The sequence below is a fragment of the Emys orbicularis genome, chromosome 20 (assembly GCF_028017835.1).
Source record: "Emys orbicularis isolate rEmyOrb1 chromosome 20, rEmyOrb1.hap1, whole genome shotgun sequence".
NCBI lineage: Eukaryota > Metazoa > Chordata > Testudines > Emydidae > Emys > Emys orbicularis.
The window spans coordinates 20,859,543-20,929,230 of NC_088702.1; the positions used below are offsets into that span (position 1 = coordinate 20,859,543).

Below are 69,688 nucleotides of genomic sequence, written 5' to 3' on the forward strand. Positions count from 1 at the left end.
TTCTGAGGCAAGGTGGGGATAGTGGGTGGGGGTTCCCTGGGGAGGGGAGACCCAAAGAGAAAGGGGTTACTGCCAGGGGGCAGCCCCCCAGATAAAGGGGCACCGGGGTCCTGGGAGTGACATGGGGGCTAGCGATAAGGTGGATCACCGGCCTGCAGAAGGCGCTCCGGAGCTGGGATGAGCTAATTCCCAGAAGTAACCAGCAAGAGGCGCCGCAGGGGTGAGTCCACACCCTTACAGACTGACATCACATTAAGCAGTTGTGTATCCAGAGGAGGACTATGGATGTGCCCCTCTCCTATGACTCTGGAGGAGGAGGATCAATGGCCTATTGCAAAGGGGGGGATTTAGTGGTAATGTATATGGGGTACGGGGTATTCTGTTGGCAATGTATGCAGTCTTGCAATATAACACTAGGAGGCAAAATCCTTCCAGTATACAACCAAATTATGAACTTCTATACACTGCCACCTGGACTATGGTGCACCAATGGATCAGTGGACTTAATCGTTGTAAACAATCAAACCAGCACCCACTACCCCATGCCATACCAAGTAGTTTGGACAATACCAGATTTCACTGTGGATATTCAGTGGGCACACAATACGGACAAAGGTACACAAAAATTACAAGAGCAACTTGCTGCAGGTGCCAACAGTTGGACACACTTACAATACACACTACAGGATGGCACTGACAACATTTTAACCCTGTCAAAGGAGGAGAAGCAGTGTTCTTGGTGGTGGCCAGGATGTTGGACCATACAGCAGTGGTCAGGACTCTCGGTGTTGTTGTGGATGATCATAGCAGCTGGTGTATTGTTAACTGTATTTGTGTTACGTTGTATATGGAAACGATCAAGGAGGGCACAACCCCCTAGAGAACAGCCACTAATTATAACCTATAAGTAATGTAGTAAGCCCTCCCCCCCAGTGTACTAGACAACCCTGACCCAACCTTCTCGGGCCCACTATAATGGGAAGTCTGGAACACTAATTGGAATAGGTGTGGTATGCCCGTACGAGAGAAGGTGCTGGGCATTGTACTACACAAGGGGCAGTGGGACAGATGGAGCATCAACATATTCCACCATGATGCCTGGCCCTATCAGGAAATGTGTTGTCATCTGTCCTATGCTTTTCCAGGGATACCTGGGCAGAAGGATCCCAAAAGAAAAAAAAGGGGGGGTGGAATATTAGGATATAGATATTCAGGCCTGTCTGTAAAGGCCTATACTTTAAGAATTGAGGTATATGTTTAACATTTAGCTAGTTATGGAGGTATAAAAGAGAGAATGAAAATCACAGTCTGCCTGTGTCTGGGCCTTCTCTTACTGTGACAGTCTGAGGCCTGGTTCTTAGGCTAAGGCCTTTGACCAAGCAGCAGGGGCAGCCATAAGCTGGGAAGTGAATGGTCACATTCTCACATCCCAAACCAGTCACACTGAAATAAGGGGCTATTGGGCTGTTAGGAATACAACCCTGTCCTGATAATGCCTATCACCTCCAGAGAAAGATGATAAAAGAAAACTTAGTTTGATAGCATCCTGTCTGGCAAGAAATCACTTCTCAATGGTTGTGGTTGTAAAACCCTCATTTCAGTATGTTTTATCTTTATGGCCCCCACTTTTCTATTGTTAATCTCCCTGGTTCTCTAATTGTTTGTCTGCTGTATAATTAATGTTGCTAGGTGTAAGTTAATTAGGGTAGTGGGATATAATTGGTTAGAGAATTATGTTACAATATGTTAGGATTGGTTAGATAGATTTCAGTAAAATGATTGGTTAAGGTATAGCTGAGAATATTCCTTCGGACTTTGGGTATTGTTGCTCTCTGTTCACACGAGAAGAATCAGGGAAGTGGGAGGGTGAAGGAATAAGCCCTCTAACATCTTGGTGCCATGTCTCGGATACATCACATCGGATAGGTGAGTGGCAGCCTGTAAGTCCCTCTCGCCAACAGTCCATGCAGCTGCTTGGAGGGGGTTTGGCGAACTCTCGTGATGGTAGTTGCAGGTTCTGGCAAACTGGGGTAATGGAAGCCGATCTCCTCCAACACATTATCAGGCCCCAGGGGTCTGGAGAGTAGGTACTCCCTGAGGGGGCCCACGGCAGAGACAGGCCAGCTCAGAGGTGCATTCCCAGGATTTGCCAGAGTGCCTAACCCCAGAGAGAGAGAGTGAAACCATCCCGGGGGGCTGTCACGCTGAAGGAGGGTTACTCCCAGGGGCCATACATAGCCAAGCAAAAATGAGTCCTGTGAGTCCGTGACAGCTGGGTGCTAGCGAGAGACTGGCCCTGCCCGAGCTGAGATCAGGGCCCCGTCATGCCGGGCGCTGCCCAGGCACAGTGAGGGGACAGGCCCTGCCCTAGCTGGGATCGGGGCCATGTTATGCCCGGCCCTGCCCAGAAACCAGCTGCAATCAGGGCCTTCCTGGGGAACGGCAGACGTGAAAACTGATTCTTTACTGGACACAAATAAGTCATAGTTGTTATTGGCCCTTTGTTAAAAAAGTAGCAGTGACAAAAAATGACACATGAAAATCTATTTCAAGTAACAGCTTGTAAACAGGGAATTTTACAGTCGGATGCTTTTGGCTTTGGAGTGAACATGTTACCTTCAATATAACATTGTTATTAAGAAGTTATAATCATGTGGCACTGATTGACCTAGACAGAGACTAGGGCCCGTTGTGTGTCTGGGCAGACACACAGCGAGAGACAGTCCCTGCCCCTAAGAATTTATAACATAACTAGCCCATGGCACCATTATTATCCCAATTTTCAAAGTGAGGAAACTGAGGCCAGACAGTTGCAGCAACTGGCCCAACCTCACCTACAGCAGTTTCAATGGAGCAGGGACTAGAAGCCAGGAAGCCTGAGTCCCAGGCCAGCACCTTAGACACAAGCCCATCCCTCTGCTCCTGCCAATTGCTGCCCCTGCGCTTGAAAGTCCTGTCCATCTGTGAAACGGGGGGGTGAGGACTCAGCCAGGGTAGAAGAGAGATGATCTATGGCTGAGGGGTGAGAGGCTCTTTCCCCCAGGGACAGTGGGGTTTGGGAGGGGGCAGGCTTTGAGACCTGGCTGCAGAGGACTCTGGGATACCTCCCCACAATGCAGTGCTCCAGCATCTCCAAGGGCTAGTTGACTCCGCCCTGAGTCCGGGGCAGAGCAGGGATTTGCACCCAGGTTTCCAATGTCGTGGGTCCAGCCCTGGGCCGACCCCTTGCCCCCTTCCCTCCTCACTGTGACCCCCGCCCTTGCACTGGACGAGCCGGAGACACCCAGCCTGGGCCCATGGTGCGAGGGGGCTATTTCAGCCGGACCTCAGAATATTCTGTGTCCGGGGCCTCCGGAGGCTCCCCCCCTTTGCGCTGCAGCTTGGAGAAGTCGATGGCGGCGTAGTGCAGCTCGTCTGGCTTCCCGGGGCCTAGCGGGGCCTGGGCTGCTGCAGCCCTGTCCTGGATGCCTTTGGTCCGGTGGGTGGCTGGAGTCTTGTGATCCTGAGTGAGGAGCAAGGCAGAGACACCAGGCAGAGACTTGCATCCACCCTGCTGAGCTGATTGCATGGGCTGCCCCAGGCCTCGTTTCCCCCACTCTCCGTGCAAATGCATTTCCGGCATCGGGCGTGCACTAGCAAGAGGCGTGGGATTGGGTGTGTTTCACACTCTCTACACACATGAACCGATCCCATACCACCACCACCTCAGCTGCACAGGCCATGTATTATCAAGATGCATGGGCATGTGTGCATTTCATGCACTACGCATGCAGGATTTCATCTCATGCAATTCATTGCAGAACAGGTTCAGCAAATGTATTGATTGGATTTCATGCACCAAGGATGCATGAACTGCTCCCAGGCAGCTTGGGGCAGCATTGGTTCAGTCTATGCATTCACTGCATTGCCTGCACCAGCCATGCATTAGCAAGATGCATGGGGCGGTGTGCATTATATGCACTGTGCATGCATGATTTGATCCCATGCATCTCATGGTTGCATAGACTATTCTGATGCATTCATTGCATTTTCTGCAGGGTGCATATATTTGGAATAGACATAGTGCACCCTGCATGCATTATCTGAGCATATGCACCTAATACTATAGCAGGCAGCCGCATAAATGCATGTCTTGCCCAGCTGGTGCATTCGGGACATGCCCAGGGGTTGGCAGCATAGCAGCCCCAATCTAGTCCCGTGCACTTTGTGAATGCACGTGAATGCATTCGCTGCATGTCCTCCCCTCTGAGCGAGACCTGAGGGATGAGGTGCATTTTCTGCATGCAGGAGCCGATCCCACGCAGTTCGGGGAGTCCAGGCTGGTGGCAGGGGTGCATTTCTTGCACCGGGCATGGGTGGGGGGTCAGGAGCCCCAGTGAAAGCCTGGCTTATATTCATGCTTTCGTTAAGGGGGTGGGAATGAGAAGAAGTGGAGGGGGCAGAGAAGGGGTGGGGTGGGAAGGGCAGGTGCCCCGCTCTCCCAGATACATACTATGGGGATGGTGTTGACGTTAATGTAGATTAGGCTGGCATCGTCAGCTGTGTGCTCGTCCTGGCTCCTGTTAGCCATTTCCCCAGCCTCAGTGCTGGGGGGCACCAGATCCTGGCCCCACAGCCTGCAGGGAAACAGATCAGGATAGATGAATGAGACTGGCGGGGATAGAATAGCCCCATGGAGAGGAAGAAAGTGGGAACACGAGTGGGGGAGGCTCGAGCACAGGGGACTGTGATAGGCTAGGGAGAGGGGCTGGGGGGGATCTCACTGTGGGGAGGGGAAGGGCTGGAATACCACAGAGGACATGGCAGGGGATCTCAGTGGGATCTTGGAGGGGCAGCTGGGGAGGTGTTAGACTTACTTGATCACACAGAGCCCGAGAAGGAAGAAGCCGATGGCGACCCCCAGCCCACAGGCCACCCCGACGCCCAGCAGCTTGCCAGGCTCCTCCGCACCTGGAACAACACACAGCATGGGGCACGGCTGGGAGAGAACCCAGGAGTCCTGGCTCCCAGACCCCCCCACCCCCTCCAGACCCCACTCCTGGGGACAGAACCCAGGAATCTGAATGTCTCACCTCTCTGCAGGGGGCTGAGTTCAAAGTGCAGGGCGGCGTAGGTCCCATGCGGGTTGGAGCCGAGGCAGAAGATCCGGGGGCCCCCGTCCCCGCTCCCCATCCAGCTCAGGGTGCTGACGGCCTCGTCCCCCTGGGCCCACGAGCTGACCTGCAGGGCCCCCCATGAGCCGTTCCCAGCCAGGGGCTCCCCGTCCACCTGCCACTGGAGCCGGGGTGGGGGGTGGGAGCGCAGGGAGCAACTGCAGCTGATGCTGGGCCCCTGGCGCTGGCAGGACGAGTTCAGCCCGGTCCCCGGCCGGGGGCTGTCTGCGGAGAGCAAGAGATACAGGGACAATAGTCAGAGAGAGAAAAACCCAGTGGCAGGGAGTACCACAGGTTAACCCCACTAACACCCAGTGGTAGGGAGTTGTGTGGATTAACCCCACTAATATCCAGGGGCAGGGAGTCCCACAGGTTAACCCCACTCACACTCGACGAGAAGCTGGAACGTTCCCTGGGCAGTGCTCTCCTTGTTCTGGGCCCAGCACCCGTACAGCCCCCCATCCTTGGCCGTCACGTTGGGCAGCTCCAGCCGCAGCTGATTCTCCCCCACGGGGTGGGCACCCTCAATCGCTCGGCCCCCGTTCATCCAGCCCAGCGCAGCGGGGGGGCTGCTGGCGACAGAGCAGAGGAACCGCAGGGAGTCGCCCTCCCGGGCCGTGAGCTGTGAGCCATTGGCCACCGAGGTGCCGGGATCTGGGAACAGGAATAACACAGAGCCACTCGCAGCCTGAGCCAGCCAGTCCCTGCCAGGGGGCCAGATCGGGGCCAGCGCCCCCTAGAGGGGAAAGGCCCCATTCCCCACTCCCCGACCCCTAGCGATACCTTGGAATTGCTGGGGGTTGTTCCTGTTAGCTCTGGAGACGGTGATTTGCAGAGTCTTCTCTAGAGCTGAAATACCCATGGCTACATATTAGATTGGAGAGCACCCCCCACTAACCCCCTGCTCCACAGCCAAGCACTCCCCACTGAGCCCCGATCTGCAGCCCAGCACCCCCCAATACTCCCCACACACCCCGCAGCCTAGCACCCCCCATGGATCCCCTGCCCACCCCCTGAGCCCAAGTGCCCCCTGCTGAGCCCCAACCCAGCCCCCTGCAGCACAGCACTGAACCCCTGTCCTGATCCTGGCGGCACGGAGCCCCCTAGAGCCTTACACTGCACGTGCACACGCAGGGCCCGGCTGGCTGATCCATAGGAATTCTTTGCCCAGCACCGATACTCCCCAGCATCCACTCTGCTGAGATCCAGCAGCTCCAGATGCCCGTCCCCTCCCTGTCTGGAGCTCAGGGACTCATTCCCCTTGGCCCAGCTCAGGGTGGCCTCGGGTCTGCTTGAAGCCTCACAGCTCAGGTTCAGGGAGTCGCCCTCCTGGGTCTCCAGAGACACGACGTCACCCTCAGCTCCCAATGGGGCCGGCCCTGGAAGAGACGATCAAGCAGGTTAGCCCCCCACCCCCCCAGAGAGCTGAGATGCAGCCAGCTCTGGGGTGGGGTGCAGGGGCTGTTTATACAAGGACCCCTCACGCAGCGTGGAGACGTAGCCAGCTCTGGGGTGGGCGCACAATCTCGGTGCCTTTCCATGGCAGCAGGTCTCCGTTGCACAGATCAGTCCGTAACCCATCTCCTCCCCATTGCCCAGTGCCCCCTTAATTCTGACTGGGGGTCTGGAGACTGAGGGAACCAGGCCCGCTCCCCCCACCACCCTCCCCACAGCCGTGCAGCTTCCTCGGGCTCTCCCCTCCGGGCACGGACCAGCCTGGCCCAGCTGAGCCTGGCGCCTGGCCCTGAGCGCGGGCAGAGCGTGACTAGGAGGTGCTCGCTGATTCCCAGGGCTCGCAGCGTGGCCTCTCACCGGGGCGTCCGTTCCTGTTCAGGGTCCCGGCGATGTTGGGGGGCCTGGGTGGGTCTGTAACACAAACCAGACAGAGATGGATCGGGGGGCTGGACAGCACCGGGGTGGGGGGTGTCGCTAGTGATCACTGAGCCTAGACATAGACCATCACTGTGAGCTCAGCTGGGGGACGGGAAAGTCCCTGGAGTGACACAAGACCCATGGGTGGGGAAGGGAAGCGACAGACCCTACTGCGCCCAACCCAAGAGGTGCCCGACGTAACCCAGGGGCCGGGTTAGGGCCGTGCCAGGGTACCAGAACTGTGGGAAATGGAAACCCAAGGGACCGAAACCGGTGGGTCAAAATTGGGCCTAATTGGCGGAGTCACTAACGAGGGGCCGGGCTGCTCAGGCCTGGGTACTGGAGCGAGCGTCACTATCTCGGTGCCACCGTCTGCTGGGCGTTCAGTGTCCTGCTCCCGAAACGTGTCCTCCCCAGGGCGGGCCAGAACCAGGGGTCTAAATAACCCCTCTCCCAGCTCCGGCTGAGCCCCAGCCATCACCAGGGACATCAGACACCCCCCTCACGGGTCCTTTGCCTTCCCCCCTCGGTTCATCTCTCCCCAGCTCTCTCCTTTTGCCCCCGGGCTTGGCTGGCCAGGCCTGGGTATTTTGCAGCCCGGCTGCCCCCAGAGGGGTGGCTAGAAGCAACACGCGGAACAGCCGGATGCTGGTACCTGCTGGCCATGCCTGGCAGGGTCCGTCCACGCTGCCCTCAAAGCCCCGCGGCGCCGAGGCTCAGAGCCTGGGTCCGTTGGGTTGGGCTCGCGGGGCTCGGGCTGCGGGTCTCTGATTGCAGCACGAACGTTTCCTCCGATGCCTGTTTAGACGTTCGGAATCGGGCTGGGGCCTGGGCTCAGACACAGGGGGAAAGGGGGCGGTGCCCTTCTAACTCTCCCTCCAGCTGAAGGGAACAAGGGCCGTCCTTACAGTGAAACCTGATTTGAACCTTAACGTTGCAAAGGCGGACGCTGATTTTCCCTCTGCCCTGGATCTGCAGCACGAGGGTCATGGGCCATTTAATGGGGTTTTGCCCTGGGGTAGGTCGGGCCGAGGTCTGTGGGCACTGACCCCGGAGCATGTTTAGTGCCGGACAGTGACTGGGTCCTATTAACACTCTGCCCCATATAGAGCATCCACTGATCCGGCAGAAATGGGAGGGGGTGGAGGAGACACAGTGGGACAGCCTGGGGGGATCTCAGGGGGAACTGGGGTGGCTGGTGTGAGGGGGGGAATCCAAGCAAGGAGGGACTGGAATGGGGGTGTGGGTGGATCCCAGCACAGGAGGATTCTGGGGGCAGGGCAGGTCGGGGGGTAGAGAGGATCCCAGAAGAGATGGGTCTGGGGACCTGGGGGGTACAGAGGGAAGGGGGGACCCATAGCCAAGGGGGACAGAAAGGGGTGAAGATCCCAAGAGAGAAGGGGCTGCATGGTGTGGAGGGAAGGGGCCTGGAGTAGAATTGGCTGAGGGTGCATGGTAGGGGGTGGGGATCCCAGCACAGGGTTGAGTTGGGCGAGGGGCTGGAGGGCAGGGCTGGGGAGCCCAGAGGGGTGGGGATCCCAGCAGATGGGGGTTGGCATGGAGGGGCTGGGTGTGTCACTCACAGACGATGTGGAGCCAGATGGTTCTGCTGGTGGAAGGTCCCTGTGCTGAGCTGTAGGTGACGGTGCAGATGAGCTCTTTGCCGTCGTCCCCCTGGGTGGGTGTGAAGCTGAGCGCGGAGCTGTGGGCCCAGGTGCCATTCGCCAGCTGGGCTGAGACATCCCGGGCTGTGTCGCTGAACGGCCCCGTCCAGGTGACTTGGGGAGGGGACCCGGAGCAGCGCCCAGGGGCCGTGCAGGTCACAGTCACTGGCTCCCCAACCAGCAGCGTCCCTGGCAGCCCCCATGCCGGTGAGATCTGGATCTCTGGCTCCTCTGTCAGCCCTGAGACATGGGGAGAGAATAATTCGGGGACATGGGTCCTTTCCGGTCTAGGGGCACAGCCCCAATCCAGCCCCAGGGCGGGGACTGGCTGGCTCGGGGGAAGGGGTCTGCTGAGAGGTGACTGCAGCTTCTCTTACCTGGCACGGTTATTGTGAGCATTGCATTAGTGCCATCGGAATTGAAGAGGTAACTGTATTTCAATCTCCCTTTCTCGAATCTGAAGTAATATCTCCCTGTGTCCCTCCATTGCGCTTCACTGATTAGCAGGGAGCAGTCGCCATACGCCAGCTCCCCCGCAAGCCGGAACCGTCCCTGGGTCTCCTGCGACACCTCCCGGCTGGGGTCACTGCTGGCTACGAGCGGATCTTGGCTCTCATTGGCCTGATCCTTGTGCCAGTATCCGTAGAGCCGGGCCCGGGGATTGTAGTCCCAGGAATTGTAGGTGTTGGATGAGGCAGGGTATGTGAAGTTGCAGGGGACGAGAACGCAGAGACCCTCCTGCACAGACACCAACTGCGGCACCGTCAGGGTAAATCCGGGCAGCAGGGACAGGGACTCTGCAGGGGACGAAGAGGGATTGATGTAGGACCCATAGAGAGCACATACCAACCCTGAGCTCCCCCCACAGCTCTGCCAATGCCCCTCCCTCCCGACCCACAGCCCATCCATTGAGCTCCATCCGCTCCCTTTCGCTCAGCGCCCCCCTAGCACCACACTGGGGCACTGGGCTCCCCTCCCCCTCTGGCCAGCCTCCCTTTCAAGCTCTGGGACAGACCTGGCCGTGCTTAGCGCAGGTTCTATCCTTCCCCCTGCACTGGGGTTGCAGGTTCTGCTTACTTACCCCTCCAGAGCAGGGCGAGGATCAGGACCCTCAGCGTGGCAGGACCCCCTGCTCTCCAGGGGGCGCCCTGAGCCCAGAGCTCCCGTTTCCAGGAATTGTCAGTTTTGGACGAGATTGGGTACATGCAGGTGCAGGGGATGAGAACGCAGAGACCCTCCTGCACCGACACCGACTGCGGCACCGTCAGGGTAAATCCGGGCAGCTGGGACAGGGACCCTGCAGGGGACAGACAGGGATTGAAGTGAGACCCATAGAGACCAGAGACCAACCCTGAGCTCCCCCCACAGCTCTGCCAATGCCCCTCACTCCCGACCTGCAGGCAAGAGAGTTAAGTTCAAAGCTGACTGTAAAGATCTACAAAGGGATCTCACAAAACTGGGTGACTGGGCAACAAAATGGTAGATGAAATTCAATGTTAATAAATGCAAAGTAATGCACATGGGAAAACGTAATCCCAACTATACATATAAAATTACCTGTTACCACTCAAGAAAGAGATTTCGGAGTCATTGTGGATAGTTCTCTGAAAACATCCACTTAATGTGCAGCGGCAGTCAAAAAAGCGAACAGAATGTTGGGAATCATTAAGAAAGTGATAGATAATAAGACAGAAAGTATCATATTGCCTTTATATAAATCCCTGGTATGCCCACATTTTAAATACTGCGTGCAGTTCTGGTGGCCCTATCTGTAAATAGAATTGGAAAAGATTCAGAAAAAAGACAACAAAAAGATTAGGGGTCTGGAACGGCTTCCATATGAGGAGAGATTAATAAGACTGGGACTGTTCAGCTTGGAAAAGAAAGGACTAAGGGAGGATATGATAGAGGTCTATAAAATGCTGACTGGTGTGGAGAAAGTAAATAAGGAAGTGTTATTTATTCTTTCTCATAACACAAGAACTAGGAGTCCTCAAATGAAATGAATAGGCAGCAGGTTTAAAACAAACATAAGGAAGTATTTCTTCACACAACGCACAGTCAACCTGTGGAACTCTTTGCCAGAGGATATTGTGAAGGCCAAAACTATAACAGGGTTCAAAAAGAACTGGATAAATCCATGGAGGATAGGTCCATCAATGGCTATTAGCCATGATGAACAGGGATGGTGTCCCTAGCCTCTCATTGCCAGAAGCTGCTAATGGGCGACAGGTGATGGATCACTTGTTGATTACCTGTTCTGTTCATTCCCTCTGGGACACCTGGCATTGGCCACTGTCGGAAGACAGGATACTGGGCTAGATGGACCTTTGGTCTGATCCAGTCTGGCTGTTCTTATGGAGAAATGTGGGCTCAGTGGAACTACCAATAAGCGGATACATAACTGGTTAAACAACTGCAAAAGAGTAACTGTTAATGGAAAGAAGTTGTATTGGAGGGAGGTGCCAAGTGAGGCTCCAGAGAGATCTGTCCTGGGTCGCCTGTTGTTTAACATCTTTATCAATTACTTGGAGGTAGGACTAGGGAGCAGACTGATCAAAACTGCAGATAACACAAACCTAGTGGGGGTTGCCAACACTTTGGAGGATGGAGCTAAAATTCAGAGGGATCTCAATAAATTGGAGAACTGGGCTGTAGACGACACAATGAAATTCATCAGTGACAAATGGAAGGTGCTCCCCTTAGGGAAGAAAAACCAAATGCACAAAAACAGGATGGGGAAGAGCTGGCTTGGCAGGAGCACTGCTGAGAAGGAGCTGGGAGTTGGGGCGGATCTCAACCTCGACAGGAGTCAGCAATGCGATGCTGTTGCAAAAAAAAGCAAATGCAATTTCAGGTTTCATTAACAAAGCAGAGCATGCAAGTCACAGGAGGTGACAGTACTGCTCTACTAGGCGCTGGCTAGGCCTTAGCTGGAGTACTGTGTCCGGTTTTGGTCACCAATGTATAGAAAGGATGCAGAGAAACTGGAAAGGATCCAGAGGCGAGGGATAAAGCTGATCAAAGGGATGGAATGCAAGCCCTAGGGGCACAGCCTGAAGGAACTGGGCAAGGTTAGTTTGGAAAAGAGATTGGGGGAGGGGGACATGATCGCGGTTTTCAAATACTTGAAAGGCTGCCATAGAGAAGCTGGAGAAAAGTTGTTCTCTCCCGCCCCAGATGGCAGGACAAGGGGCAAAGGGTTCAAACTGCAGCAGAGTCAATTGAGATTAAATCTCAGGGAAAACTCCCCAGCTATGAGAGCAGTCGGACAATGGACCAGATGCCCAGGGAGGTCGTGGAAGCTCCTTCACTGGAGAGTTTTGAGAGGAGGCTGGACAGCATGTGTCTGGGATGGGTTAGACCCAACAAATCCTGCATCTTAGCAGGGGTTGGACTAGCTGCCCGCTGTTCCCTTCTCACCCTGTGGGTCTGTTATTCTAGGATTCGCTAAAAAATCCTGAGATTTAATGTGAACATGATGACAACCCTTCCCTCCCCCCCTCCCCAAATTCGCTAATAAATCCCGATGTTTGCTTTAAAAATCCACAGATTTCTGCGTTGTCTCCATACACCTTGTTTTTTGCCGCCCGTTGGCTCATTTCCACCACCACCCCCGCTCACCCCACGGTGCTGGTATCGCCTCCACATGGTGAGTGCCTCCTTTCTGCAGGGACCCAGTAGAGCCAGATGGCCCAGATGTGGGTAAAGCATCCACAGGGCGGGGGCAGGGGGCAGAGCTGTGTCCCCCACCCCCACTGCACCCTGCTCCTCCTGCTGCTGGGACTCTCCTCCCCCCATGAAAATTGTACTGGCCACTCCACCCCGCACCACACTCTTGTGAGAATGGTAGGGGCCTCCTCCCCACTCCTCACATTAGAAAATGGTATTGGCCACTCACACCTTGCCCCCTTCTCAGCTGTTAATATGATTTGGGCCTCTCCCTCTTACCCCTTCCTCGCCTGTGAGAATGGTATGGGCCATTCACTCCTCTCACCTCCTCCCCTATGAAAATGGTGTGGACTACTCACTCCTGACCCCTCCTTTCCTTTTAAAATGGTATGAGCCACTCCCCTCCACCCCATTCCATTTCTTTGCAAATGATATGGGGCAATGGCTCATCATACCCCCATGAAAATGGTACAGGCCGCTCCCCTTTTTCCCTCCCCTACCTAAAAACTCCTATCAGCTCCTGAGGGGGGAGCTGCCTCACTCCTGCAGCACTCCTAATTGACTGCCCTTCTCCAGGAGGCAGGGCAAGTGGGCAGGGCAGCCAATCAGAGGGGGGTTCCCCCTCTGGGCAAGGCAGGAGTTCTGCAGCCTTGGGCTGGTCACTGGTGCAGTGAGCTGTGTGGGTCTAAGCCTGGATCCCCCATGGCCCATGCACCATCCCTCTGCCAGAGCAGGGTAGGACAGGCCCTGCTGCCCAGGGCTGGAGGGGCAGGGGCTGGCCCTGAGAGATCCAGCCTCCATCCCCATCTGTGGGGGGTTGCCCTGCCCTGTGAAGTGTCTGAGAGCCCCAGGGGGTCTGTTGTCCACACAGCTCCATGGGGGGCAATGGGGTGAGCGCAGCTGGAGGATGGGGGAGAAGTTTGCACATATCTGTCCCCCCTGGGGTATCTATAACTGTAGTAGCAGGATTCTCTATTTTGTATAATTTAGAATGAAGGATAAAGAATAATAATGTAGCATGCATTAAATGTATTAATGTATGATTTGACGATATTCTCCCAGCCACCCTTTCCGAAGCAGGAAGGAATGGCCTCTGTGCCATTGGTAAAGATGCATCAGTCAGAATCTTTTCTCTGAAGCTGCTTTCAAGGCAGTAATAGACCTTTAGGGTCACTTTGTTGTAGGTTTAAAATTAGCATTTTGAAATAAGTAAAAGGATGCCATGATTGTTTTCTCCTACACTGCAATTTGATGTTCCTGTTCAAACGTTCTGTGTAAATCAATACTGTTTTGTATGTGAATGAGGAATGTGTGTGTTAGAAGATAAGTGTGAAGGCCATTACCAGACCAGATCTTCTAGGGAGGATCTGAGGATAGACATAAAGGCGCCAGAAGATTGCAACACCCCCCCCATTGAAATGTCAGAGGAGGGCACATTGATGACTCTAAAAGATGGGGCAGGCACTTATCAATGGGGACAAGATAGCTGTGATCAAAACAGGTATGGGGTAACTCCCTGAGAGATAGTTGAAAGAACAAAATAAAGGATGAGAAGAACAATTTAAGAAAACAAGCACTCATCAAACAGTGATTTATTACAGCACGAAGGTGCAAAACTCATTGGTCCCAATGAAGGAAGATCACTATATAAACAGCGTGCTTTGCCACGAAACTTTGGGTGCATCCTGACAAAACTTCCCCGGAGCATCGTGTTGCGATGGACGGAACCCGGCTCCTCCCTACCCGTGATCAACCTAGCTGGCCACTAGATTGATCCGGACTCTGGACTGATAACTGTAACATCAACTGGCGGGACAGTTTGTGTGTGTGTGTGTGTATATGTGTGATTGAATGCATATGCTAATTGTTGTACTCCAATAAATGTGGCATATTGCCTTTTCCCCTGAAAAAGATGCCTTGTGCTTCTTATAAGCATAACATAACTGCCCCCTCTGCAATGCCTGTCCTCCCTTCCCTCCAAAACCGCCCCCATGGGGAAGGGGAAAGCCGCAGCAGTTCCATTTCCTGCCATCCCTCTGCTGCCCTCAGGTGCTCTCAAGAAGGAGGTTGAGAGATGAGAGCTGGGTAATCCCCTGCTGTACGTGACCCCCTGAGCTGATGACTCCAGTGTGGTCCCCATGGTGGGGAAGCCCTGGGGTGGAACTCTGATCGCGCTTGAGGGGCCATGGCAGAGCTGTGGGGGCAGGGAGCCCAGGGCTGGGATAGCAAGGGGCTGCAGGTTGGGATTAAGGGCACCCCAGTCTCCACAGACCATCCAGCGCCCTCCCCCACCCTAGTTTCACTCATCCCTAGACCTGCAGAGGGGGGCCCAGTGCCTGGTTCTCCAACCCTGCAGCCCAGGTTTCTCAGAGTTTGTGACTTGGAGCCTGGGGAAGCGGCATGCACAGGAACCTGAAAGCAGAAGTAGGTGCTAACTGGGGTCATCGGGGGGAGATGCTGTCTCAGAAACCGCAGCACCAGCATCCTGCCGACTTCCCCTCCATCTGGCAGGAGCTGCCCTCGGCTTCCCTGTAACAGGTGCAGGCTGCATATTGCTTGTGGGGCTCGAAATAGAACCCAGGAGTCTGGGCTCTGAGCCCCTCTACACCTCACTCTGCTCCCAGAGCTGGGATAGATCCCAGGAGTCGTGACTCCCTTCCTTCACCCCCCACTCTAACCCACTAGAGCCTGCTCCCCTCCCAGAGCCAGGGACAGAACCCAGGAGTCCTGGTGTGTCATTGCACTCCATATGTTTATGGAAATATGCTAATAAGTGTGAATATAATGTAATTGGAATATGCTTTATGCAAAAGGTCTCTTGTAAGGTATCATTACAACGCTTATAATCCACTGAGTGTGATCATCTTATTTGTATGACTGTATCATTCTTGTATATGAAGCTAGAAATATTAAGTATTACTCTGAAGACCTATTGTAATTATGCAAAGTGTGGGTCATTAATGGTGGTTTAGAATCTTGATGGCTCCCACTGACCAGGACAATTGGTTGTAAATGGATCTGTTTTCTTGTAAGCTTTCCTGTGTTCCTGTGAGTGAGGCCAAAAAGAATGGAGGCTTGGGGTCTCACAGGACATGTGACCATGTCACCTGGTACTGGAATCCATCTTAAAGCTGGTGCTTTTCCATTTAGCTTGAGGGGTGGGGATCCAGAGAGACAAAATATTCCCACCATTTGCCAAAGCCATAAAAGGGGGTGGAAGAGAACAAAGAGGGCTGCAGTCATGAGAAAACCCCTAGTTACCACCTGAGCTGGAACTAACAAGGATGGGCCCAGACTAGGAAGGAGTCTAGCCCGTGAAAGAAGCTTATTGGAACATCTCTGAGGGTGAGATTTACCTGTATTCAGTTTCTTAAATGAATTAGGCTTAGACTTGCATGTTTAGTTTTATTTTGCTTGGTAACTTACTTTGTTCTTGGGGCACCTTAGAGACTAACAAATTCATTTGAGCATAAGCTTTCATGGGCTAAAACCCACTTCATTGGATGCATGCCTTCTTGTCAACTGCTGGAAATGGGCCATTTTGATTACCACTACAAAAAGTTGTTTTCTTCCTCTCCTGCTGGTAATAGCTCACCTTAACTGATCACTCTTGTTATAGTGTGTATGGTAACACACATTGTTTCATGTTCTCTGTGTGTATATATATATATATACACTCTTCCTACTGTATTTTCCACTACATGCATCTGATGAAGTGGGTTTTAGCCCACGAAAGCTTATACTCAAATAAATTTGTTAGTCTCTAAGGTGCCACAAGTACTCCTGTCCTTTTTGCAGATAAAGACTAACACGGCTGCTACTCTGAAACCTGTTACTTTGTTTTGTCTGTTATTTCTTGAAACCACTTAAATCCTACTTTTTATACTTAATACAATCACTTTTGTTTATTAATTAACCCAGAGTAAGTGATTAATACCTGGGGGGAGCAAACAGCTGTGCATCTCTCTCTATCAGTGTTATAGAGAGTAGATGATCGATGAGTTTACCCTGTATAAGCTTTATACAGAGTAAAACAGGTGACTGGGTTCTGGTGATAGGTAATCTGCTGAGTAGTTTTCGGTTAAAGTCTGCAGCTTTGGGAGTGTGGACCAGACCTGGGTCTGTGTTGCAGCAGACTAGAGTGTCTGGCTCAACAAGGCAGATTCCGGAGACCGAAACTGGCAGTGGAAATGGGCTCAGAAGTAACTTCAGCACATCAGGTGACAGTCCCAAGGGGGTCTCTGTGATGGACCCTGTCACAGTGGCGTAGTCAAGCAGGATATGTGCACATCTAATTGCTTTGATACACTGGTAGTGAGTTTTAAGTGTGCTGGCTGGGGAACAGACTAAGTGGTTACCGGTTTGTTATTTTCAGTTTGCTTATTTTGGGTAAGGGAAATAGGGACAGAAAAGTAAGCAGAATAAGTTAGAGTGAAGCTCAGAAGAAACTAGAACTGCACCTATTGCAAATTGGTAAGAAGGAAAGAGAGAGCCAGCAAGCCCTGGACTTCAAAGACAAAGAACTTGAGGCCCAGAAAGAGAGTCAAATCGAAACACAAAAAGCTACCCACCAGCTAGCCCTGGAGTTAAAAGACAGAGAAATACAGGCCCAAATTGAGACCCAGAACCATGAATTGGCTGTATTGAAGTGGAAGAGTTGCACAGAGACATGTATCCCGGAGATAGAAGTTGGGGTCCTGACTACTGATGCGGTGGGAACAGAGTCCAAGGGCGCTGTAGCTTGACGCAAGCCCAAACTGAGTGAAAGGGGGTGGATTTTGCTGGCCAGTGAAGGGAAACACAGGGGTGCGTGCTTCAGAGGGGAGCCCAAAGAGGGAAGTCCAGACAGAAGGTGAGGGGGGACAGGAGGGTCTGTCCACCTTTTGTAGGAAGGCTTTTCCCCGGGAGGAGGATGAGAGATTTGCATCTGAAATGCAAGACCCCTCACCTGTGGATCAGGTTTTAAGGAAAGACTGGGGGTGAAATCTCCTGGAGGGGAGAGTCCACCCAGCTGAACTTTGGGGAACAGAGAGTGGGGTGACAGAGGCGATCTTACCAATCCAAAGCTCTCCATTGAAATATGTTGTTCCTGCTACGCTTGTAAGAGATAAAACTGTCTCTTCAAGGCAGGAGGAAGAAAAAACTTTTCATTTGGGACTCTTCACAGGGGGTGGGGCCAAGTGCAGGCATGGTTGCGGTGCACCCTTTCCTTGCTAAAACCTCAAACCTCAAACACATGCCTGAATTGAAAGCCTTCTCCAAAGAGAGAAATAAAGTGGACACTGGGCAAGCCAGGCTGTGTGAATGGAGTCTGTCCTTCATGAGTTGCCTGCTAATCTTGTGTCTCTTCCTACTTCATCTGTGAGTCGAGACAAAGAAGTTAATACTAATGGTAAACCGTTTAAAGATGTGTGAAATACCTGATTTGTGGCAAAAACTTTACTACATGCAAGGGATGGGGACAAGACAGTCCCACAAGCATGTTGCTTTTCAGCTTATACCTGTAAACGGTCTGGAAGATTGGCACAGCAGCAAAAGCATTAACAGGCCTACACTGCTGTGTGGAAGGGGAAACGGAGGCACACTGCCTCATGGCATTGTTGGCTAAATGCCAAGACACCTACACTTTAACAGATATTGCTATCTGCATTCTGTTAGCAATACTACACCCTAACATGTTTTCGGGCACCTGGGGACCAGGAACCCCGCACCTTACTAGGACACCTATGAATGACATCATAGAGTTTAAAGGTACTGAGAGGGTGTGTAACTAGAGACAAACAGGGATGTTACATGTACTTCCTCCACCATGAACAGTGTCCAAGTAAGTTCAGGAGGAGGGTGTGACATTGCACACCATATGTTTATGGAAATATGCTAATGAGTGTGAATATAATGTAACTGGAATATGCTTTATGCAAAAGGTTTCTTGTAAGGTATCATTACAATTCTTATAATCTACTGAGAGTGTTCATCCTATTTGTATGAATGTATCATTCTTGTATCTGAAGCTAGAAATATGAAGTATTATTCTAAAGCCCTATTGTAATTATGCAAAGTGTGGGCCATTAATGGTGGTTTAGAATCTTGATAGGTTTCAGAGTAGCAGCCGTGTTACTCTGTATCCACAAAAAGAACAGGAGTACTTGTGGCACCTTAGAGACTAACAAATTTATTTGAGCCCACGAAAGCTTATGCTCAAATAAATTTGTTAGTCTCTAAGGTGCCACAAGTACTCCTGTTCTTTTTGTAGAATCTTGATGGCTCCCAGTGACCAGGACAATTGGTTGTAAATGGCTTTGTTTACTTGTAAGCCTTCCTGCATTTCTGAGAGTCAGGCTGGAAATAATGGAGGCTTGGGGTCTCACAGGACATGTGACCATGTCACCTGGTACCGGAATCCATCTTAAAGCTGGTGCTTTTCCAGTTAGATTGAGGAGTGGGGATCCAGAGAGAAAAAAAATTCCTGCCTCGTGCCAAAGCCATAAAAGGGGGTGGAACAAAACAAAGAGGGCTGCAGTCATGAGAAAACCTCTAGTTACCACCTGAGCTGGAACTAACAAGGACTGTACCAGGGGAAGGGATTGGGCCAAGACTAGGAAGGAGTTTAGTCTGTGAAAGAAACTTATTGAAACATCTCTGAGGGTGAGATTTACCTGTATTCAGTTTCTTGATGTATTAGGCTTAGACTTGCATGTTTCCTTTTATTTTGGTTGGTAACTTACTTTCTTCTGTCTATTTCTTGAAACCACTTAAATCCTACTTTTTATACTTAATAAAATCACTTTTGTTTATTAATTAACCCAGAGTAAGTGATCAATACTTGGGGGAGCAAACAGCTGTGCCTATCTCTCTATCAGTGTTATAGAGGGTGGACAATTTATGAGTTTACCTTGTATAAGCTTTAGACAGAGTAAAACAGATATATTTGGGGTTTGGATCCCATTGGGAGCTGGGTGACTGGGTTCTGGAGATAGGTAACTTGCTGAATGGTTTTCAGTTCAAGTCTGCAGCTTTGGGAGCATGGACCAGACCTGGGTCAGTGTTGCATCAGACTAGCATATTTGGCTCAACAAGGCAGGGTTCTGGAGTCCCAAACTGGCAGTGGAAAACAGGCTCAGAGGTAGCTTCAGCACATCCTGTGACTGTCCCAAGGGGGTCTCTGTGACTGAACCCGTCACACCTGGTTCTGAGACTGTCTACACCCCAGTCTCCTCCCAGAGCCATGGATGGAAGAAAGGAGTCCTGGCTACCTGCCTCCCATCCCAGCTCTATCCCTTTATTACTGGTTTTTCCAGTAACACAATCATATTTTAATGCTAGCAGCTCACACCTCTTATCATATTGTACATGCTGGAGACACAAATCACTCACCACAAGCTGAGATGCAGCCACCTCCGGGGCGGGACAGCTGGGGAACAGCCACACAGCGACACTGCCCAGGGGTTGCTTACCCAGACCAAAGATGTATCCGCCTCTGGGGTCGGGGGGCTGGGAACAGCGCACTGGAACAGCAGATGCCTGGTTAGGATGGCTAGGGAATCACAAATCCAATGGGAAGAGCTGGGTGCATGTGGAGACCTGCCTGTGAGAGAGCGGGTGTGAGTGTCAGGGCATGGGCTGGGGCGAGATGTGAGATTTCAAGACAGGAAGGGGAAGTCAGCATATTAATCTGGCCATAGACCATCTTGCAGAAGGCCCGTTCCAGTGGCTGGAGATCTTGGTGCCACCGATGCAAGACGGAGATTGTCACAGATACAGGCCAGCTCCCACAGACAGCCGGCTTCCGGCCCCACTGCGGGGGACTAGCTGGGGGGGTGGGGGGATGGGGCCCGGGGGCTTCCCCCTCTAGGGTGCACCGGCTCTGATCTGCCCCAGGGTGGGGCACTGGCTGGCTCTGGGAGGTGGGAATGGGACCAGGGGTCCTTCCCCTCTTGGGTTTCTCAGCAGGGGAGATGCCAGCATATTGTAGCCAGTTCATTGAGCACAGATGTTTGTTTTCTGTCTCTCAGTTCCTCAAACGCCTCCCTTGTCACTGAGTCTGGGGATTCCCTTGTGATGGGGCCTGCGTCATCGGCTGTATCCGGAGAGGCAGCTGGATTCCACAGCCCACCACAGAATCCATCCTTCGACTTAAGAACTGACACGCAGCTGAATCTGGCCTGGGTCAATGGGGCTGTTAACACAGGGACCTCTCCCCAGTGCTGAGATGTGGCTGCCTCTGGGGTGGGGCATGTTTATACAAGGACTCCTCGTCCACTGTTGAGATACGCAAGGATTTGGGAGAAACCTATAACCAAAAGAAACATGGCGCCCCCTAGAGGCATTGGGACCAGCCCCAATGGCCGGGCCCTCCCGAGTCTCGCACCCCATCAAGACCCAGGCCCGCTCTGCCCCAGGCCAGTGGCACTTCAGCTCTGCCCCCCTGAGTGTGGGCACCAGCGGCTTTGCTGGGATGCTGGTTGCTGAGCAAACCTTGTACAACAGGAAGTTTCCAATTGGTGAGTTTGTTCCACCTCCAGCCGGTAGGCCCCAGTTCGGGGCCGAGTGAGACCTGCGGAGAGCAGGTGAACGGGTGTGATGAAACAGGGCTTTTTGTTTTGTTTTTTCAATGGTTTGCATGCAGAGGGCGTGGGACTCAGTTTCCCTGGATATTACTGGTTTAGCGAGGTGGTGGGAGAGGGAGTTTGTTGTTACAGAGGCCCAGCGACTTTGGACCCCAGCCAATGGCCTGGAGAATAGATACCCCAGTGACTGGTCACCTGGGGACCCGGAGGCCCAGCTCAGGAGTCATAGCCGGTTCTGGCCAGTGGGAGGACAATGGGCTGGGAGAGGACCCCAGTGACCTGACCAGCCGGTTCCAGCCAGAGGGGGACAGAGGAGAGGAGAGGAGGCCCAGGTGACCCTGTTTACCTGGATAGAAGACAATGGACAGAGGCGGGACTTTGGGGAGGTGATATCAGATGCCCAGCTGGGAAGCAGGGGGGCTCTGGGCTGGAGAAAGGGAGCAGGCAGAGCCCATCTGGATGCAGGGAAGACTTGGATATACTGTGCTGAGGGAGGCCAGGCCTGAGGCCCTGAGAGTTTCCTGTGCTGTGTTCAGACATTCAATAAACCCTCCTCTTTTACACTGGCTGAGAGTCACTTCTGGCTAGAGAACAGGGTGGCATTATTCCCTCTGGGAGTGGAGGCCCCGGGAGTCCAGAGCAAGTGAACTCCCTGAGGGGGTCCAGGGTGAGAGACAAGCGTGCTAAGGCTCAGAGAGGTGCAGTTCCAGGAGATAGAGCAGGCACCAACAATCCAAGGGGCTGCATTCCATGCAGCAGGGCCAGGGGGAGGGGACCGACAGGCTTGGCCAGGCCAGCTGGGGCACCCGTACTCAATTCACCGACCGACCTGAGGAGACAATCACCACATCATCCCCATGGAGGTTGGGGGAAGGAGGGTCCAGGGGTTCTGGGACACGGATGCAGAGGTGACACTGGCCCAGCCGGAGGTGGTAGACCCAGACCAGCTAGTGCCCGATGCCTACATGACCCTGAGCGGGGTGTTTGGGCCCCCGTCAAAGTGCCTGTAGTGAGGATACACCTGAAATGGGGGCTAAGGAGGGCCCCAATGAGGTCGGGGTGCACAATCAGCTACCCACAGAGGTGCTGATGGTTAATGACTTGGAGGACTGGCCGGATGGCAGTCAGAGTGCCCTGGTCTTTACCTGGAACCAGAACCAGAGAAGGACACCATGTCCCAATCCAACAGTGCAGGGCTTGCCTATGGCAGGGAGTGAAGCACCGAGTGTAGGGCTCAACAGGGATGGGCTTGAACCTCTGTCACAAGGTGTGGAAACTGAGGCACAGTCAACCAGGGTTGTGGCCCTAAACCCAGCAGCTGAATTCCAGATCTTGGTTTTTGCAGTGGTGTGCATGCAGAGGGGGTGGGATTCAGTTTCCTTGGGAGTTACTGGTTTAGCGAGGTGGTGGGAGAGGTAGTTCCTTGTTACAGAGGGCAGCGAATGGCCGGGAGAATGGACACCCCAGTGACTGGTGACCTGGTGACAAGTGTGATGTTGCACTGTATATGATTTTATAAAAATATGCCAATGAGTGAATATAATGTAACTGGAATATGCTTCATGCAAAAGGGCTCTTGCAAGGTATCATTACAAAGCTTATAATATACTGAGTGTGTTCATCTTATTTCTATAAATGTATCACTCTTGTATCTGAAACTAGAAATATGAAATATAACTCTGAGGGCCTATTGTAATTACTCATAGACTTTAAGGTCAGAAGGGACAATTATGATCATCTAGTCTGACCTCCTGCATGATGTAGGCCTCTAAACATGACCCACCCACTCCTGGAATAATTTTCTCCCTTGACTCATGTGTTGAAGTCCCCAAATCATGATTTAAAGACTTCAAGTCGCAGAGAGTCCTCCAGCAAGCGACCCCTGCCCCATGCTGCGGAGGAAGGCGAAAAACCTCCAGGGCCTCTGCCAATCTACCCTGGAGGAAAATTCCTTCCCGACCCCAAATATGGTGATCAGCTGAACCCCGAGCATGTGGGCAAGATTCCCAGCCAGACCCTCCTGAAAATGTTCTCTATAGTAACTTATAATATCCCATTGTTGACTATTGCTACTGATTACCTGCGATGGCAAGTTATTTCCCCACTATCTAAAATCACATTATCCCATCAAACCATCCCCTCCATAAACTTATCTAGCTTAATCTTAAAGCCAGAGAGGTCTTTCGCCCCCACTGTTTCCCTCGGAAGGGTGTTCCAGAACTTCACCCCTCTGATGGTTAGAAACCTTCATCTAATTTCGAGCCTAAACTTCCCGACGGCCAGTTTATATCCATTTGTTCTCGTGTCCACATTAGTACTGAGCTGAAATATTTCCTCTCCCTCCCTGGTATTTATCCCTTTGATATATTTAAAGAGAGCAATCATATCTCCCCTCAGCCTTCTTTTGGTTAAGGTAAACCGAGCTCCTCGAGTCTCCTTTCATACGACAGGTTTTCCATTCCTCGGATCATCCTAGTGGCCCTTCTCTGTACCCGTTCCAGTTTAAGTTCATCCTTTTTAAATATGGGTGACCAGAACTGCACACAGTACTCCAAATGTGGTCTCACCAATGCCTTGTACAAAGGAACCAGCACCTCCTTATCCCTACTAGAAATACCTCGCCTAATGCATCCCAAGACCGCATTAGCTTTTTTCACTGCCACGTCACATTGCCGACTCATAGTCATCCTGCTATCAACCAGGACTCCGAGGTCCTTCTCCTCTTCCGTTACTCCCAACTGGTGCGTCCCCAGCGTATAACTAAAATTCTTGTTAGTCATCCCTAAATGCATCACCTTACACTTCTCGCTATTAAATTTCATCCTATTACTATTACTCCAGTTTACAAGGTCATCCAGATCTCCCTGCAGGATATCCCGATCCTTCTCCGAGTTGGCAATACCACCCAACTTTGTGTCATCCGCAAATTTAATCAGCCCACTCCTACATTCGGCTCCGAGGTCAGTAATGAATAGATTAAATAAAATCGGACCCAAAACCGAACCTTGAGGAACTCCACTGGTAACCTCCCTCCAACCTGACAGTTCTCCTTTCAGTACCACCCGCTGCAGTCTCCCCTTTAACCAGTTCTTTATCCACCTCTGGATTTTCATATCGATCCCCATCCTTTCCAATTTAACCAATAATTCCTCATGTGGTACCGTATCAAACGCTTTACTGAAATCGAGGTATATTAGATCCACCGCATTACCTTTATCTAAAAAATCTGTTACTTTCTCAAAGAAGGAGATCAGGTTGGTTTGGTACGATCTACCTTTCGTGAAACCATGTGTAATTTGTCCCAATTGCCATTGACCTCAAGGTCCTCGACTACTTTTTCCTTCAAAATTTTTTCCAAGACCTTGCATGTTACAGACGTTAAACTAACAGGCCTGTAGTTACCCGGGTCACTTTTTTTCCCCTTCTTGAAGATAGGAACCACATTAGCTATTCTCCAGTCAAACGGTACCACCCCTGTGTTTACAGATTCATTAAAAATTATCGCTAACGGGCTTGCAATTTCTTGCGCAAGTTCCTTTAATATTCTCGGATGTAGATCATCCGGTCCTCCCGATTTAGTCCCATTAAGCTGTTCGAGTTTGGCTTCTACTTCGGATACAGTAATGGCAACCCCCCCTTCTTTATTCCCATCCGTCACTCTGCCACTATTCCTAAGCCCTTCATTAGCCTTATTAAAGACCGATGCAAAATATTCGTTTAGATATTGTGCCATGCCTAGATTATCCTTAATCTCCACTTCATCTACTGTTTTAAGCGGTCCCACTTCTTCTTTCTTTGTTTTCTTCCTATTTATATGGCTATAAAATCTCTTACTATTGGTTTTAATTCCCCTCGCAAGGTCTATCTCTACATGGCCTTTGGCCTTTCTCACTCCATCCCTACACGCTCTGACCTCAGTAAGGTAGGTTTCTTTGCTGATCCCTCCCATCTTCCACTCCTTGTACGCTTTCTGTGTTTTCTTAATCACCCCTCTGAGACGCTCGCTCATCCAGCTCGGTCTTAATCTCCTGCCTACGAGCCGTTTTCTCTTTCTCGGGATACAGGCCTCCGACAGCTCCTGCAACTTTAACTTAAAATAATCCCAGGCGCCTTCCGCCTTTAGATCCCTAAATTTGCTAGTCCAATCCACTTCTTTAACTAGTCGCCTCAATTTATTAAAGTTACCCCTTTTGAAATCATAAACCTTAGTTTCTGATTTAAATCTGTTAATCCTTCCATTTAGATTGAACCTAATTAGCTCATGATCACTCGAGCCAAGGTTGTCCCCTACAACCATTTCCTCAACTAGATCCTCACTACTCACTAAAACCAAATCTAAAATGGCATCCCCCCTCGTCGGTTCAACAACTACTTGATGAAGGAATTCATCAGCTATCACATCTAGGAAAACTTGAGCCCTATTATTGTTACTAGCATTTATTCCCCAATCTATATCTGAGAAGTTGAAGTCTCCCATGATTACACAGTTTCTATTAGTATTTACTTCCCTAAAAACCTGAAAGAGTTCTCTATCCATATCCTGGCTAGATCCCGGAGGTCTATAGCACACCCCAAGCACTATCCCAGGGGAGGCTCTAGTAGTTCTTTTACCCATTGTGAGTATTGCCCAGACAGACTCCGTCTTATCCATTCCATCAGTTATTAGTTCTGTACAGTTTAACTCATTATTAACATACAATGCTACTCCCCCACCTTTACCTTTGTTACGGTCTTTCCTGAAGAGCACATACCCTTCCATACCTGTACTCCAGTCATGACTACCGTTCCACCACGTTTCGGTTATTCCTACGATATCCGGTTTCATTTCTCGGACCAGGAGCTCCAATTCCCCCATTTTGTTACCTAGGCTTCTTGCATTGGTGTATAAACACCCTAATTTATGCTGTTTGGCCTCTCTCCCATTTGTTACCCAATTTGGTACTGACACTGTACTGCTAGTATGACCTGTTTGTCTAGTATCCATCCCCCCCCCTCTTGCTTATGTCCAATCTCTTCCCCCCGGCTATCTCTGTTCTTATCTCGTCATCTTCTGGCGTGGAGATTAAGTGGACATCTCCCAACTGTAGACATCTCCCCCATATGCAAAGTATGGGCAATTAATGGTGGTTTGGAATCTCGATGGCTCCCATCAACCAGGACAATTGACTGTGGATGGCTCTGTTTGCAGGCAAGCCTGCCTATGAGTCAGGCTGAGAGGAATGAAGGCTTGGGGTCTTACAGTGACATGTGATCATGTCACCTGAACTGGAATCCATCTTTAACTTGGTGCTTTTCCAGTGAGGAGGGGTGGGAACCCAGAGGGACAAAGGATTCCCGCCTTATGCAAAAGATATATAAGGGGGTGGAACAGAACAAAGGGGGGAGCCATCATGAGGAATCCCCTAGTTACCACCTGAGCTGGAACAAGGGCTGTACCAGGGAAAGGATTGTGCCCAGACTAGGAAAGTGTCCAGTCTGTGAAAGAAACTTATTGAAACATCTCTAAGGGTGGGATCTTATCAGTATTCAGTTTCTTACTGTATTAGACATAGATTTGCATGTTTTATTTTATTTGATTTAGTAATTCACTTTGTTCTGTCTGTTACTACTTGGAACCACTTAAATCCTACTGTCTGTATTTAATAAAATCACTTTTTACTTATTAATTAACCCAGCGTATATATTAATACCTGGGGGGGGGGTGATAAACAGCTGTGCATATCTCTCTATCAGTGTTATAGAGGGTGAACAATTCATGAGTTTACCCTGTATAAGCTTTATGCAGGGTAAAACGGATTTATCTGGGTTTAGACCCCATTGGGAGTTGGGCATCTGAGTGTTAAAGACAAGAACACGTCTGTAAGCTGCTTTCAGGTAAACCTACAGCTGTTAGGGGACGTGGTTCAGACCCGGGTCTGGGTTTGCAGCAGGCGAGCGAGTCTGGCTCAAACCAGGCAGGGCACTGAAGTCCTAAGCTGCCAGGGCAGGAGAGCAGGGGCAGAAGTAGTCTGGGCACATCAGGTGGCAGCTCCCAAGGTGGGTTCTGTGATTTAACCCGTCACAGGACGAGCCCCCATATTAAATACCGAAAGTAGGATTTAAGTGGTTCCAAGTAGTAACAGACAGAGCAAAGTGACTTTACATCTTTGTCCCATAGACACTGCTTTACATCAGCCTTACATATGCTTAGGGAATGCTCTTGAGCAATTATTACAACAAGATCCAACATTCCCTCAAAACATGCCACCTCTTTACCCCTCAACCATTTCCCCAACAAATCTTTCATTTTCTTTACGTATTCCCCATTATTCATCCCAATATACCTTTTAAGATTCCTAAACTTAACTCTATCTGTTTCGGTGGTAATCTGAAAACTTCACAAAACAGCACTTTTAAATTTACAATAGTCTAAAGCATCTTCAATAGGCATTCCATTGAATACAGTTTGAGCTTTACCAGTTAATTTCTCAATAAGGGTAGGAACTCTCTTATCATCAGGGATTTTGTGTATTACACACAGCCTTTCGAAGGTAGTCAAATATTCAGCAATATTGTCCTCCTCTCTGTATGCAGGACATAAGTGTTCCCATTTGTGGATTTTTGGAGTGATGGGAGTCGCTGGGGGTTGGGGGCCTCTGGTTCTGCTTCTCTAGCAGGTCCAGCTGGTGTTCTCTCTCTCTCGCTCTCTCTCTCTGCCCCATAGCCCATGTATGCAGCCTCCTCCCTGACTGCCTCTGCCTTCATAGCCCTTCTGTGTGCAGCCTCCTCTTCTTTGAGTCTCATTTCTGCCTGCCACATTTCAAATTTGTGGTCCTTTTCCTTCTCTGCCGCTTCCAGTCTAGCCAGATCTAGTTTTGTAGTTGCCTCAGTGGTAGTCATTTTTCTCCTTTCTTGTGCTTATTTCCCTCACCCGAAATAAACAAACAGAAAATAACAAAACGGTGACCTCCTCCTGACTGCTCTTAGCCATTGAACTTAAGATTCACTTAAAATCACAAATATCGGTGCTTAAAGCGTGAACTCCACTTGGAGTAACAAACCACACATATACCCTGCAGGCTGAGCCACTGTGACATTCCCCTGGTGTTATCTGGATCAGTGATCTGCTAGGTCACTCCAATCCTCGACACTGGGAGCCAGCCTTACCCTGCTCTGCTGTGAGAACCCTCACTCCCGGGCCTTTCGCACACGGCCTCTAGTATATAAGCTGCTCCCAGCACATGAGTGAGCACTTTTGGCCAGGCATTGCTTGGATTGTGCAACTGAATGACACTAGCCAGTATCTCCCATCCCAGACACAACCCTAGGAACCTTCATCTTGCAGTATCCAGTTATGCCCACTGGACGCTGCAAGCTTATATGAGTTTGTCAATTTAACAAAGAAATTGATATGTACCAGGCTTGTTATTCCAAGGGGAGTCTATGACACACTTCAAACCAAACACATTGCCTCCACTAGAATAAACAAACAAATTTATTAACTGCAAAAGATAGATTTTAAATTATTATAAGTCAAAGCACAATAAATCAGATTTGGTCAAATAAAATAAAAGCAAACAGCAAAACAAACAAATATATTAACTACAAAAGATAGATTTTAAGTAATTATAAACCAAAGCACAACAAGTCAGGGATGGTGTCCTTAGCCACTGTTTGCCAGAAGCTGGGAGTGGGTGACAGGTGATGGATCACTTGTTGATTACCTGTTCTGTTCATTCCCTCTGGGGCACCTGGTATTGGCCACTGTCGTAAGACAGGATTCTGGGCTAGATGGACTCTGTGTCTGACCCAATATAGCCGTTCTTATGGAGAAATGTGGGCTTGGTGGAACTCCCATTAAGTGGATATATAATTGGTTAAACAACTGCAAACAATGAGAAACTGTTAATGGAATGATGTGGGATTGGAGGGAGGTCTCAGGTGGGGCTCCACAGGGATCTGTCCTGGGTCCCACATTGTTTAACGTCCTTATTAATGATTTGGATGTAGGACTAGGGAGCAGACTGATGAAATCTGCAGATCATAGAATCATAGAAGATTAGGGTTGGAAGAGACCTCAGGAGGTCATCTAGTCCAAACCCCTGCTCCAGTCTTTCTGGAACTGCGGGCACCAGAACTGGACACAGGATCCCAGCAGCAGTCTCACCAGGGCCAGATCCAGAGGGAAAATCATCTCCCTGCTCTGACTCCAGAGGACCTCAAAGGATGGAGATTCCACCACCTCCCTACGGAACCCATTCCAGTGCTTCACCACCCTCCTAGTGAAAAGGTTTTTCCTAATATCCAACCTAGACCTCCCCCACTGCAACTTGAAACCATTGCTCCTTGTTCTGTTATCTGGTACCACTGAGAACAGCCGAGCTCCATCCTCTTTGGAACCCCCCTTCAGGTAGTTGAAGGCTGCTATCAAATCCCCCCTCACTCTTCTCTTCTGCAGATTAGACTAGCCCAGTTCCCTCAGACTCTCCTCGTAAGTCATGTGCCCCATCCCCCTGAACATTTTCGTTGCCCTCCACTGGACTCTCTACAATTTGTCCACATCCCTTCTGTAGTGGGGGCCCCAAAACTGGACTCAATACTCCAGGTGTGGCCTCACCAATGCCGAATAGAGGGGAATAATCACTTCCCTCGATCTGCTGGCAATGCTCCTACTAATGCAGCCCAATATGCCATTAGCCTTCTTGGCAACAAGGGTCAACTACTGACTCACATCCAGATTCTCATCCTCTGTAATCCCCAGGTCCTTTTCTGCAGAACTGCTGCTTAGCCAGTCGGTCCCCAGCCTGTAGTGGTACATGGGATTCTTCTGTCCGAAGTGCAGGACTCTGCACTTGTCCTTGTTGAACCTCATCAGATTTCTTTTGACCCAATCCTCCAATTTGTCTAGGTCACTCTGGATCCTATCCCTACCCTCCAGCGTGTTATGTTTATAAGAAGCACACAGGATCTTTTCAGGGGAAAAGGCAATATGCCGCGTTTATTGAAGATACGACAATTAGCATATGCATTCAATCACACCACACACACAGTGTCCTGCAGTTGATGTTATAGTTGCCAGTCCAGAGTCTGGATCAATCTAGTGGTCAGCTAGGTTGATCACGGGTAGGTAGGAGCCGAGTTTTGTTGGTCGCGACACAATGCTCCAGGGAAGTCTTGGCAGGATGAACCCAAAGTTTCATGGCAAGACAATAAAGAAGGAAAGCTAGTGCCAGTAGCATATGAATCTAGGAAATTACAAGGAGTAGAAATAAATTTTGATCCCTGTGAACGTGAGTGCCTGGCAGCCCTCTGGGCAGTACAATCTTTTGAGCCACTCATAGGAACAGCCCCTATTACTATCCAAAGCACCCTGTTTATATAGTGATCTTCCTTCACTGGGACCAATGAGTTTTGCACCTTTGTGCTGTAATCAATTGTTGTTTGACGAGTGCTTGTTTTCTTACATTGTCCTTCTCATCCTTTATCTTGTTTTTCATCAAGTCTCTCATGGAGTTATCCCATACTGGTTTTGATCAGAGCTATCTTGTCCCCATTGATAGGTGTCTGTGTCATCTTTAGAGCTGTCAATCTGCCCTCTTCTGACATTTCAATAGGGGCGATGTTAGAACCTCCTGATGCCCTTGCGTCTGTCTTCGGTTCCTCCCTAGAACATCTGGTTCAGTGATGGCCTTCACCCTTATCTCTTAACACACATTCCTCATTCACTCACAAAACAGAATTAATTTACACAGAACATTTTGAGCAGAAACATCAAGTTACAATTCAAAAGAAAAACAATAATGACATTCTTTTACTTATTTTAAAATGCTAAACCTACAACAAAGTGGTGACCCTCAAAGGCCCTTGAAATCAGTCCAGACACGAAGAAATTCTTGCTGATGCATCTTTACCAATGGCACATTAGGCCATTCCTTTCTACTATTCAAAAAGGGTAGCTGTCAGGATATGGTCGAATCATATATTAGTACATTTAATACATGCTACACTATTATCTTCAAAAAGAACTATTATCTTATTATTCTTTATCCTTCATTCTAAATCATACAAAACACACACATAAAATCCTACTACTACAAGCGTATCTACCTCTACCCCCGGCTTAGTGTCATACATGAACTTGCTGAGGGTTCAATCCATCCCATCATCCAGATCATTAGTAAAGATTTTGAACAAAACCGGCCCCAGGACCAACCCCTAGGATGCTCCGCTTGATACCGGCTGCCATCTAGACATTGAGCCATTGATCACTACCCATTGAGCCCAACAATGTAGCCAGCTCTCTATCCACCTTATAGTCCATTCATCCAATCCATATTTTTTAAATTTACTGGCAAGAATACTGTTGGAAACCGTATCAAAAGCTTTGCTAAAGTCAAGATGTATCATGTTCACTGCTTTCCCTATATTCACAGAGCCAGTTATCTCATCATAGAAGGAGGCAATCAGGTTGGTCAGGCATGACTTGCCCTTGGTGAATCCACGTTGACTGTTCCTGATCACCTTCCTCTCCTCCAAGTGCTTCAAAATGGTTTCCTTGAGGACCTGCTCCATGATTTTTCCAGGGACTGAGGTGAGGCTGACCGGTCTGTAGTTCCCTGGGTTCTCCTTCTTTCCTTTTTTAAAGATGGGCACTATATTTGCCTTTTTCCAATCATCCAGGACCTCCACCGATCAGCACGAGTTTTCAAAGATAATGGCCAATGGCTCTGCAATCACATCAGCCAACTCCCTCAGCACCCTCGGATTTATTATATCTGGACCATGGACTTGTGCATGTCCAGCTTTTCTAAATAGTCCTTAACCTATTCTTTCACCAATGATGGCTGCTCACCTCCTCCACAAAGCTAGTGGGGCTTGCCAACACTTTGGAGGATGGAGCGAAAATTCAGAAGGACCTCAATAAATTGCAGAACTGGGCTGTAGACGACACAATGAAATTAATCAAGGACAAATGGAAGGTGCTCCACTTAGGGAAGAAAAACCAAATGCACAAATACAGGATGGGGAAGAACTGGCTTGGCAGCAGCACTGCTGAGAAGGAGCTGGGATTTGGGGTTAATCACAACCTTGACATGAGTCAGCAATGCGTTGCTGTTGCAAAAGAGAAAATGCAATTTTAGGTTGCATTAAGAGGCAGAACATGCAAGTCAGCCACCTCTGACGCCTCCCCCCTCTGCAGCCAGGGCAGGGCACTAAGGCCGCCCCACAGATGTCTTCCCACATACCCACTCCACCCTGCTTCTCCTACAGCTGGGACTCTCCTCCCACTATGATAATGATACTGACCACTCCCTCCTCCCCACGCTTCTGAGGCCTTGTCTACCCTGGCTAGTTTCTGCGCAGTAAAGCAGCTTTCTGCGCTGTAACTACCGAGGTGAACACACTGCCAAGCCACTTCGTGTTGTGATACAGGAGGGCCAGGGAGCAGTGGGAAGTGGTAGAAGGGAAGTATATAAACCCTAGCTTAATTAAGGCGTGGTTCCCTGTAGACTAGGGAGGGTTGCTACAGGTTAATTGGAGCACCTGTAATCAATTAAGGCCCTGTTAGAAACCTAATAAAACTCCCTGCTTCAGGCAGTCGGGGGGGAGGAGGAAGGAGAGAGGACTGGAGCTTGAAGGTGTGCTGTTAGACTTGGAGGAACAGAAAACTGGAGTAAGGGAGACCCTGCCCCAGCAGGGGAGGGACATTCCCTCCCCCAGCATTTAAGGACTGAAGGTACCCCACCCAAGGGAGAAGAGGGTAAGAACCTGCAGGGGTTGAGAGGGGCTGGGACTCAGAGTGAGGAGCAAACCCAGACCCCTCCCCCGCTTCCCTCCTTTACCACCTTCCTGGGCCACTAGTGGGGCCCTTGGTGCCCCAAGAGCAGGGGTAAGGGGTGGTATTTTAGCCCCCCCACCAAGAAAACTGCAGGACCCACCATACTATATCAACCATCTTGTCACAGTGTGCAGAGACTGTGCAGTTGTAGTGTTGTAAAAAAAACCACCCCAACGAGAGGCATAGAGTTTTCTGTGCCAGGGCTAAAGTGCCGCGGTGCCAGTTTAGACACTGAAGCAATTACAGTGCTGCGATTGGCCTCCGGGAGGTCTCCCACAATGCCTGTTCTCACCTCTTTGGTCATTGGTTTGAACTCTACTGCCCTGCCCTCAGGTGACCAATCATCAGCCCCGCCCGGTACATTCCTTTGCAATTTTGAAAGTCCCCTTCCTGTTTGCTTGGTGATGTGTGCAGTGGTCTCAGAACATCTTTCGAGGTGGCCCTTCCTGCTTCACGCACCAGGTGATTCCCCGCTTGGAGCAATGCCGAGCTGCTGGACCTCATCGGCATTTGGGGAGAGGAGGCGGTGCAGTCCCAGCTGCGCGCCAGCCGTAGGAATTATGATACCTATGGACAGATTTCTAGATGCATGATAGAAAGGGGCCATGACCGGGGCACACTGTAGTGCAGGATCAAAGTGAAGGAGGTGCAGAACACCTACCACAAGGCGCGGGAGGGAAACCACCGCTCCGGTGCTGCACCCATGAGCTGCTGGTTCTACAAAGAGCTGGATGCGATACTCGGTGGTGACCCCACCTCCACTGCAAAGGCCACTCTGGATACTTCGGTGACTCACGTGCCAGTCGAGAGAGGACTGAGCCAGGAGGAGGAAATCTTGGACATGCATGTGGAGGGGGATCCAGAGGCAGAGGATGGCTTGGAGGCCAGCGATGCATGCAGTCAGGAGCTCTTTTCTACCCTGGGGGAGCCTAGGCAGTCACAACAGTCGGATCTTGGCGAAGTGCAAACAGGAGAGGAGACCCCTGGTTCGTGGATCTGATTTTGGGAATTGCTGAAGTGAGTTGCTGGGGGCAGGAGCTTTGCAGAAAGCAGGCTGGTCTCCCACCACATGCCTAGTCTGAGCAGCGGAACAGGCTGTTGATGGACTCCCTCACTTCACGGGAATCTCCCTCAGAGATCTCCAGGAAACTCTCGTGGAGATACTGGGCAATCCGCTGCTGCAGGTTCCTCGCCAGAGCTGCTTTATTTCTTGCCCCATTAATGGTAACTTTCCCGTGCCACTCTGCCGTCACTGGAGGGGTGGGGGGGGACACACCATGTCTGCACAGAGGCGAGCCACATAGGGGCCAGGGCGGAAGCTGCAGGCTTGGAGAAGACCCTCCCTTGATTCCCTGCTCACCCTCAGCAGCGAGATATCTTCCATAATGATCACCTCCTGTGGAAAGTGTGGGGACAGCAATGACTATCAGGCCCCCCTACAGTGCTGGCTCTCCCCAAGAGCCACATGCCCCGTGTACACAGGGTCCGGGAAGAGTGATTTATCCTGCCCCTGCAGCTACTCACCATTTTGGGGGTCTTGTGGCTCATGTGTGCTTGCCTGGTGCGTGACAGGTGTGTGGGCACTGGCTGTGTTTTAAAGCACTGAATCACTGTTCTCTGTGTTGCAAACAAGACTGCTTCTGTAAAATGCTGCATTTAAACTTCACAGAGATGACCTTGGCAGCCCAGCCACCCCCTTTGTTATTACCAGTTGAATGACTGTGCAGAATTAGAAAACGGCTAAGAAGAACGAAGGAGGACTTTCTCTGTGAGGTTATGATGCACTCCGCTACTGAGAAACAGGAATTGAAGGCGAGATGGGACAGCGAGAAGAGGGAATGAAAGGAGAACGCGGCAGGCCAGAACAAAGCCATGGAGCGGCTCTGAAACGTTATGGAGCACCAAGTGTGTATTGTGCAAACTTGATCAGGGCCGATTTTATGTTGTCTTCTAGGTCATTAAAATGGTGTTAATGAGCATTGGGCTGAGGACAGTTCCCTGCAGGATCCCTCTGGAAACACGCGCTTGCTGCTGATTCCCTGGTGACAGGTACCTCTGGAGATCTAGCAGTCAGCCAGTTTTGAATCTGGGTCATGGTAATTTTGTATCCATCTAGTTTTTTAATCAAAATGTCGTGCGGTCCCAAGTGAAACTCCTTATGGACGGGGGTGGATATTGCATCACTGCTGTTGCCTTTAGCAACAGTGTGAAAATCAGGAGGGAGAACTAGTAAGGCCCTATGTGTGCGTGTTATTTGTATTGCAATAGTGCTTTTGAAACCCTGGTTGAGTTCAGGGTCGCATCGTGCCAGACACTCCACAGACACAGACAGAGACAGCCTCTGTGCCAGAGGACATTGGGGCCCCGGCATGCTGGTGTGAAGAAGTTGAGGATTTTCATAGTGGTTTACATGACTGTTGCATGTGTGTCTGCCTCAGTTTCCCTGTGTGCTGCGTGTGTAATGAGGTGGAAGGAGAGGGTTCATTGTTACAGACGGCCAGGTGTGACCTCCCCTAACAGTCAGGACCCCGGACAATGGCCTGGAGAGGGGAGACCCTAGCAACTGGTGACCAGGATGCCCCCTCAGCTTGGAACACAGCCAGTTCTGGGCAGCGGAGGACAATGGGCTGAGCAGAGAGGACCCCGGTGACACATTTACCTGGGATGGAGGACAAAGGACACAAAGGACAGGGGAGAAGCTGTTGGGGCCAGTGATATAGGAGGCTCAGCTGGAAGGAGGGGGCATCTCGGCTGGGGGGAGAGAGCAGCCAGAGCCCACCTGGATGCGGGAGAGACCCAGATGTCCTGTGCTGAGGGAGGCCAGGCCCGAGGGCCCAGAGAGCCTCCTGTGCTGGGTTCAGACATTCAATAAACCTCCTGTGTGATGCTGGCAGAGTCACTGCAGCTACAGATCGGGGGGCGTTGCTCCCTCTGGGGGGTGGATCCAGAGCAAGGGGACTCCGTGAGGGGGCCCATGGCAGAGACAGGCCAGCTCAGAGGTGCGGTCCCAGGAGGCGGTGGAGCCAGAGGGCCTAACCCCGGAGAGAGAGTGCAACCTGCCTGGGGAGCTGTCACGCCGAAGGAGGGTCAGTCCCTGGGGCCGTATGGAGCCGAGCGAGAACGAGTTCTGGGAGTCCGTGACAGCTGGGTGCTGCTCAGACACCACAGGCACCAACTTCCCCTTTGCCCTGTGGGTACTCTACACCCCCTTGCCCTTCCCCTGCCCGCCTCTGGCCCCGCCCCTGCCGGTTTCTGGCCCTGGCCCTGCCCACCCCTGCATCACCCTCACCCTGCCCCAATTCCACCCCTTCCCCCTAATTCCCTGCCCCGCCTCTTTACCGCCTAGGGTGACAAGACAGCAAGTGTGAAAAATCGGGATAGGGGGTGGGGGGTAATAGGAGCCTATATGTAAGCAGAGTCAGGATGAGCTCTACCCTGACATCTGGTGGTGAATTATGGTGAGTGTGGAAAAGAACTCCAGGGGCTGATCTTGTTTGCATAGGCACACCCACCCGCCTGGCATGAGACAACAGCAACTGATAGTGGTTACTTTGGATGGGGTGGGATCCCCAGTTTCTCTGTTATTGGGGCAGGAGGAATAAAGTGTTGTTACCCTGATTATGTGACTCAAGGACAATGAAACTGTTTTATGACAGAGGGTCTCACCATCACCTAAGTAGCACTCGCTAGACAAGGGACATGGGTTCCACAACCCAGTGAATTGAGAAAGGATGGGGACAGGTATGTGTACCTGGTAGTATGGTGCCCCCCCTTGAGGGCCTGAAACACCAGTTGCACCATCTCCACTGTTGAATGTCAGAGCTAACTTTGATTTCATTAGAAGTCTAGTTACAGGCTGCTGAGCTGAATTCACTTTGAGCCAATGTTACACCAGCACTTGGGCTCCCCTACTATGAGCTGAAATCACAAAAGAGCTAAAGTTACTAAGAGCTGAGATCACTGAGTGCTGTGTTAACTAGTGGGGGAGCCTGAAGCTATATTGCTAAGCAGCTGGCGGAGCAGCACGGAGCCTTGCGGGGATGGTTGGAGTGGCCCAAGGAATGGTAAGTGGCGTGGAGCTGTTTGTGGGGACGGCTGGAGTGGCTTGCAGGTCGGTGAGCAGAGCGGAGCAGCTCGTAGAGCAGAGCAGTTTGTGGGACAGCAGGAAGTGGACTGGCTCGTGGTGAAGGCTGCAACAGAACCCCACGGAGAGGCGGCCGGTCTGCCTCAGATCACGTAAGGTGCCCCTTAACACCCTGCGTGCCCCCCTTTTACTCTGGGGCTGCACTGATCAGGGACAGATACTTTGGGGGTTGTTGGACTTTTGGGACTTTGGGTGATTTTTGGGTTGCTGGATTCAAGAACCAAAGGGAAAGGACACGGCCCAATTTGCTGGGGTGGGTCTTTTGCTCATGGTTTGTGTTATGAATCCTGTTTGTGGTGTTTTTTCCAATTTAATGCTGATGTCGTTTACCTCATGTTATTAAACATTTTCTGCTACACTCAGACTCCGTGCTTGCGAGAGGGGAAGTATTACCTCTTAGGGTACGTCTATACTCACCCGCTGGTTCGACGGCGAGGGATCGAACTTCTGGGTTCGACTTATCGCGTCTTGTCTGGACGCGATAAGTCGAACCCGGAAGTGCTCGCAGTCGACTCCGGTACTCCTGCTCGCCCAGAGGAGTACGCGAAGTCGACGGGGGGAGCCTGCCTGCCGCGTCTGGACGGAGGTAAGTTCGAACTAAGGTACTTCGACTCCAGCTACGTTATTCACGTAGCTGAAGTTGCGTATCTTAGTTCGAATTGGGGTGTAAGTGTAGACCAGCCCTTAGAGGCGCCCGGGGAGGGGGAATGTAATTGTCCCAGGTCACTGGGTGGGGGCTCGAGCCGGTTTTGCATTGCATTATTGAAACGGAACCCCTAGATACCGAACCCGGCCCTTGTCTCTGCCAACTTAGATGGGCAGAAGGGTTACATATATAAGAAAAAGACCCAAAAATCAGGACTGTCCCTATAAAATTGGGACATCTGGTCACCCTATAACCGCCTCCTCCCCCGAGTGCGCCACATCCCCGCTCCTCTCCCTCCTGCCCCAAAAGTCCTAAGCACTGTTAGGCAGCGGGCGGGAAGCGCTGGGAGGGGAGGACTGGAGATGCAGCGCGCTCAGAGGAGGGGGCGGTGAGGAGGGGGTGTGCGCAGGGGAGCTTGGCTGCCAGTGGGTGCAGAGTACCCACTAATTTTTCCTCGTGGGTGCTGCAGCACTGGAGTCGGCTCTTACGCCAGACACAGTGAGAGACAGGCACCGCCCCAGCTGGAATTGGGGCCGTGTTATGGCCGGCCCTGCCCTGCCCAGAAACCAGCTGCGATCGGGGCCTTCCAGGGGAAAGGCAGAAGTGAAAACTGATTCTTTACTGGACACAAATAAGCATGCTTGTTATTGGCTCTTTGTTGAAAAAGTAGCAGTGACAAAAAATGACACATGAAAATCTATTTCACGTAACAGCTTGTAAACAGGGAATTTTACAGTCGGATGCTTTTGGCTTTGGAGTGAACATGTTACTTTCAATAGAACATTGTTATTAAGAAGTTACAATCACGTGGCACTGATTGACCTAGACAGAGACCAGGGCCCTGTTGTGCCAGGCGCTGCCCAGACACAGCGAGAGACAGTCCCTGCCCCTAAGAGTTTATAACATAAGTAGCCCAGAGAACCATTATTATTCCAATTTTAGGGGTAAGGAAACTGAGGTGAGACAGATGCAGCAACTGGCCCAACCTCACCTACAGCATTTTCAGTGGAGCGGGAACAAGAACCCAGAAACCCTAAGTGCAAGGCCAGCACCTTAACCACAAGCCCATCGCTGCCCCTGAGCTTGAAAATGGTGTCCATCTGTGAAACAAGTTGGTGAGGGCTCAGGCAGGGTAGAAGAGAGACAATCTATGGCTGAGGGGTGAGAGGCTCTTTCCCCCCGGGACAGTGGGGTTTGGGAGGGGGCAGGCTTTGGGACCCGGCTGCAGGGGACTCTGGGATACCTCCCCACAATGCAGCGTTCCAGCATCTCCAAGGCCTAGTTGACTCTGACCTGAAACTGGGGCGGAGCAGGGATTTCCACCCAGGTTTCCCACTTCACGGGCCAACCCCTTTCCCCTTCCCTCCTCGCTGTGACACACCCTCCTCCCCCCACGCACTGGATGGGCCGGAGACGCCCAGCCTGGGCCCATGGCGCGAGGGGGCTATTTCAGCCGGACTTCAGAATATTCTGTGTCAGGGGCCTCTGGGGGCTCCCCCCATTTGCACTGCAGCTTGGAGAAGTCGATGGCGGCGTAGTGCAGCTCCTCCAGCTTCCCAGGGCCTAGTGGGACCTTTGCTGCTGCAGCCTTGTCCTGGATGCCTTTGGTCCGGTGGGTGGCTGGAGTCTTCTGATGCTGAGTGAGGAGCAAGGCAGAGACACCAGGCAGAGACTTGCATCCACCCTGCTGAGCTGATTGCATGGGCTGCCCCAGGCCTCGTTTCCCCCACTCTCCGTGCAAATGCATTTCCTGCATCGGGCGTGCACTAGCAAGAGGCGTGGGATTGGGTGTGTTTCACACTCTGCACGCATGAACCAATCCCACGCCAGCACCAGCTCGGTTAATGCATTCACTGCCTCAGCTGCACAGGACACGCACTAGCAAGATGCATGGAGTGTGTGCGCATTTCACGCACCACACATGCAGGATTTCATCCCATGCATCTCATCACAGAACAGGTTCTGGAAATGTATTGACTGGATTTCATGCACTGAGGATGCATGAACTGCTCCCAGGCAGCTTGGGGCAGCACAGGTTAAGTTAATGCATTCTCTGCATTGCCTTCACCGGCCATGGATGAGCAAGACACATGGGGTTGTGTGCATTTTATGCACTGTGCATGCATGATTTGATCCCATGCATCTCGTGGTTGCACAGCCCATGCTGATGCATTCATTACATTTTCGGAAGGGTGCAACAGACACAGAGCACCCTACATACACTGTCTGATCACAAGCACCTGATACCATAGCAGGCAGCTGCAGAAATGCATTTCTTGACCGGTTGGTGCATCCAGGAGATGCCCAGGGGTTAGCAGCATTCTAGCCCCAATCTAGTCCCGTGCACTTTGTGAATGCACATGAATGCATTCGCTGCATGTCCTCCCCTCTGAGCGACACCCGAGGGATGAGGAGCATTTTCTGCATGCAGGAGCCGATCCCATGCCATTCGGGGAGCCCAGGCTGGTGGCAGGGGTGCATTTCTTGCACTGGGCACACATGGGTGGAGGGGGTCGGGTGCCCTGCTGAAAGCCTGGCGTATAGTCCTGCATTCATTAAGGGGGTGGGAAAGGGGGCGGGGAGAGGGAAGGAGAAGAAGTGGAGGGGGCAGAGACGGGGTGGGGTGGGAAGCGCAGGTGGGCTTAGTCCCATGCTCCCCCCAGGTACATACCATGGGCATGGTGGGGACGTTACTGTAGATCAGGCTGGCGTCGTCGGCCATGAGCTCGGCCTGGCTCCCGTTAGTTGTTTCCCCGGCCTCAGTGCTGGGGGGCGCCGGCTCCCAGCCCCGCAGCCTGTGGGGAGATGGATGAGGATGGACTCATGAGACCGGGGAGGGCTTAGAATAGCCTCGTAGGAGGGAGGAAGGTGGCACACCAGTATGAGAGTCTAGAGTGCAGGGGACTGGGATAGGCCAGGGAGAGGGGTTGGGGGGATCTCACTAGGGGGAGGATCTCACTGCGGGGAGGGCTGGGGGGAGGGCTGGAATACCCAGGGGAGATGGCAGGGGATATCAGCGGGAACTCAGCAGGGAGCAGTGGGGGATCAGGGCGGGAGGTGTCAGACTCACTTGATCACACAGAGCCCGAGAAGGACGAAGCCGATGGCGACCCCCAGCCCACAGGCCACCCCGACGCCCAGCAGCTTGCCAGGCTCCTCCGCACCTGGAACAACACACAGCATGGGGCACGGCTGGGAGAGAACCCAGGAGTCCTGGCTCCCAACTCCCAGACCCCACTTTTCTTCCAGGGCTGGGGAGAGAACCCACGAGTCCAAGTGTCTCACCTCTCCGTGGGGGGCTGAAGTCAAAGTGCAGGGCGGTGTAGGTCCCGTGGGGGTTGAAACCGAGGCAGAAGATTCTGGGGCCACCGTCCCCGCTCCCCGTCCAGCTCAGGGTGCTGGAGGCCTCGTCCCCCTGGGCCCACGAGCTGAGCTGCAGGGCCTCCTGCGAGCTGTTCCCAGTCAGGGGCTCCCCATCCACCTGCCACTGAAGCCAGGGTGGGGGGTGGGAGCGCAGGGAGCAGCTGCAGTTGATGCTGGGCCCCTGGCGCTGGCAGGACGAGTTCAGCCCAGTCCCCGGCCGGGGGCTGTCTGGTGAGAGCAGGAGACACAGCAACAAATTAATAGTTAAAGAGAGAAACCCTGTGGCAGCGAGTCCCATAGATTAACGTGCTAATATCTAGTGGCAGGGAGTCCTGTGGGTTCTTCTGCCCTGGGATGTCTCTCTGGTCGGCCCCTGGGTGCTGATCTCGCCCCATCCTCAGCCAACTGTGCTTCACACCAACCCACCTGCTTCTCCGCCCTCAGCCTGGGCGCTCACGGCCCTTGTAGACAGCCCAAGAGTCCGTTCAAGCCTCATCTGCCCCCCTTGGGGCTACCCCTGAAGCAGCTAATTAACTATGGCATTGGGGGCGTTGGCTCTGTCTGGGTTTAAAGGGGCCAGGCACCTGTGACACCTGCTAGTACTCAGTGGTGAGGAGTCCCACGGATTAACACTGTTACTCTCCAGTGTCAGCGTCCCGGGGGCAGGGAGTCCTGTGGGTTAACCCCACTCACACTCGACAAGCAGCTGGAACGTCCCTTGGGCAGAGCTCTCCTTGTTCTGGGCCCAGCACCCGTACAGCCCCCCGTCCTCGGCCGTCACGTTGGGCAGCTCCAGCCGCAGCTGATTCTCCCCCGCAGGACTGGCGCCCTTGACGGCTCGGCCCCCCTTCACCCAGCGCAGCGCAGCGGGGGGGCTGCTGGCGACGGAGCAGAGGAACCGCAGGGAGTCGCCCTCCCAGGCCGAGAGCTGTGAACCGTTCACCACCAGGGTTCTGGGATCTGGGAATATAAATAACACAGAGCCACTCACACCCTGAGCCAGCCAATCCCTGCCCGGGGGCTGGATCGGAGCAGGCGCCCCCCAGAGGGGAAAGGCCCCGTCCCCACCCCCCAGTGATACCTTGGAATAGCTGGGGGTCGTTCCTGTTAGCTCTGGAGACGTTGATTTGCAGAGTCCTCTCTAGAGCTGAAATACCCACGGCAACATATTATATTGGAGAGTGATCCCCACTGACCGGCTGCTCCGCAGCCCAGCACCCCCCAATGACCCCCCGCCCCTCCTGCAGCCCAGCACCCCCCATGGATCCCCCGTCCACCCCCTGAAGCCCAGCGCCCCCTACTCACCCCCTGCAGCACAGCGCCCCCCTACTGACCACCTGCCCCCTGCAGCCCAATACCCTCCACTAAGGACCCTCTGTGTGGCACAACGCCCCCTAGTGCCTTACTCTGCACGTGCACACGCAGGGCCCGGCTGGCCGACATGTAGGAATTCTTCGCCCAGCACCGATACTCCCCAGCGTCCCCTCGGCTGAGATTCGGCAGCTCCAGGCACCCGGCCCCTCCCTGGCTGGGGCTCAGTGACTCATTCCCCTTGGCCCAGCTCAGGGTGGTCTCGGCTCTGCTCCCAGCCTCACAGCTCAGGTTCAGGGAGTCGCCCTCCTGGGTCTCCAGAGACACGACGTCGCCCTCAGCTCCCCACGCATCTGGCACTGGAAGAGAGGAGCCGGCGGGTTTGGTCCCCCCAGAGATCCTCCACTAAGGACCTGAGATGCAGCCACCTCTGGGGTGGGACATGGGGGCTGTTTATACAGGGACTCCTCACCCGGCGCTGAGACGTGGCCCCTCTGGAGTGGGCGCACAATCTCGGTGCCTTGCCATGGCAGCAGGTCTCCATTGCAGAGATCGGCCCCTGACCCATCTCCTCCCTGCTGCTCAGCGCCCCCTAGTGCTGCCCTGGGGTCTGGAGACAGAGGGAACCGGGCCCGCTCGCTCCCCCCCCCCACTGTCCTGAGGCTTCCTTGCGCTCTCCCCTCTGGGCACGGACCAGCCTGGCCCAGCTGAGCCTGGCGCCTGGCCCTGAGTGCAGGCAGAGAGTGACTAGGAGGCGTTCGCTGATTCCCGGGGCTCACAGCGCGGCCTCTCACCTGGGCGTCCGTTCCTGGTCAGGGTCCCGGTGATGTTGGGGGGCCTGGGCGGGTCTGTAACACAAACCAGACAGGGTGGATCAGGGGGGCTGGACAGCACCGGGGGGGGGGTCACTAGTGATCACTGAGCCTAGGCATGGCCCCTCGCTGTGAGCTTAGCTGGGGGACGGGAAAGTCCCTGAAGTGACACAAGACCCGTGGGCGGGGAAGGGAAGCAACAGAGCTGACTGAGCCCGACCCAAGAGGCGCCCGACGGAACCCAGGGGCCGGGTTAGGGCCACGCCGGGGAACCAGAACTGTGGGAAATGGAAACCCAAGGGACCAAAACTGGTGGGTCAAAATTCAGCCTAATTGGCGGAGGCACTAATGACGGGCCGGAGCCATAGCCAAAGGGGACAGGAAGGGGTGAAGATCCCAAAGAGAAGGGGCTGCAAGGTGTGGAGGGAAGGGGCCTTGAGTAAAATTGGCTGAGGGTGCATGGTGGGGATCCCAGCGCAGGGCTGATTTGGGGGAGGAGCTGGAGGGAAGGGGAGGGGGCCCGGAGCAGCGCCCGGGGGCTGTGCAAGTCACAGTTACTGGCTCCCTGAACAGCAGCGTCCCTGGTAGCCCCCGTGCCGGCGAGATCTGGATCTCTGGCTCCTCCGTCAGCTCTGAGACATGAGGAGAGGGGAAAGACTCACTCGGGGACACGGGGCCTTTCCCCCCTAGGGGCACTGGCCCCAGGGTGGGGACTGGCTGGCTCAGGGGGGCTGATGAGCAGTGACTGCGGCTGCCCTTACCTGGAACGGAGATCGTGAGTATAGTGTTAGTGCCATCGGAATTGAAGAGGTAACTGTATCTCAATCTCCCTTTCTTGAATCTGAAGTAATATCTCCCTGTGTCCCTCCATTGCGCTTCACTGATTAGCAGGGAGCAGTCGCCATACGCCAGCTCCCCCGCAAGCCGGAACCGTCCCTGGGTCTCCTGCGACACCCCCCGGCTGGGGTCACTGCTGGCCACGGGCGGATCTTGGCTCTCATTGGCCTGATCCTTGTACCAGTATCCGTAGAGCCGGGCCCGGGGATTGTAGTCCCAGGAATTGTAGGTGTTGGATGAGGCAGGGTATGTGAAGTTGCAGGGGACGAGAACGCAGAGACCCTCCTGCACCGACACCGACGGTGGCACCGTTAGGTTAAATCCGGACAGCTGGGACAGGGACCCTGCAGGGGACGGGGAGGGATCGAAGTGGGACCCATAGAGAGCAGAGACCAACCCTGAGCTGCCCCCACAGCTCTGCCGGTGCCCCTCACTCCCGACCTGCAGCCCCCTGCAAAACCAACCCCGAGTCTTTGACCAAATCTTACTCCCTTTATCTCCATCCCTCCCTTCATTGAGCTCCCTTCCCTCGCCCTGTCGCTTGGCGCCCCCTAGCACTGCACTGGGGCATTGGCTCCCCTCCCCCTCTAGACAGTCTCTCTTCCAAGTCTTGGGACAGACCTGTCTTCCTGCTGCACTGGGACTGCAGGTGCTGCTTACTTACCCCTGCAGAGTAGGGCGAGAATCAGGACACTGAGCATGGCCGCAGGGGGGACAGGACCCCCTGCTCTCCAGGTGCGGCCCTGAGCCTGGAGCTCCCATTCCCTGGTGTTCTGCTGTGGCAGCAGGGCTCTGCCCATGGCTGGGACAGACCTAGAGACAGACCTGGGATGAGAAGTGTGAGAATAGAGGCTGTTTGGCGTGGGACAGATCTGCCTGGGGGACCATCAGTACTGCTGGGCTCTGCAGGGGGCTGATCTGGGGCTGCTGGAAGCGCAATGACCCACCCACCCTCCCAATCCCCAAATCACCAGATGGTCCCGAGAGATCGTGGGCTAAAAAAATCCTTAAATTGGAGAGAAAACCTGAGTTTTTCCCTAAGAATCATCAGATCGGCCAGAAAATCCCAAGCTGGTGACAGAAGATGGTGGGAAGGCAGCGCTGCTCAGTGCCTGCTTTGCTTCAGTCTTCCCACAAAACCAACCTGTGAGCAGGCAACCAGTGAAGTTACCACGGACAACAAAGGGGAAGGGCTGCAGATCAGGATAAGTAAAGAACATGTCAGAGATGTTCCGACCAATTTGAATGAATTCAGATCAGTGGGGAGGGACTATGTTCAACCCAGGGTGCTGAAGGAATTAGTTGAAGAAATCTTGGAGCCACTGGCAATAATATTTGCAAACTCATGGATGCCAGGAGAGGTCTCAGAAGACGGGGGAAGGGTTAACACAGTGACCATCTTTAAAAGAGGAAAACAGAGGAGCCGGGGAACTATAGACCAGTGATCCTGACCTCCACAAATGGAAAGCTACTAGAGCAATGTATAAAACCTTCAATTTGGGAGGACGAAAGGTTGATCACCAGCATGGATTTACCAACAACAAATCCTGCCAAACTAGCTTGGTTTCCTTCTTTGACAAGGTAACTGGTTGATGGCAGGGGGAAAGCGGTGGACATAATATACGTGGACTTCAGCAAGGCTTTTGACACAGTCCCACATGACATTCTCATAAGTAAGCTGGAGAAGACTTCTGAAGGAACTCAAATGTGAAATTGCAGAACTACTAATTGTGGTATTTAATGAATCATTTAAATCAGCTTCTATACCAGATGACTGGAGGATGGCTAATGTGACACCAATTTTTAGAAAAGGCTCCAGAGGTGATCCCAGCAATTAGAGGCCACTAAGCCTAACTTCAGTGTCGGGCAAACTGGTTGAAACTATAGTAAAGAACAGAATGATCAGATGCAGAGATGAACATGATTTGTTGGGGAAGAGTCAACATGCATTTTGTAAAGGGAAATCATGCCTCACCAATCTACTAGAATTTTTTGAGGGAGTCAACAGCATGTGGACAAGGGTGACCCAGTCCATGTACTTAGATTTTCAGACAGCCTTTGACAAGGTTCCTCCCAAAAGGCTCTTAAGCAAAGTAAGCTATCATGGGATAAGTGGGAAGGTCCTCTCCTGGATCAGGAACTGTTAAAAGATAGGAGAGAAAGGAGAGGAATAAATGGTCAATTTTCACAATGGAGAGAGGTAAATAGCAGTGTCCACCAGCGGCCTGTACTGGGACCAGTGCTGTTCAACATATTCATAAACAATCTGGAAAAAAGGGTAAAGAGTGAGGTGACAAAATTTGCAGATGATACAAAACTACTCAAGATATTTAAGTCCAAAGCAGACTGTGAAGAGTTACAAAGGGATCTCACAAAACTGGGTGACTGGGCAACAAAATGGCAGATGAAATTCAATGTTAATAAATGGGAAGTAATGCACATTGGAAAACACAATCCCAACTATACATATAAAATGAGCTGTTACCACTCAAAAAAAAAGCTCTTGGAGTCATTGTGGATAGTTCTCTGAAAACGCCCACTCAATGTGCAGTGGCCGTCAAAAAAGTGAACACAATGTTGGGAATCATTAAGAAAGGGATAGTTCATAAGACAGAAAATATCATATTGCCTTTATATAAATCCATGGTACACCCCCATCTTCAATACTGCATGCAGTTCTGGTGGCCCTATCGCAAATTGGAATTGGAAAAGGTTCAGAAATGGGCAACAAAAAGGATGAGGGGGATGGAACAGCTTCCATATGAGGAGAGATTAATAAGACTGGGACTGTTCAGGAAAAGAGAGGACTGGGGGGGGGGGGGAGGAGATATGATAGAGGTCAATAAAATCATGACTGGTGTGGAGAAAGTTTTTAAGGAAGTGTTATTTCCTCCTTCCCATAACACAAGAACTAGGAGTTCCCAAATGAAATGAATAGGAAGCAAGTTTAAAACAAACAAAAGGAAGTATTTCTTCACACAACGCACAGTCAACCTGTGGAACTCTTTGCCAGAGGATGTTGTTAAGGCCAAAACTATAACATGGTTAAAAAAGAACTGGATAAATTCATGGAGGACAGGTTATTACCTAGCAGCTCTGTGTTCTTGGGGAACCAGGGCGCAGTATCCAGCCTGTCTGACTCATGAAAGACACACACACCCCCGCCAACCAGCCAGCCTCTGCTTGAACCAAATCTGCATCAGAAGAAAGACTTACAAAAAGCAATGGAAAGCCAGTGGGAGACGCACCTAAACCTCTGGGATAAGGATGACAGAATTAAGGAAACTCCCCTATCCTCACTGGGATGGGACAAGGAGGCATCTCCATTAGCATACAGAATGGAGAACAGAGATTCCAAGGCAAGAACCATACAGAACTCTGGGACCAGAAAAGCAGGGAAGCACTGCATGATGGGGGAATCTCTGCTCCAGATGTTAATGAGCCCACACCTGCACACACCCAGCTCAGCAGTTATCAGACCAATTCTAGTAATAAATCCTTTATTGGTATCCAAAATAGTGAATTTCATTGTAAGCTCCCTCGGGAACACCACCCAAAGCCAGGAATGATCAGCTCCCATGTCTAGCCTGAACAAAAGTACTTTGGTATTCTCCCTTGTTTACACATAAACAAATCTAGTGTTCTCCCTTGAACCATTGCTGTTTCTCTACAAAACCCCCGACCCATGCTCAAGTAAGTGTTCTGATGCCTGGATCCAACATCTGCATCAGTTCCACTGGGACTTCATCTTCTCCTGACTGATCGTGGTGGGGGCTCTGCCTGTCTCCAGCACTCCAGACCCTCAGCTACCACCACCACCTGGACCTCTGATCGATTCAAACTTCTCAGATCAGTGAGAACCCAGTTCTCTCTCTCTCTCTCGCTCTCTCTCTCTCTCTCTCTCTCTCTCTCTCTATCTCTAGCAGTGGTCCCCAACCTTTCTGTTGCAATAGCATATTCATGTTCCCAGAAGAGTGTGGCAGGCGCCGGACGACCAGCCGCCGAAATGCCGCCGAGAACCGGAGTCACGAAGAAGCGTTGATGCCGAAATGCAACTGAGAACCGGCACCGCATTGGGGACCACTGAGTTATAGTTTTGTAAACCTGACTTTTATAATCAAATTTAAGTTAAATTTAATATTATAACTGTTTTGTTTGTTTGGCTCCACTATGGTTATTACCTGGCAATAAATAACTTTCATGATTAAACTGGTTGCTTCTCTCTCTCTCTCAATCTCTCTCTCTCCCCCCCGCTCCTCGTGGGTGTTTTTTTGGTTTCCTCATTCACTCTGCAGCAACGCTCCTTGTACCTCAGCTTAAAGATCCCTGCAGAGCCAAACATCCTGTGGGGTTTGCTCATCAAGTGGGTTACTCCCAGAACAATTGTAACGTGACAGTAGGGGTAGAGACATAAGAACATAAGAAAGTAGGAATGGCCCTACTGGGTCAGACCAAGGGTCCATCTAGCCCAGTATCCTGTCTTCTAACAGTGGCCAATGCCAGGTGTCCCAGAGGGAACGAACAGAACAGGGAATCATCAAGTGATCCATCCCATCGCCCATTCCAGCTTCTGGCAAACAGAGGCCAGGGACACCATCCCTGTCCACTTACGCTCCCCCTGCGTACCAGGGACATATGAGGGTAGCAGCTTGGAAGTGCTGCTCGACCCAGCCTGCTCAGGCGTACTCTATTCTGGTAGGGTGCCCATGGCCTATGAGGGGGACAGCGTGGAAGTGCTGCTTGACACAGCCTACTGAGTCCAGGGACATATAAGGGGTCATCTTGGGAGTGCTGATTAACCCGGTCCTCTCGGACGTGCTCGGTTAAAGTGTGTGTGTGTGTGTGTTCACCTGATTATGAGGCTGGAAGAACCCAGCCTGGGGAACCGAGGTCCTGCAGGATACATTCATTGGGAGGGAACTTGCATCAGGGAGAAGTAGAGCTCCATGTGAGAACACAAGTGGCACTAGTCATACACTGATAAAAATATAGACCCCCCGACCCCAGAAGAGTAAACCAAATAAATGAGCATACCCCAAAGTAACGGGCAAAGCTGGTGACAAGGTCCATCAATGGCTATTAGCCATGATGGGCAGGGATGGTGTCCTTAGCCTCTGTTTTTCAGAAGCTGGGAATGGGCGACAGGGGATGGATCACTTTATGATTCCCTGTTCTGTTCATTCCCTCTGGGGCACCTGGCATTGGCCACTGTCGGAAGACAGGATACTGGGCTAGATGGACCTTTGGTCTGACCCAGAATGGCCATTCTTATAGAGAAATGTGGGCTCGGTGGAACTATGATTAAGTGGATACATAACTGGTTAACCAACCACAAGCCACAAATATCTGTTAATGGAATGATGTTGGATTAGAGGGAGTTCTTGACAGGGGTCCCACAGGGATCTGTTCTGGGTCCCGTGTTGTTTAACATGTTTATCGATGACCTGGATGTAGGACTAGGGAGAAGACAGATCAAATCTGCAGATGACACAAAGCTGGGTGGAGTTGCCAACACTTTGGAGGATGGAGCTAAAATTCAGAGGGATCTCAATAAATTGCAGAACTGGGCTGTAGACGACACACTGAAATTCATCAGTGACAAATGGAAGGTGCTCCACTTAGGGAAGAAAAACCAAATGCACAAATACAGGATGGGAAAGAACTGGCTTGGCAGGAGCACTGCTGAGAAGGATCTGGGAGTTGGGGTGGATCACAACCTCGACAGGAGTCAGCAATGCGATGTAGTTGCAAAAAATCGAATGCAATTTCAGGTTGCATTAACAGAGGCAGAGCAAGCTAATCATGGGAGGTGACAGTACCACTCTACTCGATGCTGGCTAGGCCTCAGCTGGAGGACTGTGTCCAGTTTTGGTCACCAATGTATAGAAAGGATGTAGAGAAACTGGAAAGGATCCAGAGGTGAGGGATAAAGATGATCAAAGGGATGGAATGCAAGCCCTAGGGGCACAGCCTGAAGGAACTGGGTATGGTTAGTTTGGAAAAGAGATTGGGGGAGGGGGACATGATCGTGGTCTTCAAATACTTGAAAGGCTGCCATAGAAAAGCAGGAAAAAGTTGTTTTCTCTCGCCCCAGAGGGCAGGACAAGGGGGAAAGGGTTCAAACTGCAGCAGAGTCGATTGAGATTAAATCTCAAGGAAAACTCCCCAGCTGTGAGAGCAGTCGGATAATGGACCAGATGCCCAGGGAGGTCGTGGAAGCTTCTTCACTGGAGGGTTTTGAGAGGAGGCTGGACAGCATCTGTCTGGGATGGGTTTGACCCAACAAATCCTGCATCTTGGCAGGGACTGGACAGGGTGATCCCTGTGGTCCCTTCTCACCCTGTGGGTCTGTGATTCTAGGATTCGCTAAAAAATCCCGAGATGTAATGTGAACATGACAAGTCCCTGCCCCCCATCAAAATTCACTAAAAAATCCCGAGGTTTACTCTAAGAATCCTGAGATTGGCTTTTAAAATCCACAGATTTGTGCTTTGTTTCTGCGCACCCAGTTGTTTGCGGCCCGTTGCCTCATCACTTACCCACGGGAGCTGGTGTCGCCCCTGCACGGTGAGTGGCTTGGTTCTGCAGGGATCCAGTGGAGCCAGATGGCCCGGATGAGGGTAAAGCGTCCCGAGCATTGGGGGGGGGGGGGTGGAATTCAGATTGCTGACGGCTCCCCCCTCCGTAACCAGGGTGGGGCTCTAATACTCCTCCCTGCCCCCAGCTATTTCCCCTGCTCCCACTCCACCCTGCTCCTCCTGCAGCTGGAACTCTCCTCCCCCCATGAAAATGGTATTGGCCACTCCCTCCTCCCCACTCTGAGAATGGTAACAGCCACCCCCACCCCCGCCAAGCTCTTGTGAGAATAGTATGGGCCACTCCCTCCTCCCCACATGTGAAAATGATATTGGCCACTCACATCATTCCCCCTTCTCACCTGTTAATATGGTTTGGGCCGCTTCCCCTTACCCCTTCCTCACCTATTACAATGGTATGGGACTCTCGCTTCTTTCCCGCTCCCACGTCCACTGCTGTCAGAATGGTATGGGCCACTCAATCCTCTCCCCTCCTCTGCTATGAAAATGGTGTCAACTATTTACTCCTCACCCCTCCGTTCCTTTTAAAATGGTATGAGCCACGCCCCTCCTCCCCATTCCCTTTCTGTGCAAAGGGTACAGGACAATGGCTCCTCCCACCCCCAAGAAAATGGTACAGGCCACTTCCCCCTCTCCTTCCCGTACCTAAAAACTCCTCTCAGCTCCTGAGGGGGGAGCTGCCTCCCTCCTGCAGCACCCCTGATTGGCTGCCCTTCTCCAGGAGGCGGGGCAAGTGGGCAGGGCAGCCTATCAGAGGGGGGTTCCCCCTCTGGGCAAGGCTGGAGTTATGCAGCCTTGGGGCCAGTCACTGGTGCAGTGAGCTGGGCGGGTCTCAGCCTGGATCCCCCATGGCCCAGGCACCATCCCCTGCCAGAGCAGGGTGGGACGGACCCCACTGCCCTGGGCTGGAGGGGCAGGGGCCAGCCCCGAGAGATCCATCCCCATCCCTGGAGGACTGCCCTGCCCCTGTGCAGTGTCTGGGAGCCCCAGGGGGTCTGTGCCCCACTCCGCTCCATGGGGGAGGGGCAATGGGGTGAGCATAGCTGGAGGATGGGAGAGAAGTTTGCATGTATGTGCTCCCCCTGGGGTCTCTATAATTGCCCCCTCTGCAATGCCTGCCCTCCCTGCCCCCGAAAACCTCTCCCATGGGGAAGGGGAAATCGCTGGCAGTTCCATTTCCTACCATCCCTTTGCTGCCCTCAGGTGCTTTCAGGAAGGAGGCTGAGAGATGAGTTCTGGGGAACCCCCTGCTGTACGTGGCCCCCTGAGCCGATGCCTCCAGTGTGTTCCCCATGGTGGGGGAGCCCCGGGGCAGGATCCTGCTTGGGCTTGAGGGGCAGTGGCAGAGCTGTGGGGGCGGGGAGCCCAGGGCTGAGTTAGCAAAGGGGCTGCGGGTCGGGATTGAGGGGCACCGCAATCTCCATAGACTCATAGACTCATAGACTTAAGGTCAGAAGGGACCATTATGATCATCTAGTCTGACCTCCTGCACAACGCAGGCCACAGAATCTCACCCACCCACTCCTGTAACAAACCCCTGACCTATGTCTGAGTTATTGAAGTCCTCAAATCGTGGTTTAAAGACCTCAAGGTGCAGAGAATCCTTCAGCAAGTGACCCGTGCCCCATGCTGCAGAGGAAGGCGAAAAACCTCCAGGGCCAAACTTCCCTGGAGGAAAATTCCTTCCTGATCCCAAATATGGCGGTTAGTTAAACCCTCAGCATGTGGGCAAGACTCACCAGCCAGCACCCAGGAAAGAATTCTCTCTAGCAACTCAGATCCCACCCCATCTAGCATCCTATCACAGACCATTGGGCCTAATTACCTGCTAATAATCAAAGATCAATTAATTGCCAAAATTAGGCTATCCCATCATACCATCCCCTCCATAAACTTATCAAGCTTAGTCTTGAAGCCAGATATGTCTTTTGCCCCCACTACTCCCCTTGGAAAGCTGTTCCAGAACTTCACTCCTCTAATGGTTAGAAACCTTCGTCTAATTTCAAATCTAAACTTCCTAGTGTCTAGTTTATATCCATTTGTTCTTGTGTCCACATTGGTACTGAGCTTAAATAATTCCTCTCCCTCCCTGGTATTTATCCCTCTGATACATTTATAAAGAGCAATCATATCTCCCCTCAGCCTTCTTTTGGTTAGGCTAAACAAGCCAAGCTCTTTGAGTCTCCTTTCATAAGATAGGTTTTCCATTCCTCAGATCATCCTAGTAGCCCTTCTCTGCACCTGTTCCAGTCTGAATTCATCCTTCTTAAACATGGGAGACCAGAACTGCACCCAGTATTCCAGATGAGGTCTCACCAGTGCCTTGTATAACGGTGCTAACACCTCCTTATCTCTACTGGAAATACCTCGCCTGATGCATCCTAAAACCGTATTAGCTTTTTTAACGGCCATATCACATTGGCAGCTCATCGTCATCCTGTTATCAACCAATACTCCAAGGTCCTTCTCCTCCTCTGTTACTTCCAACTGATGTGTCCCCAATTTATAACCAAAATTCTTGTTATTAATCCCCAAATGCATGACCTTGCACTTTTCACTATTAAATTTCATCCTATTACTATTACTCCAGTTTACAAGGTCATCCAGATCTTCCTGTATGATATCCCGGTCCCTCTCTGTGTTGGCAATACCTCCCAGCTTCGTGTCATCTGCAAACTTTATTAGCACATTTCCACTTCGTGTGCCAAGGTCAGTAATAAATAGACCATCCAGCTCCCTCCCCCACCCTAGTTCCACTCACCCCTAGACCTGCAGAGGGGGTCCCAGTGCCTGGTTCTCCGACCCTGCAGCCCGGGTTCCCCAGGGTTTGTGACTTGGAGTCTGGGGAAGTGGCATGCACAGGAACCTGAAAGCAGAAGTGAGTGCGGACAGGAGGGGATTTGGGGGGATGCTGTCTGAGAAACCCCAGAATCAGCATCCTGCCGACTTCCCTCCTTCTGGCTGGGGCTGCCTGTGGCTTCCCTGCAATGGGGGCAGGCTGCATATTGCTTGTGGGGCTGGAAATAGAACCCAGGAGTCCGGGCTCTGAGCCCCTCTACACCTCACTCTGCTCCCAGAGCTGGGATAGAGCCCAGGAGTCCTGACTCCCAGCCTGCAACCCCCACTCTAACCCACTAGACCCTGCTCCCCTCCCAGAGCCAGGGACAGAACCCAAGAGTCCTGGCTCCCCGCCCCCCCGTTCTGACCACTAGACCACACTCCCCTCCTAGACATGGGGATAGAACCCAAGAGTCCTGGCTACCTGCCCTCCATCCCAACTCTATCCCTTTATTACTGCTTTTTCCAGTAACACAATAATATTTTAACGTTAGCAGCTGACACCTCGTATTGTATTGTACATGCTGCAGACACTAATAACTCACCCCAAGCTGAGATGCCGCCGTCTCTAGGGTGGGGCGGCTGGGAACAGCGCACTGGAACAGCAGATGCCTGGTTAGGACGGCTAGTGAATCCTGACTCCAATGGGAAGAGCTGGGTGCGTGAGGAGACCTGACTGGGAGGGAGTGGGCCGGAGTGTCAGGGCGAGGGCTGGGGTGAGATGTGAGATTTCAAGACAGGAAGGGGAAGTCAGCATGTGAATCTGGCCTTAGAACGTCTTGCAGAAGTCGGTTCCAATGGCTGGAGATCTTGGTGCTATTGATGCAAGACGGAGATTGTCACAGATACAGGCCAGCTCCCACCGACAGCTGGCTTCCGGCCCCACTGCGGGGGGACTGGCTGGGGGTGGGGAGAATGTGGCATGGGGTCTTTCCCCTCTAGGGGGCCCTGGCTCTAATCTGCCCCAGGGTGGGACACTGGCTGGCTCTGAGGGGTGGGAATGGGTCCCAGGGTCCTTCCCCTCTAGGGTCTCTCAGCAGGGGAGACGCCAGCTGATCGGAGCCGGTCCATTGAGCGCAGATGTTTGTTTTCTGTCTCTCGGTTCCTCAAACGCCTCCCACGTCTTGGGTCACTGAGTCTGGGGATTCCCTTGTGATGGGACCCGGGTCATCGGCTGGATCAGGAGAAGCAGCTGGATTCCACCACCCGCCACAGACTCCGTCCTTCGACTTAAGAGCTGAGACGCAGCTGAATGTGGCCTGGGTCCTGGGGGCTGTTTACACAGGGACCTCTCCCCAGTGCTGAGAGGTGGCTGCTTCTGGGGTGGGGCGCGGGGGCTGTTTATACAAGGACTCCTTGCCCAGTGTTTAGATACACAACGGTTTGGGAGAAACCTATAACTAAAAGAAACACAGCGCCCCCTAGGGGCATTGGGACCAGCCCCAATGGCCGGGCCCTGCCGAGTCTCCCACCCCGGCCAGACCCTGGCCCGCTCTGCCCCACGCCAGTTCTGCCCCCCTGCGTGTTGGCACCGGCAGCTGTGCTGGGAGACTGGTTGCTGAGCGGATCTTGTACAACAGGAAGTTTCCAGTCAGTGAGTTTGCTCTACCTCCGGCCTGTCAGCCCCAGTTCGGGGCCAGGCGAGAGCCGCGGAGAGCAGGTGAGCGAGTGTGATGAAGCGGAGTTTTTTGTTTTGTTTTTTCAATGGTTTGCATGCAGAGGGGCTGGGACTCAGTTTCCCTGGGTGTTACTGGTTTAACAAGGTGGTGGGAGACGGAGTTTGTTGCTACAGAGGGCCAGCGAACAGCCTGGAGAATGGACAGTCAAGCGACTAGTGACCTGGTGACTGGGAGGCCCAGCTCGGGAGTCACAGCTGGTTTTGGCTAGTGGGAGGACAATGGGCTGCGGGGAGAGGACCCCGGTGACTTCACCAGATGGTTCCAGCCAGTGGGGAACATAGGACAGATGAGAGGAGAGGCTGAGAGGAGAGGGGACCCAGGCAGCCTGTTTTCCTGGGACAGAAGGCAAAGGACAGCGGTGGGGCTTGGGTGACGGTGTGACATCGGATGCCAGGCTGGAAGGAGGGAGTCTCTGGGCTGGGAGAGAGCAGCCAGAGCCCACCTGGAGGCTGGATAGACCTAGATGTGCTGTGCTGAGGGAGGCCAGGCCTGAGGCCCTGAGAGTTTCCTGTGCTGGGTTCAGACGTTCAATAAACCCTCCTGTTTTATGCTGGCTGAGAGTCGCTGCGGTCTAGAGAAGAGGGGGCATTATTCCCCCTGGGAGTGGAGCCCCGGGGGTCCCGAGCGAGTAGACTCTCTGAGGGGGCCCACAGCGAGAGACAGGTGTACTGAAGGCTCAGAGAGGTGCGGTTCCAGGAGGCAGAGGGGTTTAACCACCAAGTGCGAGTGGACCCCCAAGAAGGGCTGTCGCTCTGAAGGGGGTTCCCCACAGGGACCGTACAGAGCCGAGAGAGAGCACGAGTCCTGTGAGTCCGTAACAACTGGTCCCATTGAACACTGGGGTGTGGCCGCTTGGGTCCCCAGCCAGTGTTTTCCTGGGTCTTGGGAATTACCAGGTTCAGACTCCAGAAAAAATGAGATTCACTCAGAAATCTTGGAGCCCAAAAGTTGAGATCATGGCTGGTAACATGAGAATCATAGTGACTGGGGTCCGTCTCTTACTGCTCTGCCCTGGGAGGGTAAGTGTTAATTGCCAGTCATTATCTGTCTGTCTATCCCCAAACACCCCCTTCTATCTATCTATCTATCTATCTATCTATCTATCTATCTATCTATCTATCTATCTATCTAGGTTAATAATTCAAATGTCCATTTTTTTCTGTATCATGAGGATATTTTAAATCATGGGAGGTGGGTTCGGTAATTGAAAAATTTGGGATTTTGTTGTGTGAAAAATTCCTATCCAATGATTTTTTTCCAGTGACCATTTTGTTTTAACTGGCCAACATCTCTGTGAAACATTTTGAAAAACCAAAAATCTTGTGATTATTTTTTAAGAAACAGAACATTTCCACAAAAAAAACATTTATTTTAAAAAACAACCAATACTTTGTGCAGTAATTTTAGTAAAACAAACAAAATATAATTAACATTATTATATAAAATATAACATAATAGTCAACATACATATATATATATACACACACAGTCTCCCTCTCTCTACATATTAATATAAAGGTAAGAATAATTAGATGCTCTCTATATACCGTGTTTGTGTATGTGTATATATATGGGTAGATATATAGTAATATTATAGTATAATATATATATATATACATATATAGAGATAGATCTATATATCTACATAAAATAATGAACATAATTGGTTCCGCATTTCTTCGAAGACTGAACACTTGCTCACACGCTAAGACCTTGTATGACTTTATGTAACTGCGCCATCCGGTGGATCCCTCCAGAACAGGCTCTTCCTCCTGCCCCATCTCTGCCATGCAGGATTCCTGCACGTTCAGGCCGTCAACCAACCCTGGATCGGAGAGGCAATCTGTCTTGTTTCGTGGAGCAAGCGGACGTCTTCTGGGGGAAAACCATCGCTGCCGACATCCTCTACAGGGAGTTGTTAGAGGAGGCGCGGGGCCACTGCTGAGGGACCTGGAGAAGGTGGGCTGCTCGCTGGGCATCGAAGATGTGAGAGACGGGGACCAAGGCTGCTGTTATCTTGCACATCGCCAGCGGGAATTCATTCCAGCACAGCTACTGAGCAACATAGCCCACACTCATTGTCACAGGTATCCCACCTCTACCACCTGAGCTAACCAGTCCCCTGCCCTGGGGTAGATTGGAGCCAGTGCCCCCTAGAGGGGAAAGGCCCTGTGTCCCATTGGCACCACTGAGCCAGCCAAACCCCTGCCCTGGGGCAGATTGGAGCTGGTAACCCCTAGAGGGGAAAGGCCCCGTGTCCCATTGCCACTCCTGAGCCAGCCAACCCCCTACCCTGGGGATGAATTGGAGCTGGTGCCCCCTAGTAGTGAAAACCAAAGGTCTCATCTCCCAAGCTAATCCCCGTCCTCCACTTGGTCTCACAGAGCTGACCTAGCAGCTGGTGCTGGGGGTCCCTGAGGTGCTGCTGCCCAGCAGCTGATGAACATGACCAGCCAGGCTCCAGAGACCAGCTCTGGGACCCCTCCCCAAATCACCTGGATGGGAGGGTTCAACCCCAGAGCCAGGGACCTCCCTGGCGAACAGCAGCATCTCCTACAGCTCCATGCTCAGCTTCACGCGGCCCCGGGGGACCACGGCAAAGAGCTCATCTGCAGTGTCACGTGCCCTGCGGTCGGGATCTCCATCCATAGAGTCCTCTGGCTCCAGGTTGGCTGTGAGTGACCCCCAGCTCCAGGAGGGGAGTGTGGTCTAGTGATTAGACTGGGGGGCTGGGAGCGAGGATTCCTGGGTTCTAGCCTTGGCTCTGGGAGGGGAGTGTGGTCAAGTGGTGAAAGCAGGGGGAAGGAAACGCTTTAGTATCTGCAGTATAACACCCAGCTCCAGAAACAAAGGGGAAACAGCAAACCAAGGGAGACTCGCTTCCAAGCCCCGAGCTGCTAACCGGCTCCCCCCTCATTGCAGCCAGGCTCCCGGCCCCGCCGCTGCAGCTTCCACCCATCATCACGTGGGTCTGCAAGGGGGCGTTATGGCAGCCGGATTCCTCCTCGTGTATCACCAGGTGTTCCTGTGGGTGAGTTCCCATGGGTAAGTCCCCACCTGGCTGCGCCGCACAGACCATTAGCTACGCCCCATGGAGATCCCTGGGCAAGTTCCCCCCCAAGCTGGCGCGTGAACCGCAGTAACCTGGTGATATCCCCAGCCGGGTGTCGCTGTTCTGCATCCATCAAACCCCCCAGCTACAGGATTCTCCTTCACACCCTGTCCCAAATTGTGTGTGGCTGTTAGCCAGCTGCTGCACCCCCGAGGTGGCGGCATCTCAGCGCTGGACGAGAGATCCCTGTGTAAACAGCTTGGGTCTTTGCATAGCTCGGGATTGATCTCTGCAGCGAGTGGCTTGCGTCCGTTTCCATCCCTGTCTGAGTTGCTCTGCCTCCCTACAGGAAAAGCCCAGTGGAAACCCATTAACCCCGACGCTTCAGCTGATGAAAGGAAATTCCCAGCAGCTCCTTCCTCCAGCCTCGGCCCGGTGGGACCCGAGGGAGCTGGGATGTCAGACCCCTGAGTGCCACTGCCTGACCCCCAACATGCAATGACTTGGCTGGGGCTCAGACCCATTCCCAGCTGCGCAGAGGCCCATGGAGAAACTGCATCCTTGGCAGCAGTTGGCTCCATCTTTCACAGAATGGGCTGCTGTGACTCAGTTTCCCTCCATCATCAGAGCCAGTGCCCCAAAGAGGGGAAAGGCCCCATGACCTGTTCCTCGCGCCCCCCCTCCCCCGAGCCAGCCAATCCCCGCCCCGCTAGAATGGGGCTAGAATGAAGCCAGTGACCCCTAGAGGGGAAAGGCCCCCTGCCCAATTCCTCGGCCCACTGAGCCAGCCAGTCCCCGCCCTGGGGCCAATCAGATTAGGGAGGAAAGGCCTCGTGTCACATGATGATTCTCTCCCCTCTCCCCATGTCTCAGGGCTCACAGAGGAGCCAGAGATCCAGATCTTACCGGCATGGGGACCAATGTGGGGGGGGCGCTCTCCAATTTAATGCTATTGCTGTGGGTATTTCAGTCCCTAGTGAGGATGCTGCAATTCACCGTTCCAGAGCTAGCAGAGACTCCCTGCCACTTCATATTAGCAGGTTAACCTATGGGACTCCCTGCCACTGGGTTTCTCTCTCTGACTGTTGTCACCATGTTTCCTGTGCCCCCCAGAGAGACCCCGGCTGGAGACAAGGCTGAATGCATCCTGCCAGCGTCAGGGGCCCAGCTGCAGCTGCTCCCTGCGCTCCCACCCCCCACCCCGGCTCCAATGGCAGGTGGACGGGGAGGCCCTGGCTGGGAACAGCTCGCAGGGGGCCCTGCAAGTCAGCTCCTGGGCCCAGGGGGACGAGGCCATCAGCACCCTGAGCTGAGTGGGGACGGGGACCTCGGATCTTCTGCCGCAGCTCCAACCCCCATAGGATGTACTCTGTACTGCTGAGCCCACCGGAAACAGGTGAGAGTCCCTCCTCTCTAGGGGCACCGGCTCTGACCCAGTCCAAGGGCAGGGACTGGCTGGCTCAGGGGGTGGGGAATGGGGCATGGGGCCTTTCCCCTCTAGGGGACGCAGCTCCAACCCGGCCCCACGACAGGGGCTGGCTGGCTCGGGGCAGGGGTTGCAGGGATCTATCCCAGGTTCTCAGCGTGTTCCTGCTCCCACAGGAGTGAGTGGCCTCACTCGGGCATTTATCGAAATCAGCTGCAAACTCGTCTTCATGGCGACTGGATTCGTCCTGGCCTATTACCTCACCCTGCTCTATTACAGACGGTAACTCAGCTACCGACCCACCTACCGACCTACCCACCTACCAACCCGCTTAGCTGCCTACTTAACATCCTACTCACCCATCCACCTACCTATGTTCCTCCCTACCAACCTGCCTAGCTACCTACCTACTCATCCACCCGCCTACATACCCACCAGCCTATCTACCTATTTGGCTCCTTTTCTACTTACCGACCGATCTATTTAACAAACTACCTACCTACCTACCTGTCTAGCCAACTGGCCAGACTTTCATCCATGCACATTCTCTCTCTCTCTCTCTCTCTCTCTCTCTCTCCTCATATACCCCCCCTCCCCCACCCTTTCTCTCTCTCAGGATACCCAGCTGCTGTTGTGGAAGCAGAAGAAAGGGCAGACCTGGTGCCAGGAAATCCGTGGTTACCGACTCAGGCATGTAGATGGGGCCGTTCCTCTGCTACCGGAAAAGCCGAGCTAAAAATGGAATCTCACTGGAAAGGGGAAATGAGAAATGAGACTTCATCTGGGGGAGGGCTGCCCTGCCTCAGACCCATCTAGCCCAGTATCCAGCCCCCTCCCTGCTGCCCCAGATCTGTCCATGAACCTGGAAGCACATGGAAGCTGCCTGTAATATTTTTATGACTATTATATATTGTCTGGACGTACCCCTTGTTTGGAAAAGGCTGCTGCTTCCTGTCCCCGGGTCCACGCCCTGGTGTTGGCTCCCCAGGGGAAAGCAGGTGGGTCCTGAAGCCCGTCAGACCTGGCTGAGCAATCACGGCTGGGGTCCACAGGCTGCAGGCTGGCACTTGCTCTGAGAGGGGGAAATGGGGCGATTCCAGTCCCAGCAGGTGCAGGCTGGAGAATTAAAGCCTGGAAGAGAACACTTGGATAGAGCTGCTGAAGGAGGCAGGGGTGCAGCCAGCCCTGGGTTGTGACAGGGCCCATCTAGCCTGGTATCCCGCCCCCTAACTGTTGCCCCAGAGCAGCCCCTTGGGACAATCTAGCCCGTAGGACAATCACTACTAGGGGGCACCAGCTCCAACTCCTGAGCTCTGGGGTGGGGCCGGCGCTGAGGGGTTTGGGATGCAGGAGGGGCTAGGGATGTAAATATTGGTTAAAAAAGTGAACCGGTTAAACTGTTAAAATTATATCGGTTAACCGTTATCCGAGGTCCGTCAGGCGGGCCGGCGTGGGGCAGCAGGGGCTGGCGTCCTGCTGTCCTGGCGCGGCTGGAGCTGGGCCGCTCCAGCCTGCCCGAGTGGCCGGGGCTGCTCCAGCCCACCCGCCAGGGCTGGGGTCCCGCCGGCCCAGCCACGGATGAGGTCCCTCTGGCCCACCAGCTGGCTGCCAGGGTAAATGGTTAAGGTCTGGTTAATGGTAAGCCTAATGCTTAAAGGAGGGATTTAGGGTGCAGGAGCGGCTTCTGACCTGGGGCAGGGGGTTGGGGTGCGGGTGGGGGAGGTGTGGGGTCTAAGAGGGAGTTAGGGTGCGGGAGGGGTTTCTGACCTGGGGCAGGGGGTTGGGGTGCGGGTGGGGAAGGTGTGGGGTCTAAGAGGGAGTTAGGGTGCGGGAGGGGTTTCTGACCTGGGGCAGGGGGTTGGGGTGCAGGTGGGGGAGGTGTGGGGTCTAAGAGGGAGTTAGGGTGCGGGAGGGGTTTCTGACCTGGGGCAGGGGGTTGGGGTGCAGGTGGGGGAGGTGTGGGGTCTAGGAGGGAGTTAGGGTGCGGGAGGGGGTTCTGACCTGGGGCAGATGTTTCAGGTGTAGGTGGAGGAGGTGTGGGGTCTGGGAGGGAGTTAGGGTGGGGGAGGGGGTTCTGACCTGGGGCAGGGGGTTCGGGGTGCGGGTGGGAAGCATGTGGGGTCTGGGAGGGAGTTAGGGAGGGGGTTCTGATCTGGGGCAGGGGGTTCGGGGTACGGGCTCTGTCCGGGCGGCACTTACCTCAGGCGGCTCCCGGGGCTCAGGCAGGCTCCCTACCCGGCTCTGCGCGGCTCTCGAAAGGGACCGGCATGTCCGGCCCCAGGCGCCGGGGCGGCCAGGGGTCTCTGCATGCTGCCCCCGCCAGAGCGCCATCTCCCCACTGTGGGCGTTATGACATCATCACTGCTGATGTGACATCACAGTGGGCATTATGACATCATCAATGGCACCATGACCTCATAGTTTCTGCGTGACAGCGTCACGGGCACGAGACATCGTATTAGAGGCTGTTGTGCTGTGACATCACGGTGTGTTATGACATCATCAGAAGCTGTGTGACATCATTGTGGGGGGGATTATGAAGCCACAGGTGGATGACCTTATCACTGGCTAGTACTGTGAGTGCCGTTGCCATGGGGACGGATCCAAGATGGCCGACACCACTGTTGCTCGGGGCAACGCGTATGCACTCCGCCCTCAGGGCCCGCCCTCACCACCAAGTTGAGTTGCCCTACACCCCATTCAAGCGAAGGCTCATGTAGGGGCGGGATTTGATGTCTGTCACTCGAGGAAAGTAACAAATAGGCTGGGAGATTGGGCAAGAGGAATGGAGATCGAAGCCAATAGTCTGAGGGAGGAGGCGGGTTTAAGGATTTTTATCCAATAGGATTAAGAAGGAGGCTGGATTGACAGTGACACAGTATCCAATGGGATTGGAGAGAAGGCAGTCCCGAGTATTATTCATCTAATTGGATATTAATAAAGGTGGGATTATGTCGGAGAATTAGCCAATGGCGTTATGGAGGAGACGAGGAGAGTGCACCGAGAACCAATGAGTATAGAAAATGGGCGGGAGGAAGGTGTGGCATTAACCAATAATAATTCAGATGATTGGTTAAACTCTCAACCAATAGGATTCCAGTCCAGATTCGGGTGCCAGCCAATGGCGTGACAGGAAGGGCGAGGCTAGTGCCAAATCAGCCAATGAACTGCGACAATAGGCGGGACTATAGTCGCCGCCAGCCAATGAGCGCGGAGCCGCCCCTGCAAAGCGGCCGAGGCCACCCCGCGTTTTCCTTAGTGCCGGAGCTGGGAGCTAAAATGGCGGCCGCCGATGGAGATGACTCGCTGTACCCTATTGCGGTGCTGATCGACGAGCTGCGCAACGAGGACGTCCAGGTGCTGGCCGGGGCTGGGGAGGCCGGGCCGCGGCCGGCGGGGGAAGGCTGGGCTGCGGGGAGCCGCACGGCGAACGGAGACCGGGTTCCGGCGTCCAATCACAGGCCGCCTCTCATCCCCAAAGCCGCGCTGCGGGCGTGAGAGGAGACGCCTGATTGGATGGGAGTGCCACATTGGGCTGACTGGGAGTCTGGGGGCCAATGTGTGTGTGCGGGGTTGTCTGACCCCCCCCCCCCCCCACCACCACCACCTCTGTGGGTCAGATGAGATATGGCCGCTGATTGGCTGAACGTCTCCCCCATTCATTCCAGTGGGGCCTCTCTTCTCCCTGGGATCAATGAACCCTGACCCCTGATTGGCTGTGGGGTGCCCGTAGAGCCAATCATGGGGTTTGGCTCACGTGACCTGGGGTGTGGTGCGAAGGGGTGCCTGACGGGCTCCTTCCCAGGTATATCCCCTATAGCCAATCACAGGCCATGCCTTAGCCCCCAAGGGTGGGGTGGATGACAAGAGGTTGCTGATTGGCCAGATTTGGGGGAGGTGGGGGGACATGGTATACTGGGGAGTCGGGGAGCCAATCAGAGAGGTTCTTAAAAGCGTATTTTGCAGGCTATACCCTGATATACCACTGAGCGGGGGCTCCATGTGGGATTGGCCAAAGGGGGCTCCCCTGTGTTATATAGCGTGGGGGTGGGCCCTGTGAGAGCCAATCCTTAACCTCTCTCTGTGATTGGCTGGGGGAAGTTTCTGTCTTGGGGAGCGTGGTCTGTGGGAGCCAATCCCTGCCACTGGCCTGTGGTATATCTGGAAGTGACCTGTGGCAGCCAATCCTGGGTGTCCCCTAGGAGATGGTGAATGTGGCTGGCCTTGGCACACCCCAAGAGAGTGTGATTTACCACAGCCATTCTTAGGGCTTCCTTGTCATGAGTACCTTGTGATTGGTCCTTACTAGCCTCCTCCATGACTAATGCTGGCCAAAGCTTGTAAAAACCAATCTCAGGGCTCCCCTCAATGAGCTGCTGCATGCAAGTAGCTGGGAAAGGCTGTGGTGTGGTGGGGGCATGCCCCCCAGGGGACCAATACTGGGATTAGCCTAGGAAGCAGCTGTGTGATTGGCTGGAAAAGTTCCATATAACCATGGTATATATGGAGAGAGGGCACAATCCTCTGATCTCTTCCTTTTTGGGGGAGGGGGGCTCGGGCTTGGTTCACGGGGTGCTCTGGTAGCTTATGAGCTCAGGCTAAGGATGAGGGTGGTGGGGGATGGAGGATATGGGAGCAGAGGTGAGGGGGTTGTCTGGGGGGCTGGGGGGGGGGGTAATTTGATCAACATATGGCATTTTAGGACTGCCACAGGGCTCTAAGCCAGGGGTGGGCAAACTTTTTGGCCCGAGGGCCACATCTTGGTATGGAAATTGTATGATGGGCCATGAATGCTCAAGAAATTGGGGGTTGGGGTACAGGAGGCGGTGAGAGCTTTGGCTGGGGGTGTGGGCTCTGGGGTGGGGCCAGAAATGGGGAGTTCAGGGTGTGTGTGGGGGGCCTCTGGGCTGGGTGAGGGCTCCGGCTGGGGATGAGGGGTTGAGGGTGCAGGAGGGTGCTCCGGGCTGGGACCGAGGGGTTCGGAGGGTAGGAGGGGGGATCAGGGCAAGGGGTTGGGACATGGGAGAAGATCAGGGGTGCAGGCTCCTGGCGGCGCTTGCCTCAAGGAGCTCTTATTCGGAAGCATGGCCTGGCAGCTCTGCACATTGTCCTGTTTGCAGGCACTGCCCCTTCAGCTCCCATTGGCCATGGTTCCCGGCCAATGGGAGCTGCGGGCACGGCGCTTGGGGCAGGGGCAGCATGTGGATCCCCCTGGCTGCCCCTACGTTTAGGAGCCGGAAGGGGGACATGCCGCTGCTTCCGGGAGCCTTGCGGACTGGGGCAAGCCCTGAACTCCGCTCCCTGGCGGGAGCTCGAGGACCAAATTAAAACGTCTGGAGGTCTGGATGCTGCTCCTGGGCCGTAGTTTGCCCACCCCTGCTCTAATCACATACCTGTGGGGATGTACTGGGGGTGGGGTGTCTGTTCTATGACAGGGCCTTTTCTACCTGGCTATCTCCGGGGTGTGGCTCCCAGGGTGGGTATATCAGGCAGAGTAGGACTGGCCAGACAGGATGCCCCAGTGGTGACACAGCAGAAGGGGTGTGGGAGTAGATCTTGTGAGGGGGAGGGGCTCTGGGCTGCATGTGGGGGGAAGTGTGATTTAGGGGTTGGAGCAGAGGGAGGCCTGAGAGCCAGGATTTCTGGGTTCTCTCCCTGGCTCTGGAAGGGGAGTGGGGTCTAGTGCATTAGATCACACGACTCCTGGGTTCTGTTCCCTTCTGAATGTGAACATTGGCCCAACTTCTATGGGGAGTGGTGGCTGTGTAGCTTGGAAGGGGGACCAACCTTCTCAGGGATTGCCTGGATTAGTCAGGAGGGTGTTAAACTAGTAACGAAAGGGGAGGATAAAAAGAGGGAAGATACGAGCCCTGAGCTCAGAATTGAGGTGTTGAGAACAAAATTAATCAAGGAACTGAAGGGCGTGAAGAGAAGAAATTCTTGACTTGCCTTTACTGCAATGCTAGGCACCTGGGTTACAAACCAAAGGAATTGGAATTACTTGTTTATGAGCAAAAGCTCAATCGAGGTGGTATTATTGTATCCCGGCGGGATGATTTGCACAACTGGAATGTTAATATCAATGGTCATAAACCAGTGGTTTTCAGCCTGTGGTCCACAGATCCCTGGGGGTCCGCAGACTGTTTAAGGGGTCAGCGAAAGGTGGTTGTTACCATAGAACGGTGGTTTTCAACCTGTGGTCCATGGTTCCCTGGGGGCCTGCGGACTATGGCTAAGATTTCCGAAGGAGTCCGTACTGCCATTTGAAAATTTTTAGGGGTCCACAAATGAAAAAAGGTTGAAAACCCCTGTTATAAACTATTTAGGAAGGATCGAGTGGGCAGGAGGGGAGGGGCACTGTCAAAATGCCATCACCTGTTTCTGAATCACTGATAACTCGGAAGAAAATGATCTTGAATGCTTATGGATAAATGTTCTAACAGAGGAAGCACAAGATGCTATATTAGTTGGGGTTTACTATAGACCACACTGGGGAACAGGAGGACAGATCTATAATGTGCAGGGGAAAAGTGTGAGATCCTGAGGGGCTTCAATCTGATTGACGTATGCTGGAGTGCTCAGGCTGCCATTAAACATCCTTGGAATTTAGAAGTTAGAGGACCATTTCCTAACTCAAAAAGGGTTGCATCCAACGTGGGGGAATTCTATATTAGAGACCTAAAAACTAGTGGTAACTTAGGTGGGAGTGATCATGACTTGATCACATTTATAATGTACAAACAGACCAGTGAAAGCCAGACCAGTGAGAGATTTTATTTGGTGCTTTAAAAGGGCCAGTTTCACAAAGCCAAAAACAATTGAGCCAAATCAACTGGGAAGGGGGGGGAATTGAATTAGGAAATGTGACTGATAATGAAGCATTGTTTTTGAACCCCACTGGATGCCTGAAAAGCCCCAATCAAGGAAGAGAGCCGTATTGGTTTAAAAAAACAAAACAAAAACCCGATGTGGTTTAGAAGGAAAGTGAAGGCAGCTATAAAAAATGAAATATATATAGCAGCAGAAGAAAGGGGAACTGTAGAAAATTGAGAAGGGAAGCAAAGGGACACAAGAAGAAATGTGTGTCCAGAAGTGTAATCGCTGCCCTTTGACGGTCTCTTGCATGTCATCAGTGCTGTTCCCAGCAGGGCAGGGGCCAATATCAAAAAAGTTGCCCTCAGGAGGGAGGTCTGAGGTAGCCGCAGTCAGAGGTCAAGAGCTGAAATCAATTCCTGTCCCAGCAGCGATGCTCATGTGGCTACAGGGTTGATAAAGAGTGATGTGTTTTTATTTTGTTTAAATTAGAATAGTTTTTTTCAAATAAATTTGCTTAAATGAAATGAGTTTTATATGTTTAATATGTTCAGGCCTGAACTAAGGAGTCTCCTAAAACTTTTAAATAAAAAACAAATGCTGAATCTGTGCGTCTGTCGCAAACTTTGACTGAAAGGCTGCTTTTCTGTATAACGAAAGAATTGGGGGAAACATCGAACTTTTGCGGTTAAGCTCTGTAAATATGCCTCAGTAGGTCATCTACTGTATTAAGGACTTGCTCCTGTGGGGAACCGAGGACTTGCACTTCTGTGTGAGAGATTATTTAGTACAAATAAATTGTACATACTGTTTTGTGTGTGTAATTAAATTCCACTCGCCGTCCTAATGCATCTCCACATAAATCACGAGAAAGACGTGAATTAGCTAGTGAACGAGCCACGGATCAGTCACTTTTTCTAACTTACTACAAATGTCATTAATAAGCATCTGAAAATACTGTGCTCTAGAATTGCTTAAATCAATGTATATAGTTAGTGTCCCCTCCTAAGCAGCAAAAAGATGTACCAAGTCTAGGCTGACGGCCCCATTTAGCTGTAATTGACGTATTTTAATGGTCCCATCAACCAGGGCAAATGTGCCTTTCTTTAGAACATCACTGCAGTCCAAATGGAAAAGTTGATTAAACTTGATGATTGAAATCGAGGCTTCCCACCTGGCGATTTAAACCACGATTTAAAGCGAGGCAATTGAAATCACCCAGTGGAAAGCCTGCATTGCAAATTGCCTTTAAATCGCCAAGTGGGAAGCCTCGATTTCAGTGGCGATTCAGATCGCCAGGGGCTGACCTAGGTTTTAGCCCAGAGTCCCCCTCCCCTGTCCACACCGGTCTCCTGGTTCTCACCCACTCTCTTCTCCACACAGCTGCGTCTCAACAGCATCAAGAAACTCTCCACCATCGCTTTGGCCCTCGGCGTGGAGAGGACCCGCAGCGAGCTCCTGCCTTTCCTCACAGGTAACCAGAGGGCTCCAAACTGGCCTCCAGGACTCCTGGGTTCTCTCCCCGGGTCTGGGAGGGCAGTCGGGCTAGTGGGTTAGAGCAGGGGGCTCTGGGAGTCAGGACTCCTGGGTTCTACCCTCACTTTGACCTCCGATCTCTGTGCTTCTTAAATGGTGGATAGCAACACCCAGCACTGGTGGCGGAGGGCAGGGCTGTTGGGGGGGGGGGGGGGCTTTGCAGGGCAGGAGCGTGGGCTGTGGGCTTTCCACCCCCCATCAGGGCTGGAGCGGGCTCTGGAATGCTTCTGCTGAAACCCTGTGTCCAGGTGAGTCGGGGAGACAGCGCCCTGTGTGCAGTCAACTAGCGGCTCTCGATTCCCCTCTGAACCCACGTGTCTGGCTTTCGAAGGCGTTCGCCGCCTCGTCCTCTCCCTGCTCACCCGCCGCTTCTCTTGCAGACACGATTTACGATGAGGACGAGGTGCTGCTGGCTCTGGCTGAACAGCTGGGGACCTTCACCGCTCTGGTTGGGGGACCCGAATATGTGCACTGCTTATTGGTAGGTCAGACACCTGCCACCTAGGGCATGGAGTCTCATCATAGGGGCACTGGGGGGGTCAGGACACCTGGGTTCTGTTCCCAGCTCTGGGAGGGCAATGGGGTCTAGTGGGTTAGAGTGGGGGTGGGGGGAGCTTGGAGTCAGGACGCCTGGGTTCTCTCCCCAGCTCTGGGAGGGGAGTGGGGTGTTGTGGGTTAGAGTGGGGGGGAGCTGGGAGCCAGGACTCCTGGGTTCTCGCCCCACTCCAAGCAGGGGTGGAATCAGTCCAGTCCCCATCTCACTGCCCCCCGCAGCCCCCCCTGGAGAGCCTGGCGACGGTGGAGGAGACGGTGGTCCGAGACAAGGCGGTGGAGTCGCTGCGCGCCATCTCCCACGAGCACTCGCCCTCGGACCTGGAGGGACACTTCGTGCCCCTGGTGAAGCGCCTGGCGGGGGGCGACTGGTTCACCTCCCGCACCTCGGCCTGTGGCCTCTTCAGCGTCTGCTACCCTCGCGTGTCCAGCTCGGTCAAGGCAGAGCTCCGGCAGTGAGTGAAGCCCCTATGGGGCCGATCGCGCAACTGGGGGAGACCCTCGCAGGGCTGAATGCAGGGCTGGGTGAGAGCCCCTGGGTCAGTGGGAACCCCCGTGGGCTGATCACAGGGCTGGAAGGGATCCCAGGTCCGTGGGACAAGTCCCTGTTATCTCTCATAGTCCCCTTCATAAATGGGATCACTCTCCAACACATACTCACACACTCCCTCCACTCCAATTGGAGGCAGTTGAGATTCACCCTCCTTTGACTGGTCTGATCCGGGGCAGGATACCAGGCTAGACGAGCCCATGGGGCTGATCTGGAGTGGCAGGGAGGGGGTGGAATACTGGGCTAGATGGGGGCCCCTGTGGCTGAACTGCGGTGACAGGGAGGAGCGTCTTACTCCCCCGTCTCTGGCAGGTACTTCCGGAACCTGTGCTCTGACGACACCCCCATGGTGAGGCGGGCGGCAGCCTCCAAGCTGGGCGAGTTCGCAAAGGTCCTGGAGCTGGAGCATGTGAAGGGCGAGATTATCCCCATGTTCTCCAACCTGGCCTCCGACGAGCAGGTGAGAGCCGCGCAGGGGAGGGGGCTGGGACCAGGATTCCTGGGTTCTCTCCCTGGTTCAGGGAGGGGAGTGGGGCCTAGTGGGTTAGAGCAGGGGGACTGGGGCCCAGGACTCCTGGGTCCTCCTCCTGGCTCTGGGAGGGGAGTGGGGTCTGGCGTTAACCCATCCCTGCCTCTCTCCCGCAGGACTCGGTGCGCTTGCTGGCCGTGGAGGCTTGCGTCAATATCGCTCAGCTCCTGCCCCAGGAGGACCTGGAGTCCTTAGTGATGCCCACGCTACGGCAAGCGGCCGAGGACAAATCATGGCGGGTCCGGTACATGGTGGCTG

The 69,688-nt window shown here is 52.9% G+C and overlaps 3 protein-coding genes across 3 annotated transcripts in view; 1 reads left to right on the top strand and 2 right to left on the bottom strand.

Moving 5' to 3' along the window:
* Positions 1-3,310: 3,310 nt before the first annotated feature.
* LOC135892241 (sialic acid-binding Ig-like lectin 16) lies at positions 3,311-25,687 on the bottom strand. Its single transcript, XM_065419947.1, has 11 exons — positions 25,648-25,687; positions 9,771-9,986; positions 9,067-9,486; positions 8,609-8,929; positions 6,966-7,019; positions 6,269-6,532; positions 5,541-5,807; positions 5,073-5,378; positions 4,857-4,950; positions 4,493-4,616; positions 3,311-3,502 (listed from the first exon to the last, which is right to left on the bottom strand). Exons 1-11 carry the CDS (start codon positions 25,685-25,687, stop codon positions 3,311-3,313), a joined length of 2,298 nt encoding a protein of 765 aa, XP_065276019.1.
* Positions 25,688-38,980: 13,293 nt separating this feature from the next.
* On the bottom strand, positions 38,981-44,560 carry LOC135892242 (sialic acid-binding Ig-like lectin 13). Its single transcript, XM_065419949.1, has 9 exons — positions 44,524-44,560; positions 43,784-44,203; positions 43,005-43,058; positions 42,306-42,569; positions 41,593-41,859; positions 40,822-41,127; positions 40,607-40,700; positions 40,208-40,331; positions 38,981-39,172 (listed from the first exon to the last, which is right to left on the bottom strand). The coding sequence occupies exons 1-9, from the start codon at positions 44,558-44,560 to the stop codon at positions 38,981-38,983; spliced, it is 1,758 nt and encodes a 585-aa protein (XP_065276021.1).
* Positions 44,561-62,713: 18,153 nt separating this feature from the next.
* The window catches only part of PPP2R1A (protein phosphatase 2 scaffold subunit Aalpha), a 14,879-nt gene continuing 7,904 nt past the window's right edge, over positions 62,714-69,688 (top strand). The window contains exons 1-6 of the mRNA XM_065419993.1: positions 62,714-62,807; positions 67,647-67,737; positions 68,180-68,280; positions 68,574-68,806; positions 69,214-69,361; positions 69,547-69,688. The exon at positions 69,547-69,688 is cut by the window's right edge and continues 14 nt beyond it. Of these exons, the coding sequence (XP_065276065.1) occupies positions 62,730-62,807; positions 67,647-67,737; positions 68,180-68,280; positions 68,574-68,806; positions 69,214-69,361; positions 69,547-69,688 (793 nt within the window). The 5' untranslated portion in view covers positions 62,714-62,729. The remainder of the gene's footprint in view (positions 62,808-67,646; positions 67,738-68,179; positions 68,281-68,573; positions 68,807-69,213; positions 69,362-69,546) is intronic.

What these genes read in the sequence shown, in the direction of transcription:
- LOC135892242 (XM_065419949.1), bottom strand. Translation starts at nt 44,560, where the DNA reads ATGCTCAGTGTCCTGATTCTCGCCCTACTCTGCAGGG. An exon ending in ACTCACGATCTCCGTTCCAG is followed by an intron (nt 43,059 to 43,783) that starts GTAAGGGCAGCC and finishes TTTGTGTTACAG; the next exon opens with ACCCGCCCAGGCCCCCCAAC. An exon ending in GTTCCAGCTGCTTGTCGAGT is followed by an intron (nt 41,128 to 41,592) that starts GTGAGTGGGGTT and finishes TGCTCTCACCAG; the next exon opens with ACAGCCCCCGGCCGGGGACT.
- LOC135892241 (XM_065419947.1), bottom strand. Translation starts at nt 25,687, where the DNA reads ATGGAAGGGTATGTGCTCTTCAGGAAAGACCGTAACAAAG. An exon ending in GAACAGGAACGGACGCCCCG is followed by an intron (nt 6,533 to 6,965) that starts GTGAGAGGCCAC and finishes CGTCTCTTCCAG; the next exon opens with GGCCGGCCCCATTGGGAGCT. An exon ending in CTCGGGCTCTGTGTGATCAA is followed by an intron (nt 4,617 to 4,856) that starts GTAAGTCTAACA and finishes GTTTCCCTGCAG; the next exon opens with GCTGTGGGGCCAGGATCTGG.